Source organism: Bidens hawaiensis, unplaced genomic scaffold (genome assembly GCF_021521415.1).
Source record: "Bidens hawaiensis isolate Kalapana, Puna unplaced genomic scaffold, B.hawaiensis_p1.1 tig00013755_1, whole genome shotgun sequence".
Lineage (NCBI taxonomy): Eukaryota > Viridiplantae > Streptophyta > Magnoliopsida > Asterales > Asteraceae > Bidens > Bidens hawaiensis.
This window is the reverse complement of record NW_027492173.1, coordinates 213,302-272,280: the sequence shown is the minus strand read 5'-3', so window position 1 is coordinate 272,280 and position 58,979 is coordinate 213,302. Positions and strand designations below refer to the sequence as shown.

Below are 58,979 nucleotides of genomic sequence, written 5' to 3'. Positions count from 1 at the left end.
TATATGGAGAAAGTAAATACGGTGCTGTCACGCGCCTAAGCTTACACGCAAAACCCTTCAAAACTATGCCGTTTTGATAAAAAAAAAAACCTAAAAAAGGAAAACTAAATCTCATGATTTGCTTCCACTATTTCCTTCCCATGTTACGTTCTTTTACATCTGTTCTGTTGTGTCTGAATATTCACGATCTTCTAAATTTTGTATACTTAATTCCAGATGTCCTTCTAGAGTTTTAGAAACGCCCAAATTCATGCTCTCGGTAATATCACAATCTGATTGTTTATATGAATTCAAAAATAAACAAGCAACAAGTAAAAAGGTGAAATTGATTATCTGGATCCTTAATAAATGAAAAGTACTCGTCCGAAAGAAATGGAATAAACGAATTTGAGAAAAATATGCTAAACTTATCAATTTGGATAACGGCAATTCTTTTTTTGTAAATAACAAGTTGGATAACTATAATTGCTTAAAAAGTAGTTTTAGCTAAAGTCGGATGAAAGAATTTGAAAAGAAAAAAAATAAATGAAGAGGATATATCGGAAGCAAATCATGAAAATTAGTTTTCATTTTTTAGGATTTATATCAAAACAACTACGTAGTTTTGAAAGATTTTACGTGTAAGTGATTGTGCTAGACTAGTTTCTAGGTCTTATTATTATTATTATTTACACAAAGTTGATTCTACTGATTATTTAGGGTTAATGGATATATGATTGGTGTTTTATATTGACTGAGTTATGCTGAAACTGATTCCATCAATAGAAATTAAGTGGATTGCATGCATGTTATATTTGATTATTTGTTAATGAGTGTTGTTAAAGATCCAAATAGGGTATCTGAAACACATGATCCGCGTACCAATGAGAAAAGGAAATTACTGTTTAAAATTTGTGGTAAATCGTTTAATACTTCGGGAACTGTTCATTTTCTTACATCATTCTGGGGATGTTTGGGAGTTTGCTTCTTTGGTCATTACCTTTTGAGAGTAGTTATCTGTTTATTGCGTTTTCAAGTCGCAAATGATCAGTTTTAGGGTTTGATTGCGTATACTATGTTTTATCTGACCTTCTTGGATCATATAATCATTTTTTATAGTAAAATTTGGGGGGCATTATCCATAATATATCTTACACAATTGGTGTTTTTTAAAATACTCAATGCTCATCAAATATTTTAGTCGTTAAACACACAAATAACTAATTATTTATTATTTAGGGGTCATTTTACATGCAGTTATTTAAATGATAAACATCTGATAATCTGATAATTATCAGAACTTGAAACTGCAGAAGCACATACAAACACTATATTATATCATGATCTTCTTTAATATTTGCAAGTGAGATAAGCAGTTTTAAGTTGCTTATTTCAAAAGGCAATTAGCGCATAAGCAATTTTACATGCTATCCCAAGCTCCTTATATATAAAATGCTAGTTTATCTTTGTTTTGTATCATTTTATTACAATTGAATATTATGTTTCACATGGTTTTGAAAGTTAACAAAAAAGCGTGCAAACATTACGATTTGTTACCATAGGGGCTCATCAAGATGTAAAGGAGTTGATATTTTGATATTTAACGTCGCACATTGGTGGTCCCACTCCCGTTAAGAGACAAAATACGGATAGGCTCAAACTGTTTGAAACCTGTTTATAGTAATTTGTCTCGTTAAATGTGGTTTCTATGTTATGCTCGTTTAAAAAATTTAGAAAATCTAGGTTTCTGTTGTTATATAATAGTTTGCTATTCATAATCCATATTTGAAGTGTTATCTAATTGCAGGGAACAATATAGCTAGCTACCTAATTGTCTAATAAACCGTAGATGCAACGCGCCAGGTATATTATGTTTTGACGCAAACTGATTCTGGTAAATGTCTTGTTATGATTATAGGAGGCCAAATGATGTAAGAGGTTGCTAAATGGAGAAGAGCTAAAGGTGCGTTTTATTGATTTTAACCTTTTAATCTTTCGATTAGAATACATGATTTTAAATGTTTTAAAGTGCCCATGCATGATAAATGACTCTGTAAATGTGTTCATGCTGCTGTGTTTTGATAAGTTTTCTTAAAGTGGTTTTTGTATAAGTAATAATTCATTGATTGTACCTATTTTTAAATGCATTAAGTCATGTTAAATGTTTTTATAGTGTTAGTATTGGCTGAGCCAAAGCGGTTTTGGTTTCTATTTCCAGTTGGCATGCAAAATCCTAAATGCCATTATTATATACCGATTTTTAGTCAAAGGTGCCAGTTTGAGTTAATAGCAAGTCAAACTGTTGGTAGTTTTTTCTGCAAGTTTTTGAGTTTAGTGATTGTAATGGATTCATATTCGCTTATTTCCATGAAGCGGATTACGTTGAATAGCCTTCATCATTTATTATATTACTTTATGACACCCCCCCCCCCCCCCCTATTTTTTTATGATATGCTTAGTAACTTGATAATGTAAGTAATGCATAATGCATAGAGTATGGCTACCTTAAGAATTTCATAAAATCCAGATTTGATAATTCAAATTGTATGTTTTAAGTTATAGATAATTACTTTGACTCAAAGGTCAGCCTTGATTACTTTGACCACACCCTTTTTTGAGTTTTTCTGATCACTCATTTTAATCTTTTACATCATCTCATTTTAAATCAAAACCCTGTATTTTTTTTTATCATAACTTTACTTGGGCCTACGACGTGGAACAGCAAAGATATCACTTTAATTGTTACTGTCAGCTGGTTATTTTTATTGGAAATTATTTTGAACGATGGAGTGACTGATATTTTTCAGGTTTGGTCCTTAGCAGATGAACATGGTTGATGCAAGTTTCATTTGGTTATATGTTTCCAATCAGGGTAATATCAAATATTATAACGTGTATCACATTTCACAGTTATAATAAAACTAAGTATCTCATTTATAATATAATAATCTGCAGGATGAAAATGGCATAGACCATCAAATAATATCAATGCAAGAAGTGTTCCAACGCTCTGCTTCTGGTCAAGGTCAACTCCCAAGAACCGTTGATATCATTGCAGAACATGATCTGGTTGACTCATTCAGGATTGGAGGTTACTTTCAGGTCTGGTTCACAGTTCATGAAGCTTCTGGTTTGCTTCATAACTTTGTTTCTCCAGTTTATTAGTTATACGGGTTCGATTATCGGTTATGAAGGGGTATGCACCCGCCTTAACATCGAGCGGGGCGGGCAAACCCACAAGATATAGACAAGAGGCTTGAAATCAGGATGTCATGAAGACACAAAGCCAAAATCTATGCGCATGGCGCATATCACATATGCTCACGCATATCACATATGCTCACGCATATCACATCTGCGCGTGGCGCATATCACATATGCTCACGCATATCACATATGCACACAACCTATGCGCAAGCGCATGAAACATTTGTGAGAATAAAGAGAAGACCCTGCGCATCCTCAAGATAGGCGCATAAAGGCCGCGCGTAAGCGACACATAACAAATGAGACAATAGTCTAATCCAAATCAGGATAAGGACAACCATGATTGTACTCATCAGACAACCTTTCAGAAGGTATCTTTTAAGGAATAAAGAATATGCTGATGTTGACAGCTGCCAATGAAGTGTGGACAACTCAGCAAAGCCCATGTGCCACCACGTGATGGCACATGGGTCAGGTGAAATACCTTGGTCAGAGAATAATCAATGAAAAAGCACCAGGTGTCCTAAGTACACGTGGCGCGAAGCAATAGGAGGAGGCCAAAAAGGCCCTAATTGGGTCTGAGCCCAATCATTGGAAACCCTAATACTATAAATACCGCACCACCTCCACAGTTGAAGAGGCAAGAAAAATATATGCTAAGTCCTTTACTCATTTTTCATCATCTTCTCTTACAATATCTTATTCTCACACCGGAGGGTTACCCCAAAGAGGACCCCTATGTCCCTTTCTGAGGGGTAAGCTCACGGTGCTGCTCGTTTTGTAGGTGGAAGAACTCGCATCTCAGAAAACCATCGGTGATATAGCACACTCATACCCGAGGAACGTTGATCGTATACAAGTAAGTCGATCCACGCTTCTTCATTGGCGCCATCACCTGTTACAACGGCAACAAAACCACTATTTCATCAATTTTCTCTCTGAAAATCTTCACCATGGTTTCCGGTGTTCGAAACAATGATCAAGTTCTGGAGGATAATGAGCTTGAGGATGTTAATGAGGGACATCAGGTTCTGAGGGCGCCGCGTGACACTGCGCGCACCACCAGTAACCATCCCTTCAACACAACACCTCATAGTCAGACTGAAACTCCTCCAGACGATCTCACGTTCCAAAATCTGACTGGTACAAAACAAAAAGGACCAATGGGCCCGGAGGTTGAAATCAATGACCCTAAAGAATGGCTCATAAACGAACAACGGCGTTTAATGGACAAATACAATGAGTTGGTAAAACACAAAAAGTTAGCCGATTTAACGCAAAGGCTCACATTTGATAAACAAACCATTCAGGGAACAACAAAAAAGACGCGCACGCTGGAAGACGGTCATTCTGTTCACACCGAACAAGCTGATATTAGTGATGAGGAAGAGGTGCACAGCATGAAGAAGACGCAAGATACTCATGCAGGAGGTTCACAGCTTCGCGCACACATGCACATAGCACCTGGAGCCAAAGCTGATATGGATTTATACACACCATACAACCCACAAGAGAAAGGGCAAGTGGACGTAACCACACCATATAGGCCAGCCATCTTGGTAAAACATTCAAAATTCACTGAGCGCATTGCGAAGGCTCCCATTCAACACAAAACCAAGATGCCAAGTGGTTTAGGCAAGTACGATGGTACAACAGATCCAGATGATTTCTTACAAGGTTTTTATAACACTGGAAACCTAGAAAGCTGGACGATGCCAACATGGTGTCACATGTTTGATCGCTGCCTCACGGGCGCAGCGCGTGTCTGGTTCGAAAGCTTGCTGACAGGACAAATCGATGGGTTCGAAGAGCTATTGGAAAAGTTCTAGGCTCACTTTGTACAGAGCGCAGACACACGCGCGACCCTGATGACATCATGCACTGCGTACGCAGGAATGATGAAACCATTGAAGACTACATAACTCGTTTCAATCAGGAATCTCTTGCAATTGGAGGCATCACTGAACAACTCTTGCGCGTGGCCTTTATACAAGGTGCGCGCAGTGATCAACTCCGCAGAGCTCTCGTTAGCAGAGAAGACATGCCAACCACTTGGGCTAAGCTTATGGAAGCATCGCGAGTCTTCGCGCGAAATGAAAAACAAATTGCCCTAGACAGAGCAAGAGATAAAGGGCATCAAACAGAAGCGCCACGCAACAATGAAAGGAGGGGCAAACAAAACTCCGTATGGTCCAGGTTGCAACAAACCAATTATTCTCCTTCAGAAAAGCAAGCCCAACAAAGTTCACCCCAACCCCAAAAAGACGTTCTTAATCGCGGAGGTGACAAGAAGGAAAGCGGCAGAGAGCCTAACAGACCTCTACCAAGAATATGGACTCCCCTCACCAAAACGCCTTCGCAAGTGTTAAGCACAGAGAATGTCCAGTTTAAAAACCCCAGGCCATTACTCCATAAGGGACCACCGAACAGTGGCAAATATTGTGAGTTTCACAAATCCACAGGGCACAACACCGATGCATGGCATCATTTGAAGGATGCGATCGAAAAAGATGTGAAATCAGGCAAGTTGGCTCACCTGGTAAAAAATCCAAGACCAGAGAACGAACAACCAGACGGAGCCTCAGCCAGTAAAAAATTCAAAGAATCTGCGTAGCTGAAGGAAGAAGGCAAGGGCAAAGATCGAGGAAGAGAAGCGCGCAAATCCAAGGGGATTGGCGCGAGCAACAAGTAATCTTTCCAAGAATCAGAGGAGGCCCGTCTAGCAGCAGTCCTCTAGTCATCACTGCACACATCGCTCATTATGAGGTGTCAAGAGTCCTGGTGGACACCGGTAGTGAGTCAGACATCATGTATGAGCAATGTTTCAGGAAGTTGGACCCAGCAGACCAAGCAAGGCTCGAAGTTGTGAGCGCACCAATCTCGGGTGTCTCAAACGAAATTATTCACCCCCTAGGTCAGATACAATTCGAACTAACTATGGGGGATGAGAAGCACAAGCGAGCTGAAATTGTCAACTTCCTGGTCTTGCCCTCCACTTCATGCCATAGTATGATCTTGGGCAGAGGAACGATTGCCCAATTCAACGCCATACCGTCACCAGCGCATGGCGCGTTGGGGTTCCCAACACCAACAGGAGTAACATTTGTTTACCGAGATCATTTATGCGCAGTAATAAGTATACCTCGAGAGGGGAGAATGAAGCTTCCAGTGGCAAACAACGCGCCAGAGGAATGGATTCTCAACCCAAAATTCTCAGAACAAACAATCACAATCGGAGCTACGATATCAGATGACACAAGAGTGAGAATGAAAAGATTGCTCACAACGTATATGTCAGTCTTCGCGTGGCAACATTCTGATATGACTGGGGTTCCGCGAGACCTAGCGCAGCACTCTCTCAACACATTCAAGTCCGTGGAGCCAATTGCTCAAAAGAAAAGAGTCATGGGAGACGAGAAGACAAAGGCCATGAATGAGCAAGTAGAGGATCTACTGTGCGCGAATATCATTCGCCCAATACGATATCAAACATGGGTAGCCAATCATGTGATGGTAAAGAAGAGCAATGGGTCATGGAGAATGTGCATTGATTTCAAGGACCTCAACAAGGCGTGTCCAAAAGATTGTTACCCCCTCCCAAACATTGACATGAAGGTAGACTCTGTGGTGCCGTTTAAGCTCAAATGTTTCCTGGATGTCTATAAGGGCTATCACCAAATTCAAATGGCACCACAGGATGAAGACAAGACTGCTTTCAGAACTGACAAGGGTGTTTTCTGTTACACAAAAATGCCCTTTGGTTTGAAGAATGCAGGAGCCACTTACCAAAGACTCATGGATGCAATTTTCAACGAGCAAATTGGAAAAAACTTAGAAGTCTACGTGGATGATTTGGTGATTAAAAGCAGGGAGGAAAAACAAATGCTCAAAGACATCGAAGAAACCCTTCGGCGCCTAAAGGAAGTAAACATGAAGCTCAACCCGAGCAAATGCACATTCGGCGTGGAAGAAGGGAAATTTCTCGGCGTAATGGTCACCAAGGATGGTTTCAAGGTGAACCCAGAGAAGGTGGAGGCTATCCTCGACATGCCCTCACCATCCACCATGAAGGAAGTTCAAAAGTTGAATGGTAGATTGGTATCTATTAACAGGTTCCTAGCAAATCATGCAAGCAAATCTACCCCATTCATTAACACATTGAGAAATTTCTTAAAGAAAATCCAATTCAAGTGGACGCCTGAGGCCGAGCAAGCTTTCAGTGAGATAAAAGAATGTCTGATAAATCTGCCTGCGCTCACAGCTCCACTACCTGGTGAAACTTTAACGCTGTACCTGTCAGCAGGAGAGCGCGCCATTGGCGCAGTATTATTGGTGGATCGCAAGGGAATCCAAACACCAATTTATTATGTAAGTCGGGTGCTGACAGATCCTGAGACGCGCTACACCATCATAGAAAAGTTAGTTTTATCACTAACGCATGCGTCGCGCAAGCTTCACAGATATTTCAATGGTCATCCTATTGAAGTCCTGACTGATTACAACATCCAGCAAGTCTTGCGACGTCCCGCGCTCTCAGGAAGGCTGACAAAATGGGCGCTGGAATTAGGGGAGCACACGATCACCTATAAGCCTCGTCCAGCAATCAAGGGATAAGTCTTAGCTGATTTCATCGCAGAAATCCCTGAAGGAAAAGTCGAAGAGGCTCAGCGCGAAGTAGACCCTCCGCAAGCCAATAATGAAGAAAACGTTTGGAGATTATTCACTGATGGAGCTTCAAACAACGAAGGGTCCGGCGCAGGCCTCAAACTGGTGGATCCAGAAAATCATGAGTATACTTATGCAATCAGGTTGGATTTCAAGAGCACCAACAATGAAGCTGAGTATGAAGCCCTGCTGGCTGGTTTGTGCATCGCGCACAAGTTCGGAGTTAAAAAGCTAGAGGCTCATGTAGATTCATACCTGGTAGCAGCACAAGTCAATGGCCTTTATGATGCCAAGGAGAACACTATGCCTTTGTATCTAGAGCAGGCGAAGAAACTCACCGAACAATTTGACTTTTTCAGAATCATACACATTCCGCGCAGTGAAAATAAGTCTGCCGACGCGCTAAGCAAGATGGCATCAACCAGCTTCGATCATTTTGGCAAAGATGTCAGGGTGGAAGTAATGAGCAACCCGTCAGTGGGAGCGAAGTCTGTTCTTGTAATTCATACAACACCTTCATCATGGATAACTCCAATAATGGAATTTTTGAAGGAGGGAAAGTTACCAGACGATCGTGCACAGGCGAGGAAGATAAGACACAAGTCGCAGAACTACGAAATGCTCGATGGTACTTTATATCGACGCTCTTATCTTGGACCACTCATGAAATGCCTAGACGCTGAGGAAGCAAGCTATGTGATCAGAGAGATACACGAAGGAATCTGTGGAATACATGCTGGCCCGCGCATGGTGATCGCCAAGGCAATGAACGCAGGTTACTATTGGCCAGGCATGTACTTGGACGCGTTAAAAGAGATCCAAAAATGCAAAGCGTGTCAGAGCTATGCGCCAAATACCATGCGGCCAAAGAACAACTTGATTCCGGTGACCTCTGCATGGCCTTTCCACAAGTGGGCAATTGATATTGTGGGTCCCTTACCACAAGCGCCAGGGCGACTAAAGTTTTTGGTAGTGGCAGTAGACTATTTCACAAAATGGGTTGAAGCCAAGCCACTGGCAAAGATCACAGCCGAGGCAATGAAGCAATTTATTTGGAGCCACATCGTATGCCGTTTTGGCCTGCCCATGGAAATCGTGAGCGACAATGGCAAACAATTCACTGACAGGAAGATATCCAGTTGTTTCAAGGAATTGCACATCAATCAGGTCTTCACTTCAGTATACCATCCTCAAGGGAATGACCAAGTGGAACGCGCGAACCAAAGCTTGCTGAATGGGCTGAAGAAAAGGTTGGAGGGAGAGTCCCATGCATGGGTCGAGGAGTTACCTAATGTCCTGTCGGCGCACAGGACATTAAGCAAAACCAGCAATGGCGAGTCCCCGTTCAGCCTAACCTATGGAACGGAGGCTATGATTCCAGCAGAGATTGGATGCCCATCCTATAGAGTGCTCATGATGAGTAAGATGGATAACGAGCAAGAAAAGAGGTTGGATCTCAATTTACTTGAGGGACGCAGAGAGGCGGCTATCATCAGTGAAGCAAAATACAAGAAAAAGCTAGAAAAATACTACAATCAGCGCGTGAAAGAATGCCAATTCAAGAAGAATGATTTTGTCCTTCGGAACAATGAAGCTAGTCGCGCAATACCCCCGGGAAAGATGTCTCCCAACTGGGAGGGACCTTATCAAGTCTCGGAAGAATTGGGAAAAGGCGCATACGCTTTAAAAGATTTAAATGGAAAAAAGATCCCGCGCACATGGAACGCAGCACAACTTAGAAAATGTTTCATGTAAAAGTTGTCAAGTTTGTAATCAAGGCTTTTTAAGCCATTATGAATAATGATACGCGCTATTTTCTCTTAATATGCGTTCTATTACCTTTTGCATACATGTTTCACACTTCCCTTTATTAATTTTGAGCAATATGACAACATTGTATTGACATCAAACTAAAAATAAAACGAAGTAAAACATACATGCGCGAGCTTCAAGCTCAGACGCGTTAACGAGTTTTAACTCTAAAACGTCAGGGCCTTAGCCCAATAATATGAGCCTTAGCTCAGGGCCTTAGCCCAATAATATGAGCCTTAGCTCAAATTACTCATACCATCCATCCTACGTATTGCGCAGCTGGACCATAAAAGTACCTAAGCACAACTAAGGCAAAGCATATGCCAAAGCATAGTTGTTAAGGTCTCAGGTCGGGGCCGCGCATGAGATTATAATGGATATAGGCAGAGTAACACATACTGACACGTAAAGGCTAAAAAGCTCATTCATAATTCCCTATAATAAATGCACGATAACGTCGCGCAAAAGAGGAATAATGAAATGCCAAGGCACGTGTCAGCATATTCAGAATATCGCAAAATAACTTGAAATATGACAACTGTTAAGGATTAAGTAAAAATAATTTCCTTACAACCTTGTTCAAGTTTCGATGTGTAAGCATACCTTATATTCAACAAGCACACACATGCAATATAAAGAGATGAATTGGGAATGCGCAAGATGCGAATAAGGGAAAAACAAAATTTCATTCCGAAACATAGAAGTTTACAAATTTACAAATGATGAGGTAAAAAACTACAAAAAAAAACAAAAAAAAAACAAGAAGGGCTTTTTAAGTCTCTATGTCAATATCAGCCTCTTCATCTTCCTCATCATTATTTCCTCCCTCAGCATCTGGCGCAGCCCGCTCCTCGTCATCTCCAAACTTACCATAATCAAGCTGTTCGTCTTGAATATAGTCGTCTTCTGTCATGATAGCGTCAGGAGTAGGTCCTTTGGCCAAGCCAGAGCCGCTGGCAGAGGTAGCGTTGCCTGCGCCATCATCACTGCCACCAGTCCCTTCACATTCATCATGTAATTTCTTTAAAGCGCCAAGATCGGGCTGGTCAGCAAGCGCGGCTACCTGCAAGTCACAAGGAACAGTATAAGTACAAAAAATTATGAAAATAAGTCAAGTAAACTCATTAAGGTTAAAATACCTGCTCAAGGATGGGAATGGGAGTATTCAAGTACTTCTCCCCCACTTCAACCATGTCAGCGTAGACAGTGTCGAGCTGATAAGGGTAGTCGGATGGATTCTTCTTTAGCATGCCATATTCATAACCATCCTTAAACCCCTCAGCCCGACCCACCAAGCGCGACGCTGCATTACAATCCATCACAAGGGTCTAAAACTCGTCAGAGTATTTCATGGCATAAGCGCAACGAGTCACACCCTGTGAAATCAGCCATTGACGGTCCTGCGCGAGGGAAGAAACAGACGTCTCAAGAGCAGGGATTTGAGAGTTTAACAACTCAACAGTTTCCTTGGTTTGTTTTAGCTCTTCTTTGTCAGACGCTGCTAGCCCAGCCAAGGGTTCATTCTTTTCCGCTCACGCAGCATCGAGCTCTTTCTTCAGGCGCGCAACCTCACTCTCCAATAAAGATTTTTCAGTATTAACCTGCGCAATAGTTTGGTCGCGCGCCTCCACTGCCAACTCTAAGTCACGCGCTTGACGCGCGTACTTGGCCGCATCTGCCTCTGACACTTGCAGTTTCTCCCGCGCAGCTTGCAGCTCAAGCCCGCGCTTCACAAAAGCAGCGTTGGAACTTGCCCGGTTCTCGCTAAGTTCTGCTTGGAGTTTCTCAGCTCTCTCTCGGGCATCAGAAAGATTCCAAGCAGAAATCTTAGCCTTTTGCTTGGCATCCGCAAGGGCATCACGTACCTTTATATAATCATTGCGAAGCTCTTGGGAGGCAGCAAAGAACGCAGACCCAGCAAAAAGGTGGTCATTAAGCAAGTCCACGCGAGCGCGGTCCTCTTCGAACCTCCTTTCAGCTGGAGGAACAGAGTGAGCCCAAAAGTCTTCACATACGCCCAAGGATTGGAATGAGCTCTCTTCAGTGATACTTTAGCTCGGGCGGTATATGTGATCGGCTCCCTACAAACACAAAGCAACGCAAAGAAACGTTTTAGTTATCTAAACACTAATTTGGAAGTCTGCACAGCGGAGCAAAATAAACTTATACCTGCGGAGAACCGGCAGAAAGGTTAGCGCTAGCTGATGGGCTCCTGCCTGCCCCATGAGAAGAAGGCTGCGCCACGAAATCTCGTGGCGCTATAGGGCTTACGCGGCCACCATCAGAATCTTCAAAATCAACCTCCTCATCATCCTCTATAACAGGCCTCTTCTCCTGCGACTTGGAAGAATCAAAAATAGTCTCACGAGGAGGGCTGCGCGCAGGAGGAGGTGAGGGAGGTCTTGACGCTGTTAGAGTAGCGCGAAAAATAGTCTTTTGCTCCTTAGTGATCCTAATGAGGGGAGATTCAGTACTTGTTGGAGCAGGAGCAGAACTAACGGCGCCAGCGCTAGCAGTGCCACCAGCAGCTTGTGTGCCAGCTATAATTCCTATGAAAAAGCCAACAAGGAGAAATGATTCATGACTTGAACTAATAGAAAAAAGTCAGACAATCAAAGCGCAATAAATACCTTGGCGCACCGCAGTCCGCGAATTAAGCATCGCCATGAAGTCCATTTTCCCCATTTTTGAGGGTAAAACAGGGGATTTCAAAACAACCTTCGGCGTAGCCTCGGCACCTTGCTGCGCCTGAGGTTGAGCCACCAACGTTGCCGGCTCTACAAACATTTGAGTGAACAAAGCTTCATTAATAACTCTATCGGAATCAAGCTCATAAAACCACAAAATATAAACAAAGTATACCTGTTGGAGAAGACGAAACAGCAGGCGCAGCGCCGCTTCCCTTGTCCGCCGCGCGAAGAGATGAGGTGGCAGCACCATACCTCGTGTGGACTGGAGGATTGCCCACACTTCGAGGCAAAGAAGACGAGGAAAACTGGGAAGTAAAACCCTTGGTTTTCTCAAGTCCCTTCACTTGAGTAGGATGAAGATTCTGGGCAACAGAGGCATTATCTTTTTTCTGTTTTTTACTGGTCCCTGCGCCAGTTTTGCCTTTAGCCTTGCGTTTGAGTTTTTGCGCTTCAGCTCCTTCCTCCTCCCCTTCCTCTTCCACAGGCCCTAACTCATAATTAGCGAGCGCATCTACAATACGCGCAACAGAAATGTTAAAACCAAATTTGGTATTCTAAGGGCCTAAACACAAATGCAAGGGCTTACCAGGCGCATCGCTGTCAAAGCAAAATTCTAAGTCGACAGGGATGAACATATCATCGAAGCGATCAGGGAAAGCAACTTCCCCAGCGTTCAGCGCAGCAGATCCACCCTCCATATGCTCGTCATAGGCGGCGTGGATGTATTCCTTGCTTTCTGCATAAAACAAGACAAGTGATATCAGCAAAACGAATTATACTCGCGCAAAATTAATGCAATGAACAAACAACCCACCTGAGCCATCAACATGGATGACAGGCTCAGTCTCGTTGTCAGTCCACCTCTTGCTCATACCAACCCCCACCAACGCTTCCTCGCAAATATTCTTGGCGGGGGATGGTTCAGCAGTTAATTTTTTAACCCACGCGCCAGATGGATTCTTAAGAACGTCATCATCCGCGGGTGCGGAAGTAATCGCGCGCATGGTCATACGAATGGGAATAACACCAGCCTTGATATAAAAGAATTTTTCAGCCCAGTCATGAAGGCTTTTGAAGGAAACAGTGCAGCACTTAACCTTCTAACTGCGTGGTGTGAATGAGAACCAAGAATCTTGGATTTTCGGCTTATAAAAATATTGAAAGCGCCGAGGGGTGGGCTCCTCGCGCTGAGCTTTGCACATGAACTCAAAATGAGTCATGCGCACTAATCCACAATGATGGACTTGAGATATATGAATCCCGTAAAATTGGAGGAGCGCACCTATAAACCTCGTCATCGGAAGACGAAGATTACAGTGGGTGAAAAAGTGAGAATATAAAGAGATATAGCCGGCGGGAGGATCCGCCGCCGTTTGCCCGGTCGCCGGGAGCAGACAACCATACTCAGGGAGAAAACCCTGAGAGGCGACGAGATTATCAAAATCATGTTGTTTCAACTTGCAGGGAATCTCATCCCATCTCTTCACCGTCTTGTTCTTCCCTCCCTCCTCCGACGAGGCCTCGGCAACCCTAGTACCCTTGCCGGTTTTCTTTAAAGTAGATATAACCACAGATTTTACACGGCTTTTACTAGGGGAAATTGTGGTGTCTGGGTTATCAGACATGCAATTGCGAATCGAACAATATGGTTACTTTAAGCACAGAATTCAGGGACAAAGACGAAAGCTCTTAATCGGAATGTAAATGATAGGCAAAAGGCTCTGAAAATGACAATGGAGATGAAGAAAAAAACGTTCAAAAGGTTTGGTTTTATAGGCCCAGGAGAGAGAGAGAGAAACAAGTAATAATCAGATCTACGCTCACGCGCCCCCACTCGCAGGCGTAGGTCAACATAAGCGCGACACGTGTTCCTGACACTGTATGAGGAGACGTGAAAAGCCACTGTAGCACCTCGAGCACACGAAAGGTCTGACACATAACATCTCCATCTCTGATGCATGTCAGCACCAACCAACCACGTGCATTGACGATTCGTTTTAACCAAAGGGATGGAATTTCGCGCAACGCGCGTACAAGAAAAGAAAAAGAAAAAACAAGCCCTATTAAAAAAGCAAACTATTAAGTCTAATATCTATCTTACCTCGCGCGCGCGAGACAAGACACACATTAGACTGGGGGGGGCTTGAAGGGGTATGCACCCGCCTTAACATCGAGCGGGGCAGGTCAACCCACAAGATATAGACAAGAGGCTTGAAATCAGGATGTCATGAAGACACAAAGCAAAAACCTATGCGCATGGCGCATATCACATATGCTCACTCATATCACATATGCTCACGCATCACATATGCTCACGCATATCACATCTACGCGTGGCGCATATCACATATGCTCACGCATATCACATATGCACACAACCTATGCGCAAGCGCATGAAACATCTGTGAGAATAAAGAGAAAACCTTGCGCATCCCCAGGATAGGCGCATAAAGGCCGCGCGTAAGCGACACATAACAAATGAGACAATAGTCTAATCCAAATCAGGATAAGGACAACCATGATTGTACTCATCAGACAACCTTCCAGAAGGTATCTTTTAAGGAATAAAGAATATGCTGATGTTGACAGCTGCCAATGAAGGGTGGACAACTCAGCAAAGCCCATGTGCCACCACGTGATGGCACATGGGTCAGGTGAAATACCTTGGTCAGAGAATAATCAATGAAAAAGCACCAGGTGTCCTAAGTACACGTGGCGCGAAGCAATAGGAGGAGGCCAAAAAGGCCCTAATTGGGTCTGAGCCCAATCATTGGAAACCCTAATACTATAAATACCACACCACCTCCACAGTTGAAGAGGCAAGAAAAATATATGCTAAGTCCTTTACTCATTTTTCATCATCTTCTCCTACAATATCTTATTCTCACACCGGAGGGTTACCCCAAAGAGGACCCCTCTGTCCCTTTCTGAGGGGTAAGCTTACGGTGCTGCTCGTTTTGTAGGTGGAAGAACTCGCGTCTCGGAAAACCATCGGTGATATAGCACACTCATACCCGAGGAACGTTGATCGTATACAAGTAAGTCGATCCACGCTTCTTCAGGTTATATGGGTCGGTTTTGGAATGCAGATTTCAAAGCACGAAACCAAACCATAGGTTATTTCGGTTATAGTTGGTTTGCTTTTATGTCGGTTATGGGTTGGTTATACGGGTCGGTTTTGCAACAACCAAAATTTTTCAAAAAAAAAAACTATGATCATTGAAGAGAATCTCGTGTTAAACTGGAAACCGAAAACCAAAAAAAAAAACAAAAAAGAAAACCGAAACCAAATTGTTTTCAAACACCCAAAAACCAAATATTTGGCTTTTGGTTTGATTTGAGCCCAAAAACAACCCGAGCAAACTGGTATTGCTATCTGCAGTCATATCTTTGTAATAATACATAAATGGCCATATTTGTAAAACTGTCAATTCCATGAAAAAACACAGGTGCTTTCATTTACCAACTTTGTTGACAGTAAACTTGTTGACTTTATCAAATGTCAACATCTTAAATAACAGTAAGAAGTTGAAAGATGTCTTTTGTGTCATCAATAAACCTATACACATACTAAACCAAAAAAAAAAAAAAAAAAACATATATTTCTATTGATGAGGTTGTGTCGTTTTAGACTGGGCCCGAGGAGGAACCGAAGGGCCTTGTTTTGGATCACCCGGTTGTGCCTTTTTTGATCGGTTGCATCTTCGGGTTTACGAGTCCAAGGAAACGAATGCTCGGGATCGTAACAGTAATCAAGAAATATTTCTTCACCCTCTTCAATTCGCTTTTTGGTTAATATGCCGGTACGATCTTCTCCTCCCACTTTTATTACCTGCACATAATCAGTTGGATTCTTTATCAGCTTATTATTTCACCACAAGGGTAAGCATGTAATTTTTGAATTTATGAAAGATAAATTGTTTTTTTTGGGGTATCAAAACATTTAAAAAAGTTTATCTGCTTAAAAAAAAAGGTTTAACAAGATAATCATTTTTTCGAGCTTATTTTCAAAAGTTCGAACTCGGCTCGTGAGTTGTTTTCCAAGCTCGGGCTCGGCTTGGCTCGTTTATATTTATTAATTAATTTATATGCGTTTTCTTTAATTATTATGTATTTTGAGAAAAACCTTAAATGAGCCTAAGCTCGGCTCGAGCTTGTGTAGTATGTTAAACGAGCCAAAGCTATTAATTTATTTACGTTTTTTTTTATTATTATGTATTTTGAGAAAAACCTTAAACGAGCCTAGGATCGGCTCAGGCTTGTGTAGTACCTTAAATGAGGCAACGCTCGGCCGTGGAGTGCGAAATTAATACATAGAAGTCCAAAAAAGTCCAAAAGAGGCAATAAAACTTATCATAAGGCCTGTTAAGGCTCGACGAACCTAAACGAGCTTTATTTGAGGCTCGACCCGAGCTCGAATCCCAGCTCGTTTCGACCTATTTACGAAGCGAGCTCGAGTAACTGATGGGCAGTTCGCCTCGTTTTCACCCCTAGTTTGAACAATCAGTCTCAAAAAGAAAGACGCACATACCCTTGCATAACAGTTGGGATTTGTCGAGTGATTAGCAAATTTTAGCTTGTTCCCTTGTCGATATGAATCGATGACAAACTGCATGCGTACATACAATTTGACTTGAGTTTCAAATGCTATTCGTATGCAATAACCGTGATTGTGAAAAATAGAAATAAAAAATAATGAATACGTGCCTTGTCATTCAAATTGCAAAGGTACGAGTTAGCACGGTCATATAACACGCCTCGCAGATCTGCTTCTTCATGTGAGATGAGTTCACCAGTATATTCGCCAAGAAACTCGTCTCTCTCAACGGCGTGCTTAAAAAACATAACCCCGTTAAATTTTTATTTAAGCCCATGAATTTAAAAGACACAAATAGAGTATTAGATTTGGGAGTACCCTCACAAATGTTCCCCATCCAGCAACATCAGATACACCCATCAGAATCTGAGAATCATAATAACATTTTGTACATAAGTTGTTTTAATACATTGATTGATATTAAAGAAGTGCTCTCACCCTTTGTTTCTTCCTTTGAAGAAACCTCATATTACCACATTGCCCTTCACCTTTGCTTTGTGGCTCACCTAGTGGCCCACCTCCACAGCTGCAGTGTAACAACAGTCAATAATATTTATCACATTCCAAACTATAAAGTAGCATGCATTGTACACATAGTGTTTGCATATTAATGTTGGATCATTTTTGTCGGTCCGAAAAACATTAAAACTAGAACATCAAACGGTCATGTTAAGGAGAAAGAACAATGACATGAAGAAAAGCAACGGTTTTGATATAATCGACTTTTAATGCTAAAAACAACATTTAGGTAAATAGGAATGTAATGAAAAGAAATCCTTGCAGGTTTCTACATCCCCGTGGTGCTAGTTAGCCTATGCCAAAATGCTTCAAACTGATCTAGCTGTTCACAAGTAACATGACAGTCGTCTCCTAAATTAATTTATCGTTGCATAGCCTGACTGTACCTTGTATGCAATTTGCACTGGTAACCAAACTGATACGAGAAGTGTTGTAAACTACTAGAGTCAACTCAATATTTTGAGCTCCACTTGATTTGACTAGATGCTTTCATAGTCAACATAACCTTATTTTCTTGAATGGCATAGTACTTATACTATACTCCCAAAACTCTAATATATATACCATCTCTGGCATGAGATAGGACACACGACATCCCACTAAGAGACAAGAACCTCTGTAACGTGAGCTAGCCCTACATTGGCATGGTCGACTTAAATCCAACTAGATGCAAAGGGCAAATATGTAAAATGGCTTAAGTTTTATACGATTCATGAGTTTTACGAGCTGTGTATCTCAACAATCAAGCTTGGCTTAAAAAATCCGCTCATTTCATTTATTTCGAGCTCAACTCAGTTTCCAACTTAAATTAAGTGGAATTGAAGTCTTTTACATTTCGACTTGACTCAAACGTATCTAGTTCAGATCCGGTTAAAAGATGGTCACCTTATGGAGCTAAGATCAGTCCAATCATGGCAAGGATTCGTTGCATTTAACAAATGCTTAACAAATTATGTTTGACATTTAGCACGTTTGATCCTAAAGTTCTTAAACCTTATTATTGTTAAATAACTAGATATTTATATCATGAAGTAATTATTTAGTCAATATGTAATAATACATTGTGTTTACAATTTGAAACTAAATTAAAATTCACTTACAAAAGTGTAAATATCATGCTCTAGAAACACCACTAGACCACTACCATCTCACAAGATGCTGGACACTCTGCATAACCTCTATTCATCGCATCAGTTTATGAGTCATACAATATACTGATATAGGCAGAGAAAATACATATATGGCGTTCTCTCTAATCATTATCGTACTCAGTTAACCATTCAATAGCAAAGCTATGGTAGAGTCTGAGGAGAGTATGATGTAGACAGTCTTACTACCTCTACCCCGTAAGAATAGAAAGACTGCTTTTGATAAGACCCCCGGCTCGATAATAATTTTGCATCAAGCCTTAGACACGAGGCCCATATCATTCTCTCTAAATAAGTCCATTATCTTTTTTACGTATAACCTACCCTAAGTTTCTACTGTCTGACACAAAACAATCCTTAAATATTGTAATTTGTAAGCTTAAGACTATAGCCTATAGGCCAAGGACTAAGCCTAAGCCTGACCCACTTACACCCTACTATTTTAGGGGTGAAAACGATTTGAACCGAGCTTGAGTAAGCTTGAGCTCGGCTCGTTTTGAATTAAGAGAGTTTAAGCTCGGTTCGTGAGTTAAAAATGGGATTGGCTTGGGCTCTACTCGTTTATTATTTATTAATTAATTTATATATGTTTTTAATTATTTTTATATATTTGAGAAAAACCTTAAACGTGCCTAAGCTCGGTTGAGCTTGTGTAGCAACTTAAACAAGCCAAAGCTCGGCTTGAGCTCGTGTAGTACCTTAAACGATCCAAGACTCGGCTCGAGCTCGATTGCGAAGTGTAAAATTTACACATATAAATCCGAATACACAAACTTTAAAGTACACAATGCTCGTCAAGGCCCGACGAGCCTAAACGACCATACAAGGCTCGAGCTCGATAACTAAACGAGCTTTATATGAGGTTCGAGTAACTCACGAGCGGCTGGACTCGTTTGCACCCCTACGCACTAACACTTGGAACGGACTAGTTTCGACATGTCCCTCGTACATGTTTTTTGAACTTAGGAGTGTAATCGAGTTAAGCCAACTTACAAACTACTCAAAAGTATTGGAATAGACTCGATTTGAGTCAAGTAATGCATAATCTCAAGGTACTCGAGTAGAGTTACAAGTTAATCTCTAACTTCTCAAGTATTTGAATACTCAGCACATACATTCACAAACGCTTGTAATTACACGTACTACATAACGAGTTTAGTAGAGTTTGAAACCATTGTTTCGGTTAACTCTTGATCGGTACACATAATCGAGTTTAGCCAAGGACATAGTCTACAATAACTTAATAATAATATTCTCCATGACTCGGTAAGTGAAAGACTAATAAACCAGTCAAGAAAACAATGTGACAATAAGCTCATAACGAATAAGCAAGCAAACAAATATATCATTATCAATGAATAAATGTCATATATATAGATGTAAGCTAACAAGAGGAAATGGCACCATTCAAATAATATGTAATCAAATAATCTCATATATTCTATAGAATATATACACTAAAAGAAAATAATAGATATATACTGATGATTACTGCCTTAATCACCTACCTCACTCAACAATTTCGACAGATATGGGGGTCACATTCACGACGGGCTTTAACACATGGGCACTGCTGGCTTCTGCATTGACCCTTAGCACAATAGCATCCCCTAAACCGATTCTTGCAACTTTTCGAGCACCTAACAATAAAATCATATAATGTAGAGTTAAGATTCCGTTGCATTTTATTATCAGCTGTAGCAACGAATAGGGTGTTAAAAATATTACACACCCACAATATTTTTCGCATCGGCTGGAGTTATTTAAGCAGAGGCAATCCTTTCCACATATTGAGTTGCATGGACATGGATTATGTTGTTTGTTTAACTTTGGCTGCTTTCCTTTACCATTTCTTCCACTTGATGATGCTAAAGTTTCTTGCTCCTAATTGACATAAAAGAATGAGTTGATTTTGGTAAAAAAAAAATAAATTGTATATGGGTAGCAGCGCAGCTTGTTGCTAATCTGCCTTCTGTTTCACTGTAATCACTACTTTTCAGTTTTATTAATAAAAAATTGGAACAACAATCCGACTTATGGTCACAATTAAAAAAAAATATGGGTTTATTTGGGTCACAATAAGTTAGTCACCGGGTCAATTCAAGGTTACTCAAATTAGTCAATGGCTCAAAACGGGTAACAATATAAAACATGTCAACTTAAAAAAGGTCCAAATGGGTTAGCGACATCCATGACCAATATTCTTGCTTACCAGAGTGATTACCGGTTGGTCATTGCCATAAAGTTTACAACCGAACTCCTACAAGTAAATAATTGTTTAATTAGAATACAATTAGTTAAATAATCTAATAACGGAGCAAGCATATATGCACAATTCAATTACCAAACAACGTCTGCAGAACGAAGCATCTATAGCATTCTGGTTAACTACTTCTTTATCTTTTTTCTTAAGCCTACCAAGTTCCTCCTGCATAAGAGATATAACTGAATATTAATAAAAAAATTCAATGTGAATTACATATAGTATAGTTATGGTAATAAGTATATTACTTGAATTTCAGAAGTAGTTCGACCAATGGCCCATGCCAGGGTTTGAATCACGCTCTCACTCGGTTCTTGATCTTGGCTAGCCATCCTGGAAAATTAATACAAGTTTGAAATTAAATATTTAGTAACTATAGATATCACCTAAAAACATTTTGCAAGATTTATAAATACATAATAGTATTAAATGTTACCTTATGATGCGTTTCTCAACCTCCGAAAATTCATGTTTTTCTTCACATGGAGCGCTATTTTGTTCCTCGTTATGATCAGGATAGACCATGGCCTCGCCCCCGATCTGGTCATAATATATCCGCCTTTTCCCTTTGACCGACTGACCCTCGGACATTTTCTGGTTTCTATACCATGTTAAAAAGTGTGTCATAAACTATACTTAACATGATGATACTTGTAGTATAATAAGATTGTGTAACTTAAACTTAAAGTCAAATGAAGACACACCTGGTGGTATGCACATAAGTTGTAAAGTGTGGTTGTTTGTGCATAACTGGAAGATAGGCGGTTACAGGTAAACCGTTTATTTCTTCGTTGTCAAGTGTTCTTTGATCTTTTGCAGGTATTATCTTCATGGGAGATCGCATCCTTAACAAAAGATTGTTTTCTGATTTTTTTTTTGTTTTCAGACATAAGATGCGCGGCTATACCACTTTCTACTGCTTTTTCGTTTTCCCCGATTTTTCCCTGGTAATTAACTAATGGTTAGTTTCACATTTACATGACATAAAGGTATACAAAGTAATCAGCACACTACACACCTGTAATCAATATTCAATAACAACATACAATGTCATATATTGTATATACATCAAAGTACTTTAAATTAAAAGATCAACTCACTCTAACATTAGCAAGTCTTTGTTCTTGAATATCTTTTTTAAGCTGACTTATCTTGCTTCTTAACAGTGTTAAGCCGGTGGCCCTTCGATCTTCCTGCGATTGCTATCAATGCCAACAAAGAAAAAGAATGGTTCAAATGGCATGCTAATAAAATTTTGGAACACATAATTAAGCATGACTATAAAATTACATTTTACTTGTATAATCAAATTAAAAAAAAAAAAAACTCAAATGAACATAAACATTAAACTTTAAAATTCTTCGCCTGTAATATATCAACAAACACAAGCGTGCATTCTTCTTTTGATTAAAAGTTTTCAAAATTGCGCGGTTCGGTTTGTGTAGATTCTGGGTTAAAACAAAACCAAACCAAACCAAAAACCAAACTTTTCATTTGGTCTCTATCTTTCTGTTTAGGTTCGGTTTCGGATTTCTTGGTTTTTTTCATTTAAGCTTGAAAATTTTGAGCCGAAAGAAATAAAATTGGCCAGTAATGAATTTGGGTCTAAATCATTTTTTTTATTAATAACTAATTAATTATTATACATTTAAGCTAAAGTGTTTTGAGTTATTTATTTATTAAATTCTTATAATACTTAAAATAAAAAATAAGAATCTATAAATTCGCATTGATTTTTACAAAAAAAATAAACCAAAGAAACAATTTTTGTTTCAGTTTTTTTTTTCTCATGAACGCCCATATTGGTCGGTATTTGTACGTAAATCCAATTAATCAAAAGTTGATACATATATATAGACCATAACAAAGAGATAGAAAATAGACCTCAGAGTTAGATGCATCGTCGCCAGTGAAGCCGCTGGAAGCCATAATCGACGGTCACAACGTGGTCGAAGAAGATCTGTGAGAGTGTTTGTGAAGTTGATGATTTGTGAAGACTCTTATGAAACTTGAGTAGTGTATTTATAGCCTAAAGGATCATAACGTATATCATACTTAACTATAGTTTATTGTTTAAAGTTTATGAATTATCACATGATAAACTATGATCACATGTTAGATACTCTTATTTAACTTTTAGAATCATAAAAATAACATGAAATAACAGCTAATATTTACTAAATATAGTATAAAATTAAATGGGAGCATTGAATGGTTAGTTAGGATGATAAATTTTCCTAAGTAATAATATTACATCTGATAATATCTTATGTATGTAATGTAATTTTATCAACTGTAATTGTACTAAATGCATATATTCTAAAAGGTGTTTGCATTTAATAATTTTACATATTTTAGAGATATCTTTATATGGGTGAAGCGACGAATCAAGATTTTAATCCCGGGTTCGAACTTGACAGGGGGCGAGGGTTTACGAATTTCATCCGGTTCCCGCGCATCAAGAGGTACGGTCTTACGCGACTTTGGATATAGCCCTGAAAAGATAGATTTACACGTGAGATTCTCTACTTTTTAAAATAACCACTTTTCTTTCTAAATAATGTGTAAATCATATGTATGTTTTTTTCCTTAATTAAGGTTTTAATGAGTTGTATTAGATCATATAAAATCATTTTAGGTTAAACATTGGGGTTGTTTGATAGCATCTTAATTGATTCCATTAAGAGACGATCTCCGGTAGGTAAAGTGTGGTTGGTCCACTAGCTTTTAAATTTTTATGGTTATGAAACTTTCTAATGATTAAGTTTCGGAGACATACTGAATGATTCAGAGGCTACCTATTAATCGATCAAATTTCTTAATGATTCAGCAAAAGATTGTCAAACAGCTCCTTAATCATGTTAGGTGTTTGTTAGTTATGGTTCAAGATACATCCACTAACTCATTGTTACAAACTTTCACAAGATTTACTACGTGTTAATGAGTTGTATTAGGTTATACTAAGTAATTTCAGGTTATAAAAAGTTATGTTAATTGTTAATTTGTTATCGCTGATGATACGTTACATAACTCGCCATTGTGTGCCGAATTTTGTGTTAGTGGCCTGGATTATGTTAAAAGTCATTGTTATGTTATAACAAATCATGCTAGGCGTTAATGAGTTACGGTTAATAATGGGTCCACTAATTCCCTATAACGGGTCTTAATCGGCTAAGTTATTATATGATAATACACATGTAAAGTTCATATTGCGCGCAACATGAGCGAATAAGTTAAAGTTTCCACAAACACAAATGAAGGATCCAAGACCGTATCTAGCACACTATAGTTTCAAGACCACCGATTCCAACAAAGATTAAGTGATATCAAAGAAAACCAGGTGATATATATTAAAGAGCATTACCACCAGAAAGAGAGAGAGAGCAAAGAATTTAAAGACATGGGAGCTCTCAAGACTAAATATAATAAATATTTCCAACAAATCACTAACGAAATATTACTTTTCAAACAACTTTCTACACCTTAACTAGAAAATCTTATAAACTAAGTTTGAGATAGATCCCTGATAAAAATTCATAGCATATTGATTTTTACGACAAATACTGAAATCTTATCCCGATAATTAATGAAGGATTATCCGCGAGTTTTAGTTGAGAGTAGAGTGTAACATTAAAATTAACCACAAATTTTGAACATACATACAAAAACATTCAACAATATGAGTAATAAGAATCTGAAAATTAGTAGCACAACATATGACCATTTCTTTAAGAATCTTCTGTTGAAAAATTGAAAAATAATAAAAAAAAATTACAAATGAATGTTACACTTTTTCTTGAACACTAAGTGACTCATTCTCATTGTCATTATCATGACTAACTTGTTCAACCTTTTGGTATAGCAAAACAACACCAAACCAAATGAGACATTTGATCACCCTAACAATCCCAATTGTCACAACCAAATAATATAACCACCAACCCATCAAGTCAACCACACCAACCTCACTCTTCATCTCAATAACCACCACCAATGACTCCACCTCATTTCTCAACCTCCACCACCACAAACCACCCAAACTACAACCCATCACCACCCTCTCCACCCACCTCTCCTCCACCTCGAACCCGAACATCGTGTCGTCCACCACCGGCTTTACGATGGTTCTCCACCAGTATAATGCTGTTGCATGTAATCCTAAGAAGAATATTATTGAACATATTAAATTTCGCTCGTGACCGAAGGTTGAGCCTTCGATTCCCGCCCCGATGCTCCCTTCGATACCGAGACCAACGCATACCTGCACATGTGTAGGTAAACGTTAAATTAAAATGTCTAGGAGTTATTTGACACAATATAATTATATCCATCATAACTGATTTTTTTAACCAATTTTTAACTTGAACCGATCATTTTTCCCTTATAAACTGGTTTCAACCTAAACCAGTTTGACCAGTTTGATCCAAAACCTGAGGTTGACCAGGTTTGACCAAAACCGATTTTGAAGCCGGTTTGAGAGACCCATTTTGGGGCCGACCCGAACTTTAGGGTTGTAATTGGCTTTTGAACTCCTCCGTTGAAACCAGCTAAACCCAGACCCACCCACTTTCAATCGAACTGATCACCTTCCACTTATAAAGCAGTTTCAGTTCAAATTGGTTCGGGCAAAACATGATGTTGACCATGTTTGACCAAACCCGAATCAGTTTGGGCTGAGAACCCGATTTCTGCATCTCTAAGATACGAACCTGCAAAGTGCATAGAACAATCCACGCGGTGTACAACCGCGGTCTAACAATGGTTTCCTTTTCAACGGAAACCATACCAAAACTAATCCGACCGCCATTCAACGTGTGTACCAACGACGCAACGCATATAACCGAAACAAGTACATGTAGTGGGCTGATAGGGACCAAACCAAGGAGCGAAAAGAAGACCATCGAAGGCGGCTCAGCCGCCAAATAACCGTCCCGATATAACAAGTAATTCGCGGTGCTAATACGCGCTAAGAGGAGGAAGGAGAGGGGAAGAAGGAGGCTTAGAAGAGTTGTAGTGAATATTTGAAGAGCTGTTCTCCATTTGATGATAATATTAGAAGTCATTGATTATATGAAAGTGTTATGAATATATGATGTAATTGTAAAGAACAAAACAAGAGTTTGATTTGATGGTTTGATGATTTAAGGATGATGTTAATATATATATGTTTTAGTTTGTTGCATCTTATGAAATATAGAGTGGCTTCCACGACTTTTGGTTGTTGGTTGACAAAAGACAGTCGTTTGTTACATGTTGTGGACGACGTCTTAGAATATATATGGATAATGGATCAACTTATTATTAAAATTAATCTAGCTACCATTATTGTTTATTAGTATATAAGTGTATAGCATGTTTCTTTCTTTTTTTTTTTAATTTTCTATAATGGGGATAGTATTGTTTATTATGATATGAAAATAATGATAGCCTGGAAGCTTACGTAGAGAAGTAATATGGTTTATTGTTTTATTATGTAAGTTGCCTTTTCTTTTTGGTTTATAAAATTTGAACATTCAAAAAAAAAAAAAGAGTAAGTTGCGGTTTTCGTTCTTATGGTTTGTCTAAATCTGTGGTTTAATCCAATAGTTTTAAATCTGTGATTTTCGTCCATATGGTTTCATTTCACTTAAAATTAAACCCGACCCCACTTGCCCCGTTAAGTCTTATCATTAAACCTATCAGTGTGTTGGTAATCAGCGAACAAATCACACAATTGACAATTCAATTGAATAGAATAAGAACAAGATTGAATTGATGAATAAACAAAGTTCTGCAATAACAAATAACAATACTGCACATCGATTGTATATATATTGAAAAATACGTTAATTTGTCTGACATCATTCGCTATTTATAGACTAAATATTACATATTAACTTTAGTAAATACAATAATTACAAATAGACCCCTATACTTAATATAAATATTAATAAGTTTAGTTTATACACTAATACAGTGTACCCCTCATGTGAGGGGCAATTGTCACACCCCGACCAAAGGCGGCGGAACATGCCGAGGTGTAACGATTGTCCATAAGCACATGACACTAATTAAAGTGACAGTATTTAATAAACTCATTTCATTTCACAACATCGAAAATGCCACATAACAATTATCCATAAAATAACCATTTACAAGATATCACAAAATATGGCAAATTGATATTGTTCATTTTTACTAATATCCTAAGGTCTTTGATGTCGTTTTCTTCACAATCATAAATCAACCAAGATGCAAACCTGCAACATTTCATAAAATAAAGTTTGTTAACACTAAGGTCGGTGAGCAATTCATAAGTTTAATCATATTAGTATATAATAAAGATAGCCACAAAACTTGCATACGAAACGATAAATAAAAGTGGTAATTTGGATAAATAGATATCGCTAAACACATTAGCGACACCTAGCTATAAGGGGATGCCAAATAGTCTAGGATTTTATAGTTATCGTTAATTGCATTACGTTAACGACACCTTGCTATAGTCTAGGATTTTATAGTTCCACCAACCAAAAGCGATAAACACATAGGCATATAAGCATAGAACACCAAATCGAGCAATTATTTAGGTAAAGTATACAACTACGTTTGTGGTTTAAGATTCAAATATAAAGCATTTTGTTGAATAAGTATGAAATGTCACCCCCAAAATAAAAGATGGAAAATGGGGTATGAAGTACTCACCTTCAAGTAGTAAACTTGAAAGATGATAATTTGGAGATTTATCGGAACGACGAGTTTAACGCACAATGCCTAAAAAGAAAAGAAGTCTTAAATTTAGAAAGGTTGTCTTGAAGGTCTTTAAACAAAATAAATGTTGAGAAATGTAAATAATTAAAGTTCAAGGTTTAAAATGTGACTATTTAAGAATTTATAATAATAACCCTTTAAAAATGTAACTTTGCTCGAAACCGGGTTAAAATATCTAACCTTAATATTTACTCAATCTATGTTAAGTAATAAGGTGGGTAAAATGCAAGAATGCAAATCCCTTTGGAATAAAGATACTAAAACGGGTTTTTTTTATCGAGTGTTCGGGTTGTCGGTTCGGGTCTTGATAATTGGTCAAACCCAAAGTCAACTTTCCAAAATATTGAATGTTATGAGATAACTCAATAAAATTTAATAAGACTTAACCAAGTATGTAGTTCCATTGTTTTAGAACTAACACCGCACGTTAAGCGAGTGTTCGGTTTTGTCGGTCCAAACTTTGTTATGAGATTCAAGTTGGATCCAACATTTCCAAGTACTTAAGAAAATATTTAAAAATCAATTTGTAACTATTTTTAAAGAAATATACAAGTCTTGATGGCTAAAAAAAACACACTTGTGTGTCTTGAGCGAGCAAGAATCGGTTTGGTTCGGTTTCCATCTTACAACAAGTTCATAGATAGTTTCCACATGTCCAAACACTAAATAACTTGTATAATAATGTACAAATAAAAAAATACCAAAAGTTAACAATAAAGTCTTTAAACAAAAGTTCGGTTTTCGGTTCGGATCGTGTTTCGGGTTAAGACCGAGGTAAGATTCTACAAACCCATAACCATAGAATTTGTAAAAATGATTTTAGAAACTTAGATCTAACACTAAGTATGTTAAAACAAACAAAACTAGTAACAAAGTTCGGTTTACGGTTTAGAGCTATTTACGGTTAAACCGAAGCATAGACTCTTAAAAACCCATAACCATGGAACTTGTAAACATGACCAACAAACTAAAATAAGCAAGATTAATATGTATGAACAAGTTATATAGATATATATATATATCAAGGACACGAAGTCCTCCATGAAGCCTTGCCTTATGGGGTCCGAAACCTCACGACCGGAATCGGAGAAGTAACTACCAAAGGTAAACAAGGGGTGTATATTATATATATGTTGCACAACCATAAACAAGTATTAATAAGGCTACATAAACTAATTAAGATGAAAGACCAAAATCCTTCAAGAACACTTAAGAAGATAACCTTGAATCTTTGATGTTTGAGATATATATTTTTTTTTTTGGAGTTGTACCAAGGAAAAATGAAGAGGAAAGGTGGTGTATATATAAGGTAATGTTGGTGGTCAAATATGGGTGTGAGACACAAGAGTTTTCATGCAAAATGGATCAAGACAAAAACACAAAAAATAAATAAATAAATAAATAAATAAATAAATAAATAAATAAAAATAGGATGTTTTCAAGACCCAACAAGTGTGAAACAATATTGTAACATAAATCCATTATTTTGATTATAACATAAGCTTCGGTTTACAAATCGGGTCGGTTTACATAATAAACAAATACAAAAACGAATACAAACAAGACCCGAAATTGACGAATGTCACAGCAATTTTGCCCTTTTTTCCTCAAATACACCTCAGCCCCTCACCGCGAAGGGGCTTGAGAATTAGGGTTGGGGTTTATTAGGGGAGAAAGGAGACAAAATTGCCCTTCACGTGAGGGGCACGCTGATGATTTTAACGACCAGACTTAACGGAATTAGTGGGGTCGGGCTTAATTGTAAGTGAAAGAAACCACGGGAACGAAAATCGCATATTTAAAACTATTAGACTAAAACCGAAGATTTGGACAAACCACAGGGACAAAACCCGCCGTTTACTCAAAAGTAATTTAATTATATCTAGAGAGAACTGCATTATGTGTACATGTAGTTTGAGGGCGGGAGCAGGTTGCACCTCTTCCGAAAAATTTTAACTAGCTGACTCTTTATGGTTTTCTGGCACGATTAAATACGTTTCTCTGCCAAAATTCCGTTATTGGCACCATTAAATTGAGGGGCAATATGGCATTTTCACCATTTATATCAAAACCCTTCAATATGCGTCCCTCTCCTTCCGCTCACCAACACACCTGACGGTCACCACCAAACCACTATTGTTGTCGTCAGTCGTCACCACCTTCATCTTCACCACAACTATTGACCCCCACCTTCATCTGACCTCCATCCACCATAATTGTACGTCAATCACATCATTGTCTTCGATTAACTACTCAACTCACAAACTCATGGATCATCCATGGAATAACACCTCCATCGTCACTTGATCTTCCTACTTCTTCTAATCTCTCATCAATTGTTTGTTGTAATCCACATATCTTCACATCATATGTTCCAACTTCTCTAATTTTAACTGAAGTACATTTCATGTTTCGTTTAAAGTTGGGTCAAAACTAAGACATAGTTGGAATTTGTGTTGTTTTAACCTCAATGTATCTTATTGTGCCATTAAATTAAGTCTTCTTGTGAAATTTGGACTTTGTATAGTTGTTGCATGATTTTTAACTTTATTTTAGTTATTTTAATATAATTACCTAATGATAGTACAATGAATGTGGAACATCATAAAAGGCATAAAATTGCATGCTTAAAAATGATACAGACACAATTGGAATGTCATAAAAGGGCATAAAGTTGTCTTTTCATATGATTTTTGGATGAAAATAGACAGATTGACACATAGTGATTCCACCCTAAAATTACAGGGACTCAACTGGTTTAAAATTTTCAGGAGGGCACTCCCGTAAACCACAGGGATGTAAAATATAGTCTCGTTTATATATTTTAGAACGGCGACTTTCTTGTGTGTTAGGTCACCGCAATCTCCAATTTGGAGAGCCCCCGTTACCCTACTCTGGCAAGAATATTTTTTCTTAACCGGACCCACGCTAGCTCCAAAATTTGACTTGGTCGTTCCCTCGGGAAACCATACCGCCGGCTGCCATTTGGCAGTCGTTGTGACTACCACCACAAGAGCATAATTCTCTAGCGTAATGCACGGTGAGAGTAAAACCCAGGTGGGCACGGGATTCGAACTAACAACCTCACAATGCGTAGCTCAAATCTTTCATTACCAATATCCACCTAAAATGCCACAAATGGAGATCAAACTTTGGTCTCCATTAAAGAATCCAAACCTCCGACCACTAGGCTACAAGTTCAAATATCCTCTTAACTAGTATAAGGGGCTGGTAAACTCTTAATGGTCATAAAAAGCTACCAAACAACCCCTAATGTTATGAATGTATATAACCTAATTTAAAAGGAAATCAGGGTTTAAAATCTAATTCGGTAGTGGTAACAAATAAATAGAATCCGGTTTATACTAAAAAAATAAATAGAGTTTTATTACATTTTTCATGTTAAAAAATTAATCAATTATATAACTAGTAGTATTAATTAAGACCATTGTGTCGCGACAGGAACGTAAAATCGTGAAAAAACTAATGTCGAAAAGTTGTTACGAACCAGTTAGTTGAAGGGGGGCAACGGACGCAAGATTGTGAAAAAAGTTAACGTCGATTCATTGTTGCAAGCCTGCGAGTTGAAGGAGACGGGGGCATAAGATCATGAAAAAAAGACTAATGTCTAAATGTTGTCACAAACCTGCGTATTGAATGGTTAATTTTAGAATTTATAAAAAAACATATTTTAAAAAAGTTGTAGGAGGAATGAGAGAAAAAGAAACCGTAAAAAAATAAAGTATGAGCCGTTTTGTTTATAATTTGTTTGTTTCTAATCATTCATACGATTTTCATCAAATTTAAACACTAAAATCAAATTTAAACACTAAAATCAAGTTACTAAATGCATATTTACAATTATATATTATATTATTCTGAGATTAAAAAACAAAAACAAAAAAAAATATGCAAAACTGCTCATCCCAGTCATCAGCTCATGAAGGTTGAACCATAATTGTATCCAATCTTACAACTTATGTATGATAAGCTTACATATTAAATTAACTTATTTGTTTTCATTATTGCCATTCTAACAAACACATAGAATAGTCAACGTGTCTACTCTCGTTTTATATTAGCATTTTGAGATCCAAGATTCTTCCTACTAAAACGCCTTGCCGTTTATGACACACATAAATCAACTTTAAATATATATAAACTTTACAGGTACCGTGCGATGCAACGGGAACGCATACCGTTGATAATGGTTTAGTTTTAACTTATAATGGTGTTGTTTTGGTTTACGATGATCAAAAACTGCTACTAATTGTTTGTTTATTTATTTAAAAACCATCAAACCTGGATCGCAAACACCGCTACGTAAATGTTAATTTTTTTAACTAAAAAAACTAAGGTGATATCATACTCAGATTTAAAGAGAATAAAATTCTCGTTTTTATTGTGCCAATTTTTTAAAAAAATATTAGCGTAAAAAAACATGATCGTTAAGTCGTGTGTGGAAGTTAGGTTAAATGTGAAATTAAAAAGAATATATGGTTATAAGTTAAAGGGCTAAGATTGTAACTATTACTTAAATTAATAAAAATTAATTAAAGTTGAAGGGATAATATTATAACTATGTTTAAAGAATTGAAATTTACGTGCTTCATATTTTCTAATGGACCATTTTGTCCATCTTTAACATGCTATGTAAGTTACACCATTTGTTAATTAAGTTGTAAATTACTTAAAACCTAAGTACTTTAATTTGCTCATGAGATATGTATTATATATAAAACTAGACAGGTGTGCGCATGATGTAGCGAGAAACACATACCTTGGTAATCATATAACAAGTTTATGGGTGTTCGTTGTTCGATTTAAAATCATAAAACCATTCAAACTGGTCATTGGCTTGATTTCGTGGTTGATTTTTTCATTAACTTTTGGCCGGTCATTTTCGGTTTTCGACGAAAATCCGTTGCCAACAGTATGCCCACGGTTTAAGTTTGGTCTTCAAACTTTTTGTGAAGCGGTTACAAATTCGTATAACATTAATTTGAGTTGATTTTATTGCTTTGTTTTTCTAATGTGAGTTTTATAAATGGAGGATTGAATTTGTAATTTCAGAATTTATAAACTAAAACAGAAAATAGATTGTACTTTAATACATGTTTATTTGTTTAAACATTTTATTGATTTATAGTTACATATTTGAGTGGTACATTAATGCTTCAGTGGCTTGTACATTATAAGCCGTACCTCGATATTGAATAAATTTTATATGGAGACGTCGACAAAAATAAGTACTTTGTATCGGTAAGCTCTGTTTTTTCTTTAAACGTAATATATTTAGAGATATAGAAGAATACAAGAAAATATATAAACTTGTCAAATATATGAGTAAAGATGAGAGGTAAAAGTTGTAATAATTTTCTTAAATTTACAAAAGGTTAGTAAAGTTGAAGGATCAATATTGTAACTATTTTCTAATAAATTGATTTACATAAAAACATATTTTGTAGTGCACAACTTTGCCCTATGCTATATGCTTTATAGGGTGTACATAAATCTTTAAATATTATAAAATTACTTAAAAACCTAGTGTCTAATTAATTTGCCCATGAATGCTATATATATATATATGTGTGTGTGTGTGCGCGCGCGCGCCCAAGTTGGTCTGACACCCCCTGTACTTCGAATACAAGGGAACCTTGTGCATCAAATTTGCCAACATAACACTAAAAGAATACGAGGATACAACAACAATGAGCTATGATCATATCTAGCAAATTAAATTTCACTCATAGCAAACTTATTGGTTGTGTCCGTGGAAGTTAAGATGTTGAATAACCTTACCTTTAAATACTAGAGGATAGAATGACTGTTTTTGAATGGACCCGAGTTTGCCAGCGTAAAAAATCATCTTACATTAAGTTCATAAATTCAACTATAGCAACTACTCCATATAATCACTTTCAATACCATATATGATCAAACAATTTTAACTTTTATGGTTCATAACTTCTATAGGATATTGGGTAAACTAGATATTATTATAGCCCCTAGAAAATCAAGATGGCAAGTTATTTAATGGCATGTACCTTTAAATATTTAGAATTAATTTCATTTACACAAGTAGCTCAGAGAAATTAAAAGCTCCCCAACAACTTTGCATGAAGATAACATTTCAGAAAATGGGTCAAAAAGAATTTAAAACCACATGTGGTCTTTTGGAAGTAAGAAATTATTTTAACTAGTCATACTCATAATAGCTAAAATATCATGTCTTATGTTTTACTATGTATCTTTCGTATTCGCCTCACTTGCATAGTAAATCGGTATAGCACATACGCGCGTTAGACAAATATATAAAATGGGGCAACAAATCGTTGTACAGGCAAACAAAATAGGACAATACGTTACCAGACCGACATGCATACAAGTGAGACCAACTCGCTAGACCGATATACTATGAACACAACTAAATGGGACAAGCTATTTCTATAAACAAACAAAATTGATGTTATGAGACTAGTATATATATGTCTATATTGTACATAATGATTTGGCATATATTACTACTAATCAAAAGCCTTGACATGTTATTCTAGAAGCTAGAATGAAACACTAAAAAAGGGGGTGCCTTTAAAGTTCAAATAATTGGATCCTGCAATGTGTTAGTTAAAACTTAAAACTAAGTATTTAACTTCACCCAACTACTACATAATAAAATAATAATAATAAATAGCCACTTGTATATTTAATAATATCTGGATAAAAAATTATATCCATGAGGACAAGGGTATTAAAGTAATTTGCACATGGGTGAAAGTGGTGAAGTTCATGATGTGGATCTTGTCACCTATTGCTTTATTTCCTTTTCTTTCCCTCTTAATCAATTGTCTTTCTTTAATGCTTTCTTCCTCTTCCTACTTCCATTTTTACCCATTCAACAACACTCTTTTCAGTTTTCTCATCATATAACAAGATCAAAATGGAAGATTTTCAAGCTTCCAAGAAAAGGCAAGTACACTCTTCAACAAGATCAAGATTTTCTTGATTTTCTTTTTTTTTATTATTTACTCTCTAAATTACATGAGTTTAAAACCACAAAAGTTTTCATCTTTTTTGGGTTCTTTTTGCAAGATAGAAAGGTGGCTGAGAAAACTGTGGTGAAAGTGAAACTTGAAGGAAAAAAGAAGAGTGATCAAAACCCTTCTTGTGATTGTTGGTCTTGGAGGAAATATGGTCAAAAACCTATCAAAGGGTCTCCTTATCCAAGGTTCTTGATTTTGAAATTTATATCACTTAATGGTTCTTGTAGTTTTTGCATTTTTTTCTTCTGAAACAACAAATTTCATTAAAAACGGCTAGCAAGACGCTAAGAAACAAAACAAACTTACAAAGAAAAGTGAACTTGAGAGAGAGAAATAAGATAAGTAATAGAGTAGGTGTTAAAATAGGCTTAGATGAATTTAAGTTCCAAGTTTCATACTTCAAAGGTATTTTACTATTTTAGGAACAAAGGGTAGCATCTTCCTACTTTTAGCATATATGCCAATCATTATAACATATGTCACAAAACTGTGATAGATTCCTGGTTTCCCTAGCTTGTATTTTTGTTCCTAGTTAGTCTCCAAAGGTACCATTTGGTAAAATGTAACTTCATTAATTATAACTTTCCACAAATTAGCATATGGTTTATTTGTGTGTGTAGTTTGAAAAGTTGGTTACATCATAAAATAATTAGAGTTAAAAAGGGAGTTGGATGCATCTCATTTTAAACAAACGATCCAAGTATTTATACGGTTCTTACAGTTTTCTGTATAACTAGGGGTTGACATGTGGTTAGTGAGTACATGACATGAGTTAAATGTGTACATGCATGTATATTATCCAAATCCCAAAAGGTATAGGTCATTTAGCCATCACTCATTTCACCAACTTTTTTAAAGACACGTCAATTATTGCTGACAAAGTTATAATTTTCTTATTTTTCCACTCCATTTTAAATAATACTGTAGGGGATACTACAAATGCAGCACATCAAAAAGTTGCACAGCCAAGAAACAAGTGGAGATATGTAAAACAGATTCAACCATGCTAATCATCACTTACACTTCTACTCATAATCATCCAAACCCTAATATCTCCAAACTGCCCAAAACTGATTCAAAACCTGAAGTGGACACAACCCTTGAACCCGATCGCGATACCGAAGAGGAAAAAACCGTTGTTACTACGCCCGAAAACGATGGTTTTTGCTACATCAAGGCCATAGAAGATGAAGCATGTTTAACATTAAATCTTGACAACACATTCTTTGATGAAGAACCCCTATCATATCCTGATGTTATGAAGTTTTCGGCATCAAAAACCGAAGAAAACGACTTCTATGATGAACTTGGAGAGCTGCCAATGTCTTCCTCATCATTTAAAAGCATCATGAGGAGTAATTTCTTTGAGGAAAGAGTTCTTGTTCAACCTTCATAATTAATTATGGAAGCAAAATATATATGTAATTAATTAAATTTAGTTGTTCATATTTTTAAGTTAGCTAGTAATAATAATGCTAATAATCCCTCTAAACTAGAGGCACTTAATTAATCAAGAATAGTTATATATAATTTTAAGCCAGTGGATTGTATATTGTTGATTCCAAGATGTTTTGTGTTTTTGATGATTTAAAGATAATGCATAGATAATTATATATACGGGTGTGTGGGTTTTTTTAATCTCAATTGTCATTTTTTGTTGTTTCCAGTCATAATTAACGATTTGGCTGATAATGATCTCGCCTTTTTATCATACAACGGTCCACAACTAACATAATACTAACGCCATTAGTTGCAATTCGCCGGAAAAACGTTTTTGGCCAGAAAACTCACAATTTTTCCGGAAAACTCAACATTTTCGTCCCAAATATCTTTATAACCTTGGATCGGACCTTTGGAATCTTTTTCTAGTAGCAGCCCCAATTATTAAGGTCGTCGGAACACTAGAACAATCGTCGAAATCGGTTGGTGGTGGTTGATTGGTGGTGAGTCAGTTGGTGGTGGTGGCGTTGTTCAGGTTGAGTTTTCCAGCAAAAAATGTGACATTTCCGACCAAAATCGTTTTTCCAGCGACTACAAATAACAACGTTAGGATTCCTTTAGTCGCGGACCCTTGAGAACAAATAGGTTAAAAGATGGGACCGCTATTAGTCAATTCGTTAGTTAAGACCGTCAAAGACTAAAAAATAATATTTGAGATTAATAAAAACCAATATAGATGGTGAAAGATCAAACATTACTAGTGGAGATTCCATTTGCACTAGAAATGGAGTTTTGGTTGTTAATGAGTTAGAATCTATCTGCTACAAAGTGGTGACAAACATTTTGGGTTGGTTGATATCATAGCACTAGCAAGATTCTCTTTTTATTAAATGCCAAATCTATAAACTCCAAAGAATTTTACATGTGGTTCAAGGAAAAGATTTGAGCAAATGAAATATCAACCATTAGAAATTTAGAATCAATGCTAAAAGATGGGAAAAGATTTGAGCTAATGAATTTCACTATCATCGACCAACGTTATTCGTCCCTAATTACCAACAGTTCATATAGAACCTATCATTAAACTACCCCTAGAGAGAGATAAGGCCAAGCGGAGCGAAAAGGGTTTTCAATGAGAAGGTAAATGAAAATTATTAGCCCCACACGAAGTTCGTGATTCAGTAAAAAAAATTAAAGATGGTGTATTAAACTAGTTTTCGGTAATCAGCGATGGATACATGAAACCTGGAAATTGAGGTTAACAAGGATGGACTAAAAACAAATGGTGTATTAAACTAGTTTTCGGTAATCAGCGATGGATACATGAAACCTGGAAATTGAGGTTAACAAGGATGGACTAAAAACAAACACCGACAATGATAGATCTACCCTTAAATTACTCGTCGATGTGGGAACTGGTTTTCTATGGACCATCCTTCGATACTTTGTTAGTGATAGTGAAGATACAATTTGGTCCAAAATTTCCATCAAGGTTTTTTGGTCATTTGTCTGATGGGGAAATTTTCATAAGGAATATCTCTCATTATTACGCAAGTGAAATTTAAAGACGAGACTCATGACCAGACTTGTCTGTTTGTTTGTTGGCGGCGTCTACTTGCAAGTTGCAACGAGTGTTTCTATCGCTAAATCCATCGGTAATATGATCCATATATAGCAACAAAAACTCGCATGCCCAGCATCAACCATTTCAAACACAAATGGAAACCAAAAAATGGGTTCTTCTATGTTACATACTTATAATTGATGATTTCACTGACTTCCCTACATATTTTCACATATGCAATAATCTGTTTGTTAAGTTGGTTTAACTAGTATGTTGCAATTGATGGTCTCGGAAATAAAATCCACCCAGTCTAGGAATCCTTATATACGTATGTGATCACCCCAATTGTTTTGGGATAGATCACACTGGCGCGAGTGTTTTTCTAGCTTTAACATGATCCTTTATTTTCCGGACTTAAAACTGGTTTCAGAAACACACATGGTCATGCATAGGCCTCTCAGTGCACGTCTAGATTGCAGGGTAGTGTAAATGTAATTTATTACACACGGTAAGAAGCCGACATGTCGGTCTAGAAATACCACAACTCAAAAAAAAAAAATTGACTCACCGCAACCACTCAAAGCGGACATAATTCGAAGTGTATGTGTTATGGGTTCACTTTTTTCCGAAAACAAGATTCCTAACATTTTTTTCTTTTTGCATGAATATTACAAGCGTAACCAATTTTAAGTAGAGAACTATGAAAATCACATAAACACTTACATATGTTTTCAATGTGATATGTCCGCATAAAAGATAATCACATTTGAGTGGAAGAGAAAGAAAAAGACGGTTAATAAACAGTCTAATTAACCACAATTAAAACATGTATAAATGTTTATTATGGTGTTTACGCAGTTCTCTCCACAAAACTGGTTTTGTATTGAACGACATGTAATAATGAAATTACTACGCTACAATGAAAAATAATGCTCATCGTACGGTTTGCATAATTCAGCACTAAATCCAACTTAAGACAGCATTATGGTGACACTATTTAAGTGCAACAAATAAAAGGGTTGGTTTACAAGTTCAAAATTATTAATAATGCTTACTAGGCAGCTGCAAGCGGTTGGAGAGCTTTGAGTGGATTCATAATAACACCATCTATAAGCCCGTATTCTTGTGCTTCTTTCGCACTCATGAAGTAATCGCGGTCGGTGTCTTGGTTAATTCGCTCAAGGCTTTGACCCGTGTGGTATGCCAGATATCCATTCAGATTCGCCTTATGGTGCAACATTTCATTAGCCTACAATAATAAGTTGTCATTAGTTAACATTAAACATAGTAACAAAACATCTTGTTTCCTAGGTTAAGTTGTTAAAAACTTAGAAACAGAGAAACAAGAGCATACCTGAATATCTAAATCGGTTTGTCCACCTTGGGCCCCACCAAGAGGTTGATGAATCATTATCCTTGAATTTGGAAGGCTGAACCTTTTTCCTACATTTTGTTAACATAACAGATAATGTTTCAGCAAACGAAATCATGAAGTAATTAAAGTGAAAGTAAGTTAATACCTTTCGTGCCGGCACCAAGTAGAAAAGCACCCATACTGTAAAATAAATGAGTCAAAACATATTTTTTGTTGGTAAAACCAAAATTAAAGTTATATAAGTAATGTTAAGATGAACATAAAGATTATTATGGGTAAAACCAAAATCAAATTGAACCAAAAACCAATAAATCAGTTTGAAGTCCTTGAAAATCATTTCGTTTCCGTTTATTTCAGTTTCGGTTTTACCAGCTTGAAATTTTTAGGTTGAAAACAAAAGCAGCCCAAAATAATGAATTTCGGCCTAAATTCTTTTGTTAGTTGCTGATTATTTCATTTAGACTAAAACGTTTTGAGTTACACTATGTATTAAATTTTTATAAATTACTTAACACTGAAAATATATAAAAAATCCACAAAATTTGGTTCGGTTTTTTCAGTTTAAATTGCATGCAAAACCAAAACCGAACCAAAATTTCGGTTTTTACAAAAACATAAAACCAAGCTGTCGGTTTTTGTTTGGGTATGGTTATTTATGTTTCATGCACACTGTCAAACCTGGCAGCAAGTCCGACACATACGGTGGAAACATCAGGGCGGATATGCTTCATGGTGTCAAAAATGGCCATACCTAAAACAATTGAGTAAACAAAAAACAAAATTCATTTTTGAGAATCATAGAAGAACCAAATATAAGCAAATAATAATATTAATACATGCATCAAAGATTAAATAAGAGCAAATTACCAGCAGTGACTGAACCTCCAGGGGAGTTGACATACATCACAATATCCTGTCAATAATATCAAAACCAGAGACAGTAATGAGTAATTGAGTAGTCATCAGTCATCACAAGAATAACTTTGAATGCGTAAGTCGTGGATCTGATCAAACCTTGTTGGGATCAACAGCATCAAGATATAGAAGCTGAGCGACTATAATGTTTGCCATGTCATCATCAACCGCACCACCGCAACGAATTATTCTCTATAAACACAGCCAAGCACACGTATAAATAATAACAATAAACAAAACAAAGTTCACAGGCGCAGAGAAGGTACACACGTATTGAAAAAGTTGACTGATAACACTCTGGAACCGTTCTTGCATCATTGGAGGTGGTCCTTGACCTTGTGCATATGTTGGGAAGTAAGGTGATGATGGAACTTGTATATCCTCCCTGTTTATCAAAAATTATTCAACAATTACAAAAATTTAACAGGTTGAAGAACAAAAATGAAACATGACCGTACCTAATGGACCATATTCCCTGCTTTGAAGTTGAATAATCACCGGCATAAACAGCTTTCACTGAAGAAGTCCTAACAGTTTTCTGATTAGTTCTCAATTTAGTACCGTTCCTGCAATCAATAACGCTCACACGATTAAAATCTCAGGATAATCGATCTTTCCGGCTGAAACTTTCCAAATCTTATTAATCACATAGTGGCAATATATTCAATCCAACCGTTTAACTGTGCGTGTTTGTGTCTACTTCAAGCTCAACTAAATTCTGTGAGATTTTAGAGAATTTCAATCTCCATTCTAGGGTTGTAACAAACCAAATGTTAGGTGAACTGTTAGGCAGGAAGTTTGTTTCTTTCGTTCATTTAATTAAAGAACAAACATGAGCAAGGAACTCCGTTCAATTAACTAAATAAACGAACACGAACAAACGCTATGCTAGATCAATTGTGTTCGTTTATGTTGGTTAATATTTGCTTACATTTGTTCATTAAAAGTTTTTTAAATTTTTCAATGACTCCTAATCTTAACATATAGATTAAAGCAAAATTATTAACTATAAAACCAAAAATATACAAGCATCATGTCATTAATTTATATGTAAAATTAACATATTCATAAGAACTTTAAAATTTACACCAACACAACTTGGTAACGTTGACACTGACCATTCTCAATTAGCCAAATCAAATAAAACATTGTTTGTGTTCATGAACAAGTTCATTTCCATAATGAACGAACACGATCAAGAAAATTCATTCGGTTAGGTATTCGCGAACTGTTCGCTAAAACCTTAACGAACGAGCATGAACAAGACCTTGTCCGGTTCGTTTACAGCCCTACTCAGGACAGGTTAACTGAATTATCCAGCTGAAACTTTCTGAATCTTAAATAATAATCCAATAGCTGAATATATTCAATTCAAGTTTAACTGTTTGTCTAGTTCAATCTTAACTAAATTCTATAAGCTTTTACTCACCGTTCCAGTAACTAATCGGAGCAATTCCACTCAATTGAACATCACTAAACAAATTAGTCTTAACTATTTGAATATTCTAGTGTTCCTCTCAACTAAATTCTACAGTCTTCTAGAAGATTTCAATCTCCGTTTCACTAACTAATCAAAGCAATTGAACATCACTTAACAAATTAGGTTAAACAAATTAACAACAAAAGCACATAAATGTTGAATTAAATTAATAATAAACAATATAGACCAGTACCTAGAGCGAACAGGTAGGAAGTTCGGTTCGGAAACGGAGCTAGGGTTTTTAGTGGACGAGAATACGAGAGGATTGAATCTGAGCGATGGAACACACGATTGAGCCATTGAAATCAAACGCTGTGGTGTTCCGGCGGTGGTTTATCCGATTAACGCCGGTGACTGTGACGGAGTGAAGCAGTTAGGTGTGATGAAGAAGAAGATAATGGAAATGGAAACTGGAATAGATATTATTATTATTATTATTATTATTATTATTTGGGTTTGCGTGGAAGAGTGAAGACCCAAATGTGATGGGAGTATTCGGGTTGGGCCTGGGTTTGTGGTTGTTAATTAATACGTATGGATTTTTAATTGAGTGATTTACAAAGAACACGAATTGAGGTGCATAAATCGGGTTTTTCAAATACCCTTTTTTGGGATGGCAATGAAACCCGAATTCGATGGAAAAACTCGAAACCCAACATAAATGGGACGGGTAATACCCGACCCGTTAGGGTTTGGGATTAGTTTGAAATTTTTCGCGGGTTTGGGACGGGTTTAGGATTTCTAATATACCCGATTACCCGATAACGTAGACCCATTTACTCGATTATATAACCGATGTACCCGATATAGCTTATTATATTATATATATATATATACTATATTCCAAATATATTATTTGTTGAAACTTGTTTATGTCAATTATTTGGGATATTTTACCTTTATAGTAACCATCTTTATAATAGATTAGTTATATTTTGTCAAAACCCCGGGTTTTGAGCCGGGTATACCCGAAGGGTATTTTGTCAAAACCCGATAGGAAACCCGAAATCCGATGGGAAAACCCGAAACCCGACGGGTAATTACCCGATTAAAACCCGCCGGGTTTGGGACGGGTTTGGGATAGATTTTTATAACCGGGTATGGGTTTGGAAATACATAAACCCGACCCAAACCCGACCCATTGCCATCCCTACCCTTTTTTTGAGTATGGAATTGGGTTCAGGTATGATCGGGTATTGGAAAATCGGGTATTGGCATTACCCGGGTTGGGTTCGGATCCATATATTGTCTTTAGAATCCATACCATATGTATCAGGTTCGGGTCGAGTATAGAGCCGGGGATTCTAAAACCGGGTATTTGAATACCCTATTTCCGGGTTTTTGGGTTTTTTTTCTGGGTATTTTTCAGGTATAGATTGGATTTTTTTAAGGAGTTGCACTTTTTAGGTGTATTTTTCTGGTATTTTTCAAGTAATTTCAGGTATAGGTTCGGTATTTGAAAAACCCAGTTTCATGTATTGGAAAAACCCGATTCTGGATATGGAACCGGTTCCGGTTTTTTGATATTACCGGTACAAATAGGGTCCAGTTCCGGATACGGGTTTCGGTACTAAAATGTATACCCTATTCGTACCCTACATGTAGGGTCGGGTATTAAAAACCCGGTTCAGGTTTTTTTTCGGGTTCGGTTCCGGGTTCATGTTTTTTGTGCACCTCTACTCTTGAGTTGTTCACCTCAATAATTAGAAGAACCATGGGTGCAAACGAACCAAGCTACTCGAGATCGGATCGATGATAGGCTCGAAACAACCCGAGCTTTTTCGAGCTCTAGACTTGTATGGGAATCTCGTTTAAGATTGTTGAGCCTTGCGTATTTTTTGGTTTCGCTATTTTTGAACTTCTATTATTAATTACACCTTGCACAGCCGAGCCAAGACCGAGCTTAGACTTGTTTAAGGTTTTTCACAAAATATATAAAAGTAATTAAAACTTATATAAATCAATCAATAAATAATAGACGAGTTAGCCGAGCCCGAGCTTAAAATTCAACTCACGAGTTTAGAAAAAAAATCTCCAAGCTGGTCGAGCTCAAGCTTTCATGAACACAAGTCGAGCTTTGGGCACATTTACCCCCCTAATTAGGACTACATGTTTATATATAACGCCAGCAATCTTTCACATTTATTACATAAAAAGTCTAAATTATACTTTATAATAAAAATATACATAATTTTGACGATATAATCGTAATCAAAAGATTTAAATTATACACGTTATCCCTCGATTTTATATGTAATATGTATATAAAAGTTCCAAACAGGTCTATTCTTTGTTAACTTTTTGTCCTTTTATTATATCTTTTGTTTTTCTAAATATAATTTAAGTAGCTTTTGAACCCGCATAATACATGAGATTTGTCAAATAATAAAAATAAATAAAATCCGTTATTTAAAAGGCATGAACAAAATTAAAGATAAAAAAGAAAATAAAATATATAGTATAAATAATAAGAAGTTTAGAATCTCAATTTACAAATTCAAAAAAAATCTCTTTATATACAACATTTGTCAATATTGTTTTGACCCATTATCCATTGATAGATATGATGAATGAGATGATAGATTAGAGAAATAGAAAGGAATTATAACCCATTTTTAAAAATTGTTTTGACTCATAACCCATGGATAGATAGGATATCCATGGGTCATATAAATTAAACCCATGATCCATAGATAGCTTGAGTCAAGGAGAGTGAAGATTAGAAATGAATAACCCAAAATGAATATGGTGATGACACATCAACTTTAGTATTTTGGTTTATTAGTATTGATAGATTGGTAGATTGTAGATAAGTAGGTTTTTGCAAGTAGAATATTTAATATTGAGTCAAATTTTAGAGCCCAATTAAAAAGATGCAATCCCAAATAGTCCAAAAACAGGCTTATGTAATTAATGGTGTGACTTGGATTGTGACTTTTATAACTTGGGCTATGATTCTGAATTTGGTGTGTTCGTTTTGTAACATGATATTAGTTATTGCTAAAGTGCATTCCTGCTAAATAGTAAAAAGATGCATACACATACACATAATCTACATTAACTATTAACAAACTACATACTTAAGCTGCATAATCCATAACATTTAAGCATTCGCGAGCCGCCTTCGTGGTGGCTTCCTCCAACTCCTTCAACGGAGAATCCTCCCCAATGTTCTCGGTAAAACACGCCTGGCACGTCAAAATATCGATCTCAACCGCACCGAAATCATCAGCAAGCAATGTTACATCGCGAACCCCAAGATCCTTTATGGCCCGGTTCAACTCGTTTAGGCTCGCACCGTACTTACCAACGCATTTATTCAAACACATGCCCGTCTCCGAAGAAGCAATATTCGGGTCTTTTAGAAGCTTCTTAGCCTTGTCCATGGCTAATTTAGCATCGCTCTGGCTTTGCTTGATTCGGGCCTCAATGGCCAAAGCAACGTCATGATCAATGAACCCAGGAGGAGATGGGCCCGGAGCCGGTACAGGTAAGGAGGGCCCAACTCCGGGCTCTGGAGATGGAGCTAGGCCCGGGCTTGAGCCAGGCGACAATGGCAGATCCGGGTCAGGAATAGGCCCTGGAGATGAAGCTAGGGCCATACCCGGGCCTGGAGATGGGCCCGGGCCTGGGCTCAGTTCAGGTGACAAGGGAATGTTTGGGTTAGGAACAGGCCCTAAAAATGGAGTTGGAACAGGACTAGGTGTGGGAATTAATGCGGGTTCGGGTGCATCTTTACGTTTATCTAAACCACACGCACCTTTTCCTTTCTGTAACCGATTGACGTCGTCTGCTTTTGAATCGGGTTGGGCTATAGATGGCAGGATATGTAAACCGTCAACGGAAATGTATAAAATGAGAGAAGAGATGGAGATTACGAGCAAAATACGAGCTCTAAGCATCATATTTAATCTCTCTTTATCATCTCTACTCTCCTCTCACATGTAGATACAAATGAGGGGAGGGGGTAATTTGCAAATAACAAAATGAACAAATAGAATTTGTTAACTAGTTACAAACAAATTAATGGTTCATCATTTTAACAGGATTGCCTTCCCTTGTTTCTGGCTATCCTTTGATGTTCACATAAAATGTTATGGGCTAAAACCAAACCTATTACCAGTGTATGGTTATCGATTGTAGATGTCGATGCAGTTGATTTGTCTTCGTATAAGCATATAACTAAACCCGAACATTATGATCCCATTCATCAAGAAATGAATTGTCCCCACCACACCCGTCGCCGCTTCACCGCCATAGTCACCAACCCCATTGCAGCATCTTCGCTGCCATAGCCACCAGGCCCACCACCCCAAGGCCACCGCCTCCACAACCATTCTCGTATCCACAAATATCATCGCCACTAGCCTCCATATAAACAAATATACGGAGTGAACCCATTATGACCCTAACACATTTTGCTCATAACCCGTTTTGATACTATGACCCTAACACATTTTGCTCATAACTCATTTTGATCCATCACCTGACCCTAACATATTTTGCTCATAATTCGTTTTGATCTGTCGCCCGACCTTTCCGCTTTGCGAGGCTTACATTGTCATAACTAAACCACAAAACTCAGTTACAGAAAATGCATAATCAAAATTTGTCGGTTTTTCAATTGGTTTTGGTTATTAGGGTTCAGAAAATTTCCCCCAAAATTATGTTTCATGAAGAAAAAGTATAATATTACTAAATAAATATCCAAGTTACAAAGGGAGATTCCTTATAACACATATAACTTAAAATCAAATTTTAGTCATAAAAATCTAAAAAAACAATGCTAAATAAACATGTGAAAAACAAAAGGCTGATTTCATGTGATTTACCTAATAAACCGCATAACATCCTGCCGGTTAAACCGTGCAAACTTTCTTAAGCATATTTCCAAGCTCGGGCGTTACTACAATCCCATCTTGTTCAATCCTCCGGCCCATATCGGACTCAGTTTTACCAGCAGCAATATAAGTTTGCAACAAGTGACTATACACCTTATCATCAACACATTTTAACTTCTGTAAAATCTTAAACAACTTTTCAGCACCCGCAACATCTTTCTCTTTCTCAAAATACTCCAAAAACACATCAATACTCTCACTATGCGGATACCAATTACCAATTTCAGCTTGTGCAGAAGCCGTTTCCAAACATTTCATAGCCAAATAAATTTGCTGACTCGCGAGATAATGCTTCATAAATAACACCAAAGTTTGAACAAACGGGCCACTTGTTCTTTTCACAGACCCGTGAAACACTAACTCGGCTTCCTCAACCATGTTATGTCTTAAATAACAACTTATAACAACATTAGCCACTCGCATATCGTAATAACTGCAATTTGACTCCCATTCTTCGAACCAACTTTTCAATCCTTCTAAATCATTGATCTTAGCTAAAGCTTGAAGCATAATTCTATAACTCATGTTACTAGTTGTTTCAAATGATGATTTTAATAAACCAGATACGCGATGAACTTGCTCTTTATTGTTAAGTGAAGAGTAGAAAGTTACGAGAAAATGGTACGCTTCACGTGACGGGTGTTTTGTCTCGTTTTCTAGCAGTTTAAGTGCTGACTCAGCCTTTTCAACGAGACCCGCTTTAACATAAGCGCCAGCTAGGTTACTGTAAGTAGTCCAGTTACAAACTTCCTTTTTGTCCCGTGTAATTTCCTCAAATACCCGTTCTACCCTTGGTATATCCCCTAACATCGAAAAGCTTTGCATCCATATATTATAAGTAAACGTGCTTAAATGGATTTTTCGTTTTTTCATTTCTTCGATTAAAGGAGGGACTTTTTCGGGCTGGTTTAATCCTATATATAAGGTCATGATATTGTTGAAGGATAATGGAGTTGTGAAGTTTTTTGAATCGATTTGTTTGAAAAGATGCAATGCTTTATCCGTCATTTGTGACTTACAGTAAGTGTTTAGCAGAGCACCGTATGTGTTTCTGGTCTGTGATGGTGGAGATAGATTACTGAAGAAATGTTCAGCTTCTGACACTCCGTGCACCTTTGATATTAGATCCAAACGCACTGCAAGATCCGTGTTTGAAAAGTTGATTTCCTGTTTATCCATCCATTCCATTACCTGTATTATGTGAAACAATGCAATCAGCCAATTTGGGATTAAAACTTAAGTTAGAGGGTGTTTGGCATTGTGTTTTGTAAATTGTAATTAATTGCATGATATCAGATAACCAGTTTACTAATTAAACAGTGTTGGAGATAGTGTTTGGCTCAACAACCGGTTGAGTATTTGACAAAATCTGAATTACATGTTAAGTTAAGAAATTAGCAGGTATAAGCAGAATATGAGCCCTACTTTAGTCGCAGGCTTGTTGTAAGCTGTTCCTATAAAAAATCCGTACACGGTAGCCAAGCCCGAGCCCCAACTCGACTAGGCTCGAGCTCGGCTGGTTTTGACTTACGAAAGCTCAGGTTCATTTCGATCTCTTTTCTAAAGGTCGAGCTCGGTTCGTGAGTCGTTTTATTAAGTTCGGGCTTGGCTCGCTTATTACCTGTTAATTAATTTACAAACATTTTTAGTTATTTTTATATATTATGAGAAAAACTTAAAAAGAGTTTAAGCTCGCCTCGAACTCCTATAGCACCTTAAACGAGCCAAAGCTCGGCTGTACAGTGTGAAACATAATAAATAGAAGTCCCAAACAAGCAAAACTTAATATAGTGTACACAAGGCTCGTTTAGGCTCGACGAGCCTAAATGAACTTCTCATACAAGGCTCGAGCTCGAAAAAGCTTGACTCGTTTCAAGCTTTTTATCGATCCGGTCTCAAGTAGCTCGCGAGCGGCTCAGCTCGTTGCAGTTACACCACAGATACGAGCCATTATTTAGATTTCTATTCACTTCATATCAGTTAAAAAACACATAAAATCAACAAGTCTCAATTGCTAATTAATTGATAAAATTAGCAGCTATAACTAATTTAGTCACAAGCTTATATTAAACATATGAGCCCTAATTTAGCTTTCTAATTACCTCACTATCAATTTAAAACACATAGCATCAACATAAACAGATCTCAATTCCTCATTATATTAACAAACTAGCCACCATAAACACACCTCAAGCGCGTGGTGATACTTGCCGTACCGCCGGAGTTCTCTAACGCATCTCTCTAACTCAATCTTCTTAACATAAAATTGCTAATTAATTTATAAAATTCACAACTATAGAAACACACTGAGCGCTAATTTAGAGTTCTTATTACTTCACATCAGTTAAAAAAAAGCACATAAAATCAACATGAACAAATCTCAATTGCTAATTAATTTACAAAATTAGCATCTATAAACAGTATATGAGCACTAATTTGGATTTCTAATCACTTCACAGCCTAAAACACATATAATCAACATGAACAAATCTCAATTGCTAACTATTCAATAAAACTAGCATCTACAAACAAAATATGAGCCCTAATTTAGTTGCAGCCGCAGGCTTGTTTAAACCTGTTCCAGTAACAAGTCCGTACATTCGAGCCCTAATTTAGCTTTCTAATTACTGCAAAGCAGTTAAATCATATAAAATCAACACAAGCAAACCTCAGTTGCTCGTTAGATTAACAAATCAACAGCTCGAGCTCCAACTCGACTAGGCTTGAGCTCGGCTCATTTTGACGTACGAAAGCTCGGCCTGAGCAAAAGAGGTAAAACTTAAAAACACACTCGAAAAAGCTCAACTCGTTTAAAGCTTTTTATTGATCCGATCTCAAGTAGCTCGCACACTGCACCCCTAGGATAAACAGAATGCAAGCCCTAATTTATATTTCTTATTACTTCAAACCGGTTAAACCACATAAAATCAACATGAACATATCTCCATCACTACTTAATTCAATAAATTAGCACCTATAACCCCTAATTCAGTTGCAGGCTTACAATAAACAGAATATGAGCCCTAATTTGGATTCTAGTCACTTAAAAGTTAAAACACATAAAATCAGCATAATAACAAATTAATTTAACAGATTAACAGCAATAAGCATACCTCAAGTGCGTGACGGTACTTGCCGTACCGCCTAAGTTCTCTAACGCATCTCTCTAACTCAATCTTCCTAACGAAATTGCCTTCTCGCGTGTATTGATTCAGTGTTTGTGCAACTGTTCCGCCGGTGGCGCCTAACTCCGATAACCGTCTGTATAACCGCTTTTCGGTTGCGGGATTGTTTATGTGGCGGCGAGATAATATCTGACGAAATGATAGCTTCTGTTTCTTCCGTCACCGTTGTAAACAGTTTGAGAATTGACGGTGTTCTGGATAACGATATCAAGCTCCGGCAACGGTTAATTATCATGGTTTCGTTATGTATCCTTTCGCCGGCGTGTTTGATCGAATGTAAAGGTTTTACAAAGGGTTTATTGGCATAACGGTTTAATGCTCCCGAGCTGTTATCAAAACGGCACCCGGTGTAAACGAGCTGAGCCGAGAGAAGGGTGTGGGCTCGAGTTTGGCTGAGAGCTCAAGCTCAGTATGTTTCGAAGCTTGAGCTTTGTTCGGACTCAGCTCGTTTTTTATTCTTTTAATTAATTTATATATACTTTTATAACTTTTTGAAGGCTTTTTTGTATAACTTTTGTCACATGGGATTTATCTTTTATTATTATAAAAGGTAAAACATTATCCAACAATTTGATATCGCTGGGCCGAAACCCTTTGATATGTACATTTTTAATTAGTTTTGTATATTTTTAGAAAAACCTCTAACAAGCCTTGTAACATTTCGGTTTTCATTTTCTTGTATTTGTAATTGTTACCCGACCCGATTCGTATTCTGGTATTTCATCAATAAAAATCTCGCATTTATTAGTATATTTATTATTTGGTAATTATCTATGAGTATATTGCATAAATGGCTCTAAACTAAACTTTAAACCTCTTTTGCATAACCTAAGGACCTGATTGCAAAACTTATCAGAATTATTTTCCTTCCCTCTTTCTCCGTCCTCACCACCGATGCCATCCACCCCACCCCCCTCGTCTTTCTTATTCCTCGATTCACGGATTAATCAAGGTAATTAACATTACCAAATCATTCTTGATCCTAAAGCGTGTCTATCGACACTCCAATTATAGAAATGATATAAACTGACAACTAATTCGTTTAAGATTAAGCCGCGACTAACTCGTCCCTAATACACTATATAAACATGATCAAAATGCAATTAAACGATACCACACACTCATCTTAACCTCACGACACTAAACCCTAAGTTAATTGCAACCTAAAAAACCGTCAAGACCTATATCAAGTACGGGTTTGAAGCCATAAACCCTAGACCCTGTTCTCCCTTAATCCTATATCCAAAACGGTAATTGAATGATAAATTGAGTTTGTTTTTTTTACTGGTAAACATAACCCCATGTCAATGTTAATCATCATCGGCATATTGTTGATCAATTGGAATGAATAGGATTTGGGTTTATCTTTGTACTAGATTTTAGCCTCCGTAATTACGGGGGTTGTTTTACATTATTCGTTTTTAATATTCGTATATGTATATTTGGATTTTAATTTTATTTATTGTAAGAAAGTTAATAATTAATATACTTGAAGTTTGATGATGAAATGGTTTCACAAATAAACGATATGTTATAATCCGCTTTAAAAGCTATTTGGGTTTGGTGATACCAATTACCCGTTTATTTTTTATTATAAAATTGTTTCTTAATTATAAATAATATCTTTTTTTTAAATAAAATAGGATATTAATTTTTAGTATATTCTTATTTTATAGGATTTTCATATCAAATATTTGATGAGATTATTTTTTCATATAATGAGATGTTATAACCCGTTTAAGAGCTATCTGGGTTTGGTGAGACATTTACCTATGAATTCGGGTCAAATGCGTGAGAAGCTTTCACTTACAAATAAAGTAATCTGATGGCTTGAGAGAATGATTGTTTTACATTTTTTATTTTTTAATATTTATTTTTTGGATTTTAATTTTCTTTATTGTAAGAAAGTTAATAATATACTTAGGGTTTGATGATAAAAGGGTTTCATAAATAAATGATAAGTTATAACCCGTTTAAAAGCTATTTGGATTTTGTGACCCTGGCCAGCTTATGTTTTTTACTATAAAATTGTTTATTAATTATAAATAATATTTTTTTCTTTTTAAATTGGATATTAAATTTTAGGATATTCATATTTGTAGGATTTTCATATCAAATAATTGGTATGATTAATTTTTAATTTAATGAGATGTTATAACCCGTTTAAGAGATATCTGGTTTTGGAAAGACCCATACCCATGAATTTAGGTTAAATTAATGAGAGACCTCAATTTAAAAATCAAGAAATCTGGTGGCTTTTATAAAAGGGGGGAGCGACCACACCACGACACATAGGATTTTTGAGTTTTCGTTTATATATATTATATAGATAGATTTAGATATTCAGTTGTAGAAGTTTGTATAAGTATTTTTCAATCCATGTTCAAATTCAAGAGTATGGCGATTTATTCTTTAGTCGAGCTGTGGTCAACAAATTCACCCTCCTCCGTCTCATCAGCATATATCGATTTTGGTTTCTTTTTTTATATTCTATTTTAACTTTCTTTAGAATTATATAAAACTATTGTTTGTTTGATATCACTATTTCATATCAACCTGTCGTCTTTGTGACTTTTGGTTAGTGAAGAGATTAGTAGATTACCATTAAATAACCCAAAGATAAGGGCCTATTAATATCTAGCCCACCAACGGTAAGCCCGATAGAGTAATACCCACTTACCCAATATTAGAGGTACACAAGCTAACCGGTTTATATTCGATTCACTAGCTGATTAGTACCCGGTTCAAAGAAAACCAGTTTGTACCCGATTCTACCCGGCTGTTAGAAACCAGTTTATAGTATCGATCTCCAAAACCGGTTAACCAAATCGGATATTTGTTTTTTTTTATTATTATTTGTTCAAAACCGGTTTTTTCAGTTATTTCTCTGTTAACCGGTTCGGTTATATCTGAAACCGGTTATAACGGGTAGGGATTTCTTGACTCAAAACCTGGTAGTACCCAACCTGATTAATCGGTCTAACTAGTTATTTGATCGTTGACCACTAACCAGTTTTGAAAATAACCGGGTTGCACATCTCTACCCGATATTACCCACTCTAACAAAAAACTCATAAATGGTGATCATCGAGTCTTCAGCATTGGACACACCATAATTGGTTATCTCGATACTAATAGGTCTGACTCAAAGTTGGAGCAAGAGAATATGATCACCAAGAACATCCTGAATGAGATAACACTTGACCTTATTGTCGGGACTCAAGCGACCCCATACGTATTTACGTTTTTTGATACTAAGAGTTAGCAAAAATGTTATTGCATATATTAGGTTCTGTACGTTTTGACATAATCAAGTATATAACCATTAAAGATTGTAATTTTCTTATCGATAGACATTTGAAGGCTAAATATATCATCACACCCGTGAATAAAGTTATTGAAACCATATTCACAAAGTTATAAATATATACTTTTAATAATGAATATATTTATTTGTATATAAACCATACTTAAAAAAGTATGGTATTATATTGCAGAAAAAACACCATCTAATTATTTGAGACATTAATTTACAACTTAGTAAACGTGTCAAGTTGCCTGTGAGCTACTTGAGATATGATCGAAAAAAGGCTTGAAGCGAGTCAAACCTTATCGAGCCTGAGCCTCAAACAAAGCTCGTTTAGTTATCATGCCTGAAGAAACACTAGGCGGACCCCGGGCAGATTACGGATAACCTGGGGGTTAGATAGATGTTTCCCACGGGGGGTTGGACCCGGCAAAGATGGTTCTTCTGATAACCTGCAAAACAGACACCGTGAGCTCGTCACTGAGAAGGGGGGGTTCCTCCTTGTGACCACCATCCGGCGTGAGAATCAGACTAGATTGCTCTTGAATATAAATGTATATTAAGAGATTGCTAGAGCAGATATCAGGTATAATATGTAATACGAGATAGTATATGATGATAATGTGATAAGATGAGATGATCATACCATTTGGGGTATTTATAGCCGAAGGTAGGTTTCCAAGAAGGTGTGGCCGGCTGAATAGTATTCCTGTTCTACCAACTGTGGCCTACGCACGTGCCATGCTGGTAGTTGGTGGGTAGGCAGCGGCTGACAGTGACCAGGCCTGCTGTGTACTATTCCTTTTCCACCAACTGCCGGCTATGCACGTGGTATGACAGGAGTTGGTGAGTAGGCAGCGGCTAATAGTGACATACAGTACAAGAGCATGCTGCTCGCCATACTGTTGTCAATAAGTTGTCGTATCTTTGGTCAGATCTTTTGCCCATACCTCGTCAGGTACAGTACAGAAGATCTTCCCGTATCGTACGGACTGGCTTATTTGGGCGGGAGTATTCCCCCTCCCGCCTTTGTGCGGGATTGTTCCCGGCTTTGCTCATTCCTTCAGGTGACAACTGAATTATTGAGAGCTAAGTGCCTTGTGCGTGTAGCCTTGCTGCGCGGGTGGCCTTCCCTGATGGCTTGTATCCGCAGCTGCGGGAACAGGCGGAGTACTTCACCATTGGGAGGCATTTCCTGCGGGAACAGCTTGCGTACTGCGCGTAAGGACGTCACGTCTCTGAGCATGGTGGGTCCTGCGTATCCAGTTGGTTTCTGCGCAGACGTCTCTTTTCAAGGTGAGTCTTGCGGGTCCAACTGGGCTCTGCTGGGACCTACCTCTTCAAGTCCCCCCAGTCCAATGTTCTTCTCATGAATGTTTAATAAAGTGAGGTGAACTTTTGGACTTAAGCAAAGGGTTTTGAAAAGGGTTTAGTTTTAAGGTTTTCCATGAGGATTCTTCCCGCGGAAGTCCTTATGTCACTTGCAGAAATTCCCGACTTTCCTGCTTGATCTTTGGGTATGATGCGGGTAGGTCTGTAACCACCTCGCAAGTCAGGAGCGTTGAGTCCCACTTGTGTGGATTCTCCATGAGGTTTTGGTAGTTTTGAACATAATGATCAATTATGTTAAAACCACCAATTCCTTCCTGGAGCTTCAAACAATGTAGTTCTCGACGTTCCCGCTATGCGGGGATGTTATTTCCGTTTCCGCAAGCGTTGCCCAGAAGATCCTTCTTGGTTTCAATTCCCTGCGGAGCGCTAGGTATGTGAAGGGTTTTGCCTTGACACTGTACCCGCGCTCGTCTTACGGTTACTTTACTTCCAAGGTATTCCTGGCGTCAATTCCCTGCGGGTGCTAGGTATGTGAAGGGTTTTGCCTTAACACTGTACCCGCACCCGTCTTATGGTTACTTGGTTGCCAAGGTATTCCTGGCGTCAATTCCCTGCGGGTGCTAGGTATATGAAGGGTTTTGCCTTAACACTGTACCCGCACCCGTCTTATAGTTACTTGGTTGCCAAGGTATACTTGGCTTCAATTCCCTGCAGGTGCTAAGTATGTGAAGGGTTTTGCCTTAACACTGTACCCGCACCCGTCTTATGGTTACTTGGTTGCCAAGGTAAGGGGTATTTTCCCGCTTACTTTTGGATCTTTTTGAATTTTTTGAAATTCGAAGAGTTGGTGAAAGGATAAGAACAGTCCAAACCTCTGAAACGTCGTGCGACGGTTTCTTCTGACTGTGTCAGGACGTGCAGGAAGTTATGGTGACGTGACAGTACATGGTCATTCCAGACGCTTTTTCAGGCGCGTGGGCGCGATTTTTCGGGCGCGTGGCCGCGAAATTAATGGTACGCGTCTTTTCAACAGCTGTTGCCAGCTTGCTTTTTGCCACGTGTCATAGTTTCATTGCACCTTCGATTTCTCTCTCTTCCGTATTAAATTCATCGCATTAATTGCGATTAGTATATAAAGGGGGAGAGGGTTCTTTGTAATCCACACTTTCACTTTTCTCTTCATCTTTAAAACGATTTCCGGCGAATACTCAACTTTTCAGTCGAGCATTCTCTCGAAATCGTTTTCTTCTTCATCTGCAAGATGTCTTCTGCTTATGATCTTGAGGGTACAGCCCAGGAGGCTGGGGTGCACGCCGATGACAAGAGTACTGCTGGCGAGTGCTAGTGTGCTCTGCCTGTCGATCTATATTAGTACATCGTCAGGAAGTTCATGCTCGAGTCTCTCGAGCCTGAGTTTCCTGAACCCCATCAGACGGTGTATGATGCCCCCAGAGGCAAGATCGGGGTATATGCTGCATTCTTTGTCTATGGGAATCTTAGGTTCCCGTTGACAAAGTTTGTGTACCGTGTCCTGGAGAGGCACGGTGTGCACCTGACCGAGGTGCATCCGATGGCGATCGCGAAGATTCGCCACTTCGAGTGGGTGTGCCGGATTCTGGGCATTGAGCCCTTCGTCGACCGCCTGATGACCTTCTACTCTTGGAGGTGCATCCAGGGGTGGTATACGCTGATAACCCGAATCAAGGGTTGAAGATTTGCGCAACCGAGCGCAGTCTTCGTTCGTGGAAGCGGGAGTTCTTCTACATCTCCGCTTGCGCCATCCCCCTTGCCATGAAATTTAAGAATGGGCAAGCTCTCCCAAGCCTTCACGCCTCCAACTACCAGGAGGCGGAATGGTTCTCGAAGATATCCCGAGTCCAATCTCTGGTTTACCGGTTTGCGGAGTCCGGGATGGTGATGCTCGGGATGAGCCGGGTGTGGAAGGATGCGGATGCGCGAAAGGTCCCGATCATCCTCGAATACGGTTTGAACTCTGTTCCTTACGGTATGCTCTGTTTCTTTTTGTTGATTTAGAATCTCTTCTAACTTTTTTCCTGTTTATTTCAGAGGGGAACGACTTGCAGTCGCTCCTGCATCCGCGGGAGGCTGACAGTCCCGCTCGGATGGGTACTCGTGCTCTAGATGAGAACGAGTTGCCCATCCTAGAACAAACGGTGGATCGGTTTGTGGAGGTCTACCCGCTAGGCCACGAGATCCTGAGCGCCAGGCAGCCAGGTAAGGCGCTATTCAACCCTCGACCCCTCAATGTTGAAACCTCTGCTGGAATTCCTCTAATCTTATGTTCTGATGAGGAATCCGCAGATGGTCCTCCGTTGGTGCGGAAGAAGAAGGCTGCCGGCGGGAAGGGGAAGGAGAAGGTGGTCTCCACTGCCGATCCGGTGCCTCGGTCTGACTCAGAGGCCGAGAGCGAGGAGGTGGCGGGGAACCCCGGTGGTGATAAGACCACCGCTCCGTAGGCTGCGACGACTGTCACCTCCGGAGAGCCCCGGATGACGGCGGTGAGCGGCGCAAAGAGGCCGGCTCCATCGGGTTCGTCCCCGCCTGTCCGCACTTTTAGGCTCAAGAAAACCCGTAAGTACAAACTTCCTTTATTTTTAACTTCATAGCTTTCCATCATTAACACTTATCTTCTTTGTGCAGGCGTGGATGTTGACGCATTCCAGGGTGGAGCGGGGAGGAGTACCCCCCCGCCCATGACGGTAGGCTTGGTCAGCCTACCTGAGGCGACGACCCAGGCGGCTGCGCCTGCTTCCGCTGGTTCAGTTGCTCATTCCATTGAGCCAACTGTTCCAGCTGTGATGACATCACCGCCGGCCGTCAGTGCCATTTTTACCACATCTTTCACTGAGCCGGCGGTTACTTTTGCTGCGGATTCCGCAGCGGCGACCGCGGCGGCTTTTACCATGCCTCCTCCGTCATCGGCAACGACGGCCGATCCTTCAGGTATGCATGGGGTTTCCCGCCAACCTCTGCCTCCTTCTCATCTATCTGACCTCTTGGACGGATTTCCCTTGGGTTCAGGTGATGGGTTTGGCGGCTATCGGCCTGTTATTGACCCTACAGGTGCGTAGGGTTCTTTTGGCCTTTTTATATTTTTATCATCTTTTCCTAACTGCTTTTTGTTTTTTGCAGTGTCGGATTCTAATGAAGTGTATGTTCCAAGATGGAACATCCGCCGAGGAACAACCCTTCGCACGCCTGTAGAGTGCGTGGACTGGGCTCGTCACGCAGCTCCCAGTGGTGCGTTGGGGGAAGCCATGGCTAGCTACCAGGAGGGTAGGCTAACCAATGAGCTTCGGGTTCTCCTGGCCCGGATGCAGCCGCGTGTCGAGCTGCTTTGTCGTGAAAACGACAAGTTAAAAGCAGCTCGCATCCAAGAAGTAGCTCAGGCGCGGGCTATCCGGGAGGAGAACTTAAGGCTTACCGCAGTGGCTGCGGAAAAGGAGAAGGCCTTCAAGGCCCTCGAGGTTGACGTTCAGGCCCGGCTCGAGGCCCGTTCCAAGGCTGCCCAAGCTGTTAATGAACAGCTTCGGCTGGCTAAGGAAACTGCACGGAACGCAACCGAGAGGGCCACCAAGGCTGAAGCTGTTGCTGAGCCTCTACGCGTGGAGAATGAGGAGCTTAAGGCCAAATTAGAGGCTCTCCAGCAGGCTCATGATGCCTTGGCGATGGAAGACGCCAAAAAGCTCTAGGAGATCTTGGACCAGAGGGGGGGTACTTGACCATACTGAGCAGAAGCTAAAGGGCGTCGAAGAGGCTGCGGCTAAAGAAGTGTTGCTTGCCAACCTCAATAAAAGTGAAGCCGAACGCGCCCGTAACGAAGCTCAAGCTGCCCTCCAGGAGGCTCTGGTTGCCAAGGAATGGCTTCTTCGAGATGCGTTGTCTCAGGTATGTTTGGCTTTATAAAGTCTTCGCGCTTTTCTTTGTAAATAGAAAAGGTTTTGATACTTGTATTTTTTCTTGTAGGTTGTGCATCGGGTCTTTGCTGATACGTCTTATGACGATGCTATGAGCGCAGCCCTCAACGCTTCTCACGAGGATGGGGAAAAGGCCGGCTTCCTGTTTGGTCTAGGGTTCGTTGAGAAAGGCATCCCGCCTTCCAACTTCCCTTTGTATAATGTTGATACTGAAGCTGTTTACGACCAAGCAGTGAATCAGTATGCCGCCTTCCCGCATCCGGTGGTGGAGAAGGTGAACCAAGTTGCTACTGCTGATGATGGGCTAGCTATCCTTAAAGCTTTCCTTGAACCGTCACGTTCTACTGATGGTGCGGGTCCAAGTGGAAGTGGCCCTGAAGCTTGATCCTGAAGATCCCTTCCCACTGCTAGGATAGATTTAGCTTGTATAGATTTATATTCTTGTAGGCGGGTAGTTACCCGGCCATTCTTGTAACGAATATTATGAAATATAAATCTTTGTGCGGGTAAGACCGCTATTTTCACTGGATTCCTTGCTTTATAAACGTTATATGACTTGCATACTTTAGTTTAAATTAGCAATTTTCCAAGTGTTTAGAATAAGTTAACCTGTGAACGTGGTAGATAATCGGTTGAAGTTTTGCTTCCTCTTTCGTGATTGTGCGGTTAGGACCGTCACTTGCACTTAGTAGGATGGCTAAACTTTACCTATATCTGACCTGCGTGGAGGTTTTCCTCATCTTTTTAGAAATTTCTAAGTGTTTAGGATAAGTTAACCTTTGAACGTGGTAGATAATAGGTTGAAGTTTTGCTTCCTCTTTCGTGATTGTGCGGGTAGGACCGTCACTTGCACTTAGTAGGATGGCTAA

The 58,979-nt window shown here is 38.3% G+C and overlaps 4 protein-coding genes and 1 pseudogene across 6 annotated transcripts; 1 reads left to right on the top strand and 4 right to left on the bottom strand.

Annotated features, from left to right (window-relative positions):
• Positions 1-15,863: 15,863 nt before the first annotated feature.
• LOC143544810 (uncharacterized) lies at positions 15,864-21,712 on the bottom strand. Its single transcript, XM_077036811.1, has 13 exons — positions 21,585-21,712; positions 21,317-21,481; positions 21,129-21,213; positions 20,962-21,045; positions 20,830-20,877; positions 20,465-20,501; positions 20,131-20,257; positions 17,389-17,476; positions 17,269-17,316; positions 17,061-17,186; positions 16,885-16,962; positions 16,027-16,185; positions 15,864-15,923 (listed from the first exon to the last, which is right to left on the bottom strand). The coding sequence occupies exons 1-13, from the start codon at positions 21,710-21,712 to the stop codon at positions 15,864-15,866; spliced, it is 1,233 nt and encodes a 410-aa protein (XP_076892926.1).
• Positions 21,713-24,628: 2,916 nt separating this feature from the next.
• On the bottom strand, positions 24,629-25,941 carry LOC143544796 (uncharacterized). The gene is made up of 2 exons (XM_077036803.1): positions 25,590-25,941; positions 24,629-25,141 (listed from the first exon to the last, which is right to left on the bottom strand). Exons 1-2 carry the CDS (start codon positions 25,779-25,781, stop codon positions 24,665-24,667), a joined length of 669 nt encoding a protein of 222 aa, XP_076892918.1. The 5' UTR covers positions 25,782-25,941; the 3' UTR covers positions 24,629-24,664.
• Positions 25,942-34,382: 8,441 nt separating this feature from the next.
• LOC143544795 (uncharacterized) lies at positions 34,383-36,183 on the top strand. Of its 2 annotated transcripts, none has more exons than XM_077036801.1 (3): positions 34,383-34,599; positions 34,723-34,858; positions 35,601-36,183. In XM_077036801.1, exons 1-3 carry the CDS (start codon positions 34,398-34,400, stop codon positions 36,067-36,069), a joined length of 807 nt encoding a protein of 268 aa, XP_076892916.1. In that variant the 5' UTR covers positions 34,383-34,397; the 3' UTR covers positions 36,070-36,183. The 2 variants fall into 2 exon arrangements, with proteins under 2 accessions (XP_076892916.1, XP_076892917.1); XM_077036802.1 differs by having other exon boundaries at positions 34,446-34,599; positions 34,727-34,858; positions 35,601-36,179.
• A 2,436-nt stretch (positions 36,184-38,619) lies between these two features.
• LOC143544820 (ATP-dependent Clp protease proteolytic subunit 5, chloroplastic-like) lies at positions 38,620-41,845 on the bottom strand. The gene is made up of 9 exons (XM_077036821.1): positions 41,641-41,845; positions 40,426-40,533; positions 40,238-40,352; positions 40,067-40,159; positions 39,920-39,965; positions 39,731-39,803; positions 39,198-39,232; positions 39,032-39,120; positions 38,620-38,926 (listed from the first exon to the last, which is right to left on the bottom strand). The coding sequence occupies exons 1-9, from the start codon at positions 41,745-41,747 to the stop codon at positions 38,732-38,734; spliced, it is 861 nt and encodes a 286-aa protein (XP_076892936.1). The 5' UTR covers positions 41,748-41,845; the 3' UTR covers positions 38,620-38,731.
• A 4,461-nt stretch (positions 41,846-46,306) lies between these two features.
• LOC143544809 (pentatricopeptide repeat-containing protein At1g02370, mitochondrial pseudogene) lies at positions 46,307-49,769 on the bottom strand (annotated as a pseudogene). Its single transcript, XR_013137318.1, has 2 exons — positions 49,462-49,769; positions 46,307-47,539 (listed from the first exon to the last, which is right to left on the bottom strand). The product of XR_013137318.1 is annotated as a pentatricopeptide repeat-containing protein At1g02370, mitochondrial pseudogene (transcript).
• Between the last annotated feature and the right edge of the window lie 9,210 nt (positions 49,770-58,979).

Excerpts from the sequence above, each read along its gene's own strand:
- LOC143544810 (XM_077036811.1), bottom strand. The coding sequence starts at position 21,712 with ATGAAGATAATACCTGCAAAAGATCAAAGAACACTTGACAACGAAGAA. Across the intron at positions 17,187-17,268 it reads GATGGGGAACATTTGTGAGG|CACGCCGTTGAGAGAGACGA; the intron begins GTACTCCCAAAT and ends ATGTTTTTTAAG. Across the intron at positions 16,963-17,060 it reads TTTGCAATTTGAATGACAAG|TTTGTCATCGATTCATATCG; the intron begins GCACGTATTCAT and ends GTACGCATGCAG.
- LOC143544796 (XM_077036803.1), bottom strand. The coding sequence starts at position 25,781 with ATGGTCTTCTTTTCGCTCCTTGGTTTGGTCCCTATCAGCCCACTACAT. Across the intron at positions 25,142-25,589 it reads TTGTTCTATGCACTTTGCAG|GTATGCGTTGGTCTCGGTAT; the intron begins GTTCGTATCTTA and ends ACACATGTGCAG.
- LOC143544795 (XM_077036801.1), top strand. The coding sequence starts at position 34,398 with ATGGGTGAAAGTGGTGAAGTTCATGATGTGGATCTTGTCACCTATTGC. Across the intron at positions 34,600-34,722 it reads TTTCAAGCTTCCAAGAAAAG|ATAGAAAGGTGGCTGAGAAA; the intron begins GCAAGTACACTC and ends TCTTTTTGCAAG. Across the intron at positions 34,859-35,600 it reads AAAGGGTCTCCTTATCCAAG|GGGATACTACAAATGCAGCA; the intron begins GTTCTTGATTTT and ends ATAATACTGTAG.
- LOC143544820 (XM_077036821.1), bottom strand. The coding sequence starts at position 41,747 with ATGGCTCAATCGTGTGTTCCATCGCTCAGATTCAATCCTCTCGTATTC. Across the intron at positions 40,353-40,425 it reads CAGGGAATATGGTCCATTAG|GGAGGATATACAAGTTCCAT; the intron begins GTACGGTCATGT and ends TTTGATAAACAG. Across the intron at positions 39,233-39,730 it reads TGTGTCGGACTTGCTGCCAG|TATGGGTGCTTTTCTACTTG; the intron begins GTTTGACAGTGT and ends TTTATTTTACAG.